This window comes from Batrachochytrium dendrobatidis (assembly GCF_000203795.2).
Source record: "Batrachochytrium dendrobatidis JAM81 unplaced genomic scaffold BATDEscaffold_14, whole genome shotgun sequence".
NCBI classification, from domain to species: Eukaryota; Fungi; Chytridiomycota; class Chytridiomycetes; order Rhizophydiales; genus Batrachochytrium; species Batrachochytrium dendrobatidis.
Genome location: NW_006281112.1, coordinates 628,687 through 696,451, shown reverse-complemented (window position 1 = coordinate 696,451; position 67,765 = coordinate 628,687). Strand labels below are relative to the sequence as shown.

Below are 67,765 nucleotides of genomic sequence, written 5' to 3'. Positions count from 1 at the left end.
ATTGATCAATTTGATGATCATGTCGATTGAATTATGCTTTTACGACCCTTTGATCAGGTATATTGAAAAGCACACCCTTCAAGAGTGTTGTGTAACCGCAAACGCTTTGTTTTACAACCATACTCATGTCAAATGGATCACTCCAGTATTCATCCTGCAATGACTGTGTTATTCATTGCAGCATACAATGATTACTACACATTGACTAAACTGTGTGTTTGATATACAACAACCATCATATGACACACAATCAGACTATAGTGTTGAATCTACACTTTGTGCACTCTTAGTAATCATACATTGTACGATCACCAAGTTTGAACCCATATTCATGTATTGTGTTTGACTGTCAATGTTTTCAATACAACTCTATACACATTTGTTGTATTCTGAATCACGGATACGATCACGATCTAGTTCAACAACAATGATAATGGCACATGTCAGTAATGCAACTGTTTATCACACACCAACACTGTTATTTAGTGATCCATTTATGTCAATATGGCTGCAAATTGTCGTTATATGACGTATTCTGGACATGATTTTAATATTGCACATCCAGTTCCATCACATTGTTGCTGACCCATCATTGTAATGCTGTATGTCCCCATAATCATGGACATGGACATGAGCATGTGGTTTCACGTATAATATTACAACCACGCATGTCGTTGGTTGAATCATCACTACTAGTGTATACTACACTACACTACATGTATGTTGACATGTGGTGCACCAATTTGATTGCATTGCTACAATGTGGCATGCTCCAACCTGTTTGAATGACTGTTGTGCAACATATTGATATTGTACACATGTGATACTGGCCACTAACAAAGTGATCAGCGGTATTCGATCGTATCATTCAATCACTGACTGCCAATACTTCAATTATGAATATTATCCACCATTTCATGACACCATCTGATACATTCAGTGCACAGTAGCTGATTGGTGCAATATGATCAATTCAAGCATACTATTACACTGGAAATGGTGGTGACAATGCAAGGTGTTTATTGGACAAACATGACTGAATGCTTACATGACAAATGCAAATTGACAGTATAAATCATATATACACACTGCAGTATAGCATACTCTAAACGAGGTTGTTGATAGCGTGATTCCAGTTTTACAATGAAATTGAATTACCAAACAGTCGAGTGTCCAAACATTGATTTACTATACACTTTTAGTTATGGTGGTTTGCGTAGAAATGTTCAAGTATGCCTTCTATATCCAATGAACCTCAGCATCTGTCGTTTGAATCTATTAAACCTTGATTCTGGTGGAAGAAGTTGAATATCATATTCTTGCAGTACACTAGATTCACTTGAATATCTAGCAATTTTAGTCATTGGTACAAAGTGCACTTTAGCTTCCCTTGAACCAGCATCGTGACTTGACTTTTGCTGATGTTTTTTAGAATGATCGTGTTTTGAGCCGTGGGGTTTAAAAGTGGATCCGGGTTTCAAGATGGATTTTAATTCTGGAGTAGGTTCAGATACAACTCTGATCGACTCTTCTTCGAGAGGTTCAAGAGCCAACTTGCGACACACCCATAATCTTCCTAGTTTCAGTTTCCTGAATTTCTTTTTATCAGATGAGCTCATTCTACGCCCACGTATCCTTCGTTTAGTTTCTAGTATTCTTTCCTTTGCCTTGGTGCTCATTTTGTGCGGATATCCGTCTCCAATATCAGTTGGAATTTCCATACCCATATTCCTCATTATTTTTTCGACTCTATCCAGCCTTTGCTGATGTGTGAGAATGGGCCGTTCATTCTCTGGGATATAGTTTTTAGGAAGATGGCAGACGTCGTCATATAGTGTGTTGTCAAATATATCATCGTCTGACTGTTTGGACTCAGAGTATGACAGTGATTCATCGGACTGTTCAACAGAACTGTCTGAATCATCGGGATCTACAGTCGACTGAGCTACATCATAATTGGTTTCAATAGATTGTTGCTCTGTTCCAGTTGAAGCGCAAATACCAGCGTGTTGCTGCATGTGTGTTGAACATTCTTTTACAGGTTCTGATTCGCTGGCAGACGGACAATCAATGACTACTGCACTGACTGTCACCGACAATAGCAACAACACAATAGTCGATATGAATTTCATCCTGTTGACGAGAATGAATGTGATAAAGCTTGTTGATTAGTAGGTCAATTCTTGGTAATGAATGAGCCAGTTGTGGATATGAACCATACTTTTATAGCGATTAAATATATAATCAAGACATACGGGTTATACAAGCTTACGCAGCAACAACTCGACCGCCATTTAGGTATATGTAGCACAGATACTCATGTGTAGGCTGTTTTATGCACAACTCTTCAGCCATTGAATGAAACATGACTCATAGTCAAGGGCTGCTAACCCTGACCCATATACTAAAGAATATGTCAAGATCGATTGGCATAGTCAGTCAGTTTCAAGTTACGGTCAGTATAGAGTAACGGTTTATCCACACAACAGCTGGTCAAATATTAGTGGTAAAATCCTTCAAACGGCTCTGCCTCAACACTTGATCTAGTGATATGATACTGTGTTGCAGTCCTGTTCAATGCAGTATGGATTGATGGTCATATCAGCAGTATCAATACTTTATGCCAACTGTAATACTTTCAATACGCAAACTCAAAGTATTGCCAATGATTAGAAAAGCTTCAACAGAACTCTTGAACTGTCAATTGTCATGCTATCAATAGTATGAACATCCGACTCAATACTGTACATGACTGGTTGTCAAGAGTCTTGCAGCGTTTACTTGACAAACTGGATTCCTGTTTCGATTATACAAACATGACATCAAACACATGTCCACTTTGGAACAAGACGTTGAGTTGAATGTCCAGCAATATACAAAAATATACAAAAACAGCACGAATTGAATATCAAAACTCGATTACTAACAATTTCAAATCTACAGAAACGAATACGACAACTTGCAGTCTAGTCATGTAAACGGAACACTAACAGTGTTGGTGTGTAATAAACAGTCAGTGTCATGGACTGGTTGACAATACAGTGGTGTTGTTGGTGATGATTGGCATGCAAACAACAGTTGCATTACTGACATGTGCCATGATTGTTGTTGAACTAGATTGCGATCGTATTTGTGATTCAGAATACAACAAATGTGTGTACAGAGTTGTATTGACAACATTGACAGTCCAACACAATACATGAATGTGGGTTCAAACTTGGTGACCATACAATGTATGACTACCAAATGTGTCGAGTATCCATGCGGGATACTAAATGGTAATATGTGATGATCCAAGGGACTCGTATCACCAATGTTTGTGTGCCATAATTCCACTATTTGACTTGGTAAACAATAGGAATTACACATATTGATCAATTTACTTTTCTGATTGCTCATCATACATTCTACTTGTTTGTGTCACCAAGATACAAACAATCAATTACTACAAGACTGACTATAACTCATATTTATTAATAAATGACTCTTTCAACCATTTCAACATATTATTGTTTTATTACATATTTTCATTATCATTGAAAACCCCAAATCTGCTGATCCTGAATTATTGTGCAACTCCCATTACACTTTTGATTTGTTATTTTCTGTCAACTACTAACAGTTACAGATCATACACACACTCCATTTAAATTAATATAAATCAGATTACACAAAACTCCAACAGAGTTGTTGGTTGTTGATGGGCAAGTTGGATATAAAGTTGTTTTCAATCAATCCGTTGACAGTCATGAGAGCATACTTTGATTTGTATGTATGCAATACTGCTGTCATCTTGTGTATGATGTTTTGTATTCCTACAAACGCATTCCATTTCCAGCTGTTTTTTGCAGACATTTGATGTTGTCTAGCATGTTAAAGAATTTAGGTGTATCGAAAAAGTAGAATATACAAGATATACAAAAATTACCGAGTCTTTCAACAAGTAATAATATAATATGCTGCTATATAAAATATTGGTAACGCTGGGTCTTTTGAAAAGTAAGAGTAGTGGTATTGAAACATAAGGGAGATAATGAGGAAATGATAAATTAGGGTGTGTCCAATGCAAGTACTAATGCTTGCTTGTTAAGGGTTGAAGCTTAGATATCTTGCTTGGATATTACAACAGATACACACTAACCATTCAAACTATACGTAAACGGTCAATGTCTGATTGCTTCAACATAACAATGAGGATGTAAAATGTAGTACAGAAATAGACGACTAAATTACATTTATTCCAACGGATTTAGCACTCTTGTTCAAGTAAACCGGTATCATCCGATATTCATTATACACTACTTGTACGTTGAATCATGCCAATCACTTGCTATTTTAACAAGCATGGAATATCACAACAATATTGATGACCAATTAATAGCCGAGTGTCAACTCATTCCAGTTTTGGTTTATACTCATTTCTTAACCCTAACCCTTGACCATAGCCATTTTAGGGTGGGACTGCATAGCCAACCATATGATATTCGAATGTATGGTCAGATAGCAGCTCAGCCAAGGTTACAGGTCAACATATAAAGGGAGACTCTTCAAAGTTTGGCATTGACAACAAATCACCATTCAACCCTGACAGTAATACTAACCCTTAAAACGACCATTCAAGGAATATGCTTTTAATATCATTTATTCAATAATGGATATAAATACAGTTCAAAAACCGACTTGTTGAATGACATTACAACTTGCTCAATCAAACCAGTAGAATGAAACTCGCAGTTGCTGTATTGTCATCGATCCTGTTTGTTTGTTCAGCTACTACAGCCAGCCCAGTCAATCCCAGTGCAGCTAAAAATACTGGAGCTAGCACTTCAGCCGACACTTCCAGTACAAACGGTATAGGCATAGATAATCTTAGTCCAATTCCAGATGAGATCAAGTATTTGCTCAAAAAACACATACTGATACAGGATGCTCGTAATCAGCAAGAAAAAATGTATGGCCCGTTAAAATCTCGATACGACAGTCGATATCAAGTGCTAATGGGCTACGAAAAAGATCTTGAAAATCTGAAAAGTGAAGCTCAAAAAGGCAATGGCAATCCAAAATATGGTAAAACTGAAAAGACTAAGCCTGATCTTGAAGCTCAAGATTCCAAATTTGGCAAACTTCGAAAAAGCCTTGATGATTGCCAGTCCGAGATTACTCGTCTTGTAGAAAAGGAATGGGAAAACGATAAACGGATTGTGAGTTTCGTTTTCGGAACCCCTCTGAATCTTGCATCAGTTGCTCACCAAACTTCGCTTATCAAAGAAAGGCCTTCTGTTAAAGATTATTTTGAAAAGCAATTATTAAAATACAAGAGTATTGGTAAAAAATCTAGTCGACGAAAGCATCGAAAATCTGGTGACCGACGAAAACATCGAAAATCTGATGGTCGACGAAAGCATCGAAAATCTGGTGGTCGACGAAAACGCAGAGATTTTGAATCATCGGACGAAGAATCATCAGAAGAGTCATCAGAAGAATCTGATGATTCATCCGATGAAGAATCTAGATATAAATCTAATCGGAAGAGTACTTTCAGTATGCGGAGAGCTTCCTCCAAGTTTATCACTAGATTTGGATCATCTTTTCAGCGATCCAGACGTGGCGGTCCATCCAATTGACTGGAATGTTAATCTGGACTTGTTTCAACCAATTCAATTGTATTTCTGGTTTAATTTACAATAAAATTGGATTTGCATGCATTATATTTGATCATTGTACACTGTCTTGGTTGGTATCATATCATAGTATGCATTAATGATGCTGACATGCATATGTGTACTGTGTCGATATGATATTGCTTGTCATGTCGTATTGACACATGCAACACCAATACCAACAATAGTAATGTGTTGATATCAGATCCGACCAATTTGACTGGTTTGACTGGTTGATTGTGGTGTCGATATGGTTGCATCAATAGCCTGACTGATCACACATATCAGTCGCAGTATCAACTTTGTCGTGTGTCAAATATCACATGTTGAATATACAATGCCAACAATATGGTCATTATGCACATGTTGATGTATCCAATGATCGTATACTGGTCGATTGGTGCGATATGATCACACATACTAATGGAATGTGATAATCATATACTTGCAGCAGTATACCATATTGCACTGATCCAATACATGCACGGCTTGAACATATCACACAATCAAACATGAATACACCACATTAAAAATACGTATAGTATCAGTTTGTCACTAATGAATTGTATTCAGTCGAGTTTATCGTGAGTCTGTTTGTGACTGTTGACAGTGTGGTGAGTTTTTTCAGACACGACTCTTTGATCAGTTGTAGTTGATGGTTTCCTTCTGCGAATAAATGTGCCATCTGAACCTGAAGTAGTTGGTTGTTCAGGCAATCTAACAGCATGCATCAAATTGGTGATCAATATATCAATCTACACATTCACACATCAATATCAAGCAGCTTACCGTGGTAATGGCCAGAGCACTCGATAACCGTTTGAAATAGTAGGATATCCATCAGTCGAGAGTTCGCATCCACATCCAGGACCAAACCCAGTGCGTTTATGTTTTCGATCAAATGTCAATTTAAGTCGAGTCATAAATGATACACCGAGAACTGCATGATCATTTGAACCAGCTTTTACAGCAAACGCAACTATAATCCAACATGTACATTAGTCAGGTTAATCAAACAACACACATTGCATACAATTGTCAAATACTTACATTTTTCAAAACCAACTCTCTGCATATAGTCTCTAGGACCCAATTTGATCTCTACAACGGAATCGCGATTGTCATCAGTTACGGGGTTTTCAGCAAACATTACAATTGAAAGCGTTGGCAGCTTGTCCCAACCAGTACGAAAGTATTTTTCAGACATTAGATAATGTTTCCAAAATATGTCTTCAATTTCTTTATCATTGAGCTTGCGCTCAAGCATATTATTGTTGATAGTGATCGCATTACTATCAAGAATAGCATCAACTAGCGTTTCCACGACTACTTTAGGAAAACGCATATATAAAAAGCATGTTTCCACAACAGAGTACAAAGTACGTCCATTTTTTCTTTTCTTTTTTTGGAATTCAGCAGGCAGATTCACTGGTTCGTCATTGACTAGTATATTCTTGATGTTGACACTAAAGTAACTGTTTGATGGCGATTGTACCCATGCAACACTTTTTCCATCCGTTCCACATTTTGGAGTTATATCCGTGTTTCCTATATTGATGAAACTTTCATGCAGAATATCATACGGACATAGTTGAAGACTAACCTCGTTATTGGGAATGACATCATCATTGTACAAACTATCCATCGCAGTGATTTGTGAATGTTGTTTTGACAACGAGGAATAGGCAAACCCAAATATTCCATCAAAATTTGGATCGATACCAACTAGATCTGGTGATTGTTTTTCAACTGCTATTACTGGTAAGTTGATGCCAGTTATCCTAGTACCCGGAATCGTCACATCGGCTGTGGAAGTAACTCCTTTATACTCTTTGCCTTTGTAATTTATAGCAACAGGTTCTCCACTTGTAATACTTTGTATAGCCAAACCTACATCGTTGCTTGAACTAGGAAGTGGTACCATTATATCAGAAACTGTTGAATCGACTCGTAAATTCAACTATTTTAAACAAGTGTGAGATTGATTCAACGTGGTACAAATTGATATCAAACTACAATGCATGACATGGCATGATACATACATTGACTCCATCAACATTGAACTTCATTGTGTAACATTTTATGATATCACCATCCAATTCAACGGGTGATCGTTTTGACAGTCTATTATTTGATGGACTGGCACTTTCAATTGGTGATTCTAATTCAAGTCGAACTGCAGCAACCGCTTGTAACGCAAGTATAACGCATTCTAGAGTAATCAACATTGTATCGAGTAGTGTGATGAAAGGCTTTGGATTTGATACATGACTGCTGTTTTATAATGACGGCAGTTTCAAGGGTGACAATCAACAATTTTCAAATGAACGACCACAAAAAGCCAAAGCACCATGTAGGGCGTACAAACCCAAAAACACCCTGTAGGGTGGATCAATATACAAGCATCACTGTTGGTGTTTAATCAACCTCGGTAGTATGCTGTGTTGATCTCTCCAATTGCGGTGATATATCTAATAATCAGGTAATGTCAGATTGTCACCCTGATTATGAATAGTTGTCATCACACATACAATCCATTATCACAGCATATACTGTTACTGTGTACCAAATATTTGACTGATTGTTCAATTGGTCATGTTTTGGATCACTCGGACACAACAGCATCAAACAACCTGTTGTTGCAGTATTTCAAAACCATGACTTTTCCGTTGGTATGACTGCACAATCATTTTAGGTCAATGTAGACTGTACACATCAAACATTGCTGATTGTGTCACAACATGATCAACATCAAACTCGGCAATCTGTCACTGCTACATCGAATGAGTGATGTTGTACTATAATTGAATTGGAGATTGGCAGGTCGTTCAACAAACTGGCCGTGTCAACAGGTCAGATTGTCATCGTGTACATGAACCATAATGGATGATCATGTCATTCAAATCAGCACACAATCTACTGATATATGCAAAACAACACCACCAATACAATACAAATCAAACCCGATCACAAACGTGGTGTTGAATCCAATGCATGCGAGTACTTTTTAAACACATGATACACACTGATGGCGATGGTTGCTGACAGTCACATTGCAGTGTACATGTCCAATAGTGTCCACTGTCATGTCGATTGTTGCTATCCGTGACATCCAACTGTACTTGTATTCACCAAATGTGCACAACATTAAAGACAATGCTGCAGTCTATTGTGCTACAAGTAACAAGTACATTCACCTTGAAACATTCAAACTGTAGATTGTGGACATCTGACGACATATCGATAGTTGTTATTATTGGAAAGTTTGTTACAGTAGATCAAAGATGTGAAGGAATGAACCAATGACTGATTGCGTTGTTTTATTAAGAGAGGAAAGAGAGTGTGTTTATATAGTGGATGAAACCAACAAAGCTATATGAATCCCAGTTCAAATGTCATTGAGAGTTTCTGATTATTATAAACTATTCAGAAATGCCTGCGATCACACACTACTAATGTCTCAAGTATCATGCAACTGGCAAGTGATTGCAAGTCCAACTGATAGTTACAATCAACACTGGTTGTTATCATGTCATTGATGTATATGGAACAAACTGTCAATGTATCAATCAACAATCCAGTAACTGTTGATGTAATACCCAACACAATATACAATCAATGATATGGTTGTTGGCCCATTCACAATACTCGACAAACATCAACACATCAGAAAGTTTAAATTTATTCAAAATCAAAATCATCGACACATCATCAATCCAAATTTAAACATGCCTTTTCATAAATCTTAGTTTTTGTCCTATATCGTTTACTTCTTTGCTTGCCTTTTCATAATCTTGTTTCAATTGCTTTTCAACCTCTGGATCGTACGTTGATCCAGATATATCTTGACCTGTTACTAATGCTATTCTTTGTCTGAATCCAATGACTTCATAACTAGTATAGGCTTGATATGTTTTCCTTTCCATCTGTTTAGCTTCTCTAAATTTCTCCTTTAGTTTAGTAATAATCTGAGATGCTTTTACCAAACTAGTCTTTCGATTTGAAACAGTCTTGACATCATCCATTGGTTGTTTCCGTACTCGTTTGAGAGTGCTTGGATCATCTCTATCCATTTGGCGTTTTCGACCCTGTTTAAAAGTATTTGGTCCAGGTTGGTCCATTAGTTGTTGCCGGCCTTGATTGGAACTACTTGGACTAGCTACATCAATTGTCTGTTGCTGGCCTTGGTTGGGAGTGTTTAAATTAATCTGATCAAATAGTTTTTTCCAGTCTTCATTAAAAGTACTTGAGCCGACTATATCCATTGGCTGTTGCCAGTCGTCGGAAGTGCCTGGACTGGGTTCATTAGTGGGGCCAGACACTTGGCTGGAGGTGCTTGATACTTTGGGTGAATCATCGTTATCAGTCGGGATCAGTATTGCATTAGCGGTTGCTGCTGCGCTCAGTACAAATAAAATATTGATCAGTCTCATCAGACTGGTCAATGGGTTTAAACAATTGATGGAAAAACTGAGCGCTGAAGCTGATGTCGATTATAAAACTGAATGTATTGTATTTGTATTCTTGTATAGCAAACCAACCCTAGCCCTTCTAGGTTAACCGACTATACAGGGTTATTTGATTGCTTGTAGTGAGCAACTATCAAACTAGACAATATAATTCTCCCTATTCATAATATCATATTGATGTTCATGTCGATTGGATGATGCTTTTACGACCCTTTGATCATCCAATACCTGAATGACTGACATTCCATCGTCATACTTGACCTGTAATTGACAATCTGATTTACCAGTTGTTTGTACAGCATTACACAATCATATTCGAATGCATAATCAAGCAGCGGCTAAATCAAACCTGCGGATTATCATATAAAGGGCCATTTAAAAATTTGACGCTGATAGCAAATCAACACCAACCCTGACAACACTGACAACACTGATTCCTAAAACGGTCACTCGATATGCTTTTAATCTGATACATTCAATAACGGATATAAATACAATCCAAAACCAGACTTGTTGAATGACATTACAACTTGCTCAACCAAATCAGTAAAATGAAACTTGCAGTTGCTGTATTGTCATCGATCTTGCTTGCTTGCTCGGTTACTACAGCCAACCCAGTCAATCCCAGTGCAGCTAAAAGTGCCGAATCTAGCACTTCAGCCGCCATTCCCACTGCAACTACAAGTACTGAATCTGAGTATCGGACAATTTCTTATGAAGAAGCTGCAAATTTAGTTGATCTTAGTCAACTTTCAGAGAGTGATGTAAGCTTAATCGAAGGATACCTACAAATGGATCGAGAACATGAAGAAATGGAGAAAGCGTGTGACTTGGCCGGATCTGAAAAACTTCATCAACAAGAGTTGATAAAACAGCTGAATAAGAAATATTCGACGCTGGTGCATAAATCTCAACACAACAATAATGATCCAGCGTATGAAGAAAAGGTTCAAAGTTTTAAACTGAAGCTTCAAGAAGAAAGAGAAAAGCTTGAAGAGCTTGAAAAAAAGTATCGGAAATTCAATCGCGACTTCCTTGTCTTTAGTTTGCAAACGTATGCAAACAAAGCAGAGCTTGCAGAGCGTTTTTTTGGAGATGATCTGGATATGGACTTACTTTATCTTTACGTGGAATTTCTGAAATTCAATCCCAGTTTTGTTGAAAATATCTACAAATCTCTCACTCTCCGACTAAACAAACAGCCAGGATCCGAGCAAGCCTCCACTAGTGGAACCCAGAGTTCATCACAACATCATGAAAGTCCATCATCAAGTAAAACATCTACAGTCCAACCCACTCAAACATCATCCAGTACACAAGGGTTTTTTTCTAGTTTATGGGAAACTTTTTTCGGATCTTCTCGTACACAGGACACTCCCAAATCTAAAAATGAGCCCAACCCATTTTCGAATCCGTCCAACCCTGATGATTCAGATGACTCATTTGATTGATCGGAATGTCAATCTGGACTGATTTCAACCGTGTTTATTGTATTTTTGTTTGAATAAAATACAACCACCACTTGATATTGGATGTGCACGCATTATATCTGATCATTGTACACTGTCTTGATTGGCATGATATCATAGTGTACATTGACATTTGTATTTCCAATACAATACAGTTGATTGTATATTGCATAGTTGTACACATTGATGATGCTGGCATGCATGTGTGTATTGTGTCAATATGATATTGCTTGTCATGTCGTATTGACACATGCAACACCAATACCAACAATAGTCATGTGTGTTGATATCAGATCCGACCAATTTGACTGATTTGACTCGCTGATTGTGGTATCAAAATGGTTGCATCAATAGCTTGACTGATCACACACTCAGTCGCAGTATCAACTCTGTCGTGTGTCAAATATCGCATGTTGATGTATGCAGTGATCGTATACTGGTTGATTGGTGCAATATGATCACACCAATGGAATGTGATAATCATGATATTTGCAGCAGTATACTATATTACAATTGTTGATATCGCGCATCCAGTGTCGACATGATCATCCAGATACACAGTGATGGATTCCAACAATGCATACCATGACTGAGCTATGCATGATCATCGTGTATCAAACAACTACAATACACACTGGACTGATCCAATACATGCACAACTTGAACATATCACACAATCAAACATGGACACACCACATTAAAATGTTTGTTTCTACTGTTGCTCTTGTTCTTGCTCTTGCCACCTCTGCAGTTTTTGCAGTTCCAACCATTCCGTCCACACAAGATGCCGTTGACGATCTTCCATTCTACTTTCCCAAATCCACTTACCAGCAGATTCCTTATGAACATTCATCCAGCCTCATGGCTTCGTCCAGTGCTGATCCAGTCAAAACTGGTGTTGCGTATCTCTGTGACAAACTCAATCTCACACCTAACGAGTTCAAGGTTTACAATAATTTCACAGACGGCGCAGGTGTAACACACATATATGGTGCACACATGGTTAATAATGCACGTGTAGCCAATCACCAAGCCGCAGTCCATATCCAGGACGGCCAGATTGTCTCGTACTCTGCTTCGTTTGGTACTGAAAGCCATTTTGCCAAAAGTGAGCTTTCAATTGCGGAACCCAAAACCAAACTGACGTTTGAGCAGGTTGCTGATATTGTGTCCAAGGCCAAGGGCTTGCTCGTTCATACCGAGTTTGATTACGAATTGGAGTATGTTCAACAAGGAGATGGCACGCTTGTGTATGCTTACAAATTTCAGCTTCGCGACAAGGATGTTAATTCTTGGATCCAAGTCTGGGCCGATGCTAACACTGGTATGGTATTTTGGGTTCAGGTATTGATTTTTGTGGAATCAGCACTAATCTGAATGTAAATGGATTGATACTAGGCAAACTGATCCAGGCTGTTGATTTCGCCCATCGTGCAACATACAAGGCTATCCAAGTTCCTGGTTTCAATCCCAATGACGGTGGGTTTTCAGACATCAAAGATCCAGAATACAAACCATCGTCGCCCAACGGATGGACAAACGGAACTGCCACTCAGGGTAACAACGTTAATGCTGTCGACTTTACAAAATCACCGCCAGCTCCAGGAACCGGCATTGATGGTGTGTTTGACACTAAATTCAATCCAGAAGCTGATCCCAACGATCCAGACAACATGCAGGCAGCTGCTGTAAATTTGTTTTATATTGGCAACCTGATGCACGATATCACATACCAGTATGGTTTCACCGAGGCTGCAGGTAATTTCCAAAATGACAACTTTGAAAAGGGCGGTAAAGGCGGTGATGCTATCAGTATTAGCATTCTGGACTCGTCGAGTGCCAACGATGCTGTATTCCTGACACCTTCTGATGGCCAGCCTGGTAAAATGAAAATGTTCCGATTTACCCGCGTCAAGCCTAACCGCAGTGGTGGTTTGGACAATCAAGTTCCTTTGCACGAATATGGTCATGGTGTTTCGACTCGTTTGACAGGTGGATCTTTGGCGCCTTTGTGCATGTCGGGCCATGAAACTAGAGGTATGAGCGAAGGTTGGTCCGACATATTTGCCATGATCGTGACTGCCAAAGAATCCGACTAAGCCGACACGCCAGTTATCCTTGGAGCGTATGTTATTAATAAACCCGAAGGTATTCGCTCGCATCCTTACACTACGGACATGAAAATCAACCCTTTGACATATGGCGACCTTAAAACCCGCACAGAGCTGCACGAGGCTGGTGAGGTGTGGGCAACCATGCTTTGGGAAGTTTACTGGAACTTGGTCACCAAGAGTGGATTTTCTACCAATCTCTACGATGCCAAGGGCAAGGCTGGCAACATTGTTGCTATGCAGAATGTGATGGGTGGATTGATGCATCAGCCATGCAGTCCTAGCTTGGTCAATGCTCGTGATGCCATTATTGCGTCCGATGCAGCCTATTATAATGGGGCCAACAAGTGCGAGATTTGGAAGGGATTCGCCAAACGTGGTCTGGGAGTAAATGCAGCAGATTACACAAACGATTTCTCTGTTCCAGCAGAATGTAGTAGCGGTTCACCTCCACCTTTGACCACTACTCGTGGTCCTAAACCTACTTCTGGATGCACTCGCATGGACATTTGCTGCATCTATGTTGGAAAAAGCTGTGACCAAGACTAAATGCTCAAGTTTAGTAATGGCTTTTACAATTTATTAAATGAAAGTATATTGTAAAAATGTAAACAGTTTGTATTGGTATTGGTAATGATTATTTGGTTAGTGTTAATAGACTAATAGTATACTGTCATCTGGCAGTCAGTCTACACTTGCAGGCACGACACTATCATTCGTGTAGTGCAAGTTGGTTTACAGTTTATTAAAAACAAGCTGATTTTTACAAATGATCGATATTGATTCATGTCAGTTAAACATCACTATTCAAACACATACAACAATCTTGTTCGAATCTAACATTGTATTATTTATTGAGATTGAAATTAATGTAGTTACTTGGACTTGACATCTGTTACTTTCCCATCATTTTTCCAAAAGAGCTAGAAAACTGCGCTCTCTTTTGTGCTATGACCTGAGCTCTGGCAGCTTGCTTTTCCTTCAAACGCTGCATTCTGGTATCGTACTTTTTATCTATGCGCTCATGTCTGGCAGCTCTAGCAGCTTTCTTTTGAGCCTTTGTCGCACTTGGCGTACCTTTTGGTTTTCCTTTAAATGCTCCTCTTATACGACTCATTAATCCCTTTTTTCGTCCTTGGTTCTGATTCTCCGACTGTTTCCTCAACTTACGTGCCGCTTTTTGTTCCTGCTTCTCTTTTGCTTTTTGAACCATCCCCAAGCTTTTCTTTAACCCCGGGCTCATCCAATCTGGATCGTTTGGACTGAGTCCCGATCTGAGTTTCGCTCTTTTCGCATCTAAAGATTTTTGTAGTTTGTCCCGTTCCACTGTCATTCTTTCTATTTTCTCCAAGTTTTGCTGTCGTATTAAACGTCTCTGACTCAAACTGTCTGATTGACCTGAACCTCCAGGCATAGAATCACTATCCAGAACTTGTGGCATAGGCGAGCGAGCAAACATGTGCACATCTTGTTCTGGTAATTCCAATTCCAATGCACGACGCTGCAAGTTGGGGTTATCTTCTGGGCTATCAGAAGGAACAGCTGCAAGAGCCATGCTAGAAAACCCAAGAACAATACTCCATTGAACAAGTTTCATTATGCTGTATTATCTGGAATGTGTTAATCGGCTCTAGTGTATTGATTTCAGTGTCGGTATAGTTTTCAAAATGGGACTGCTTGCATGTTTTATACTCGACAAGGAGTAACAGTGGAGTGTGTTGTCAAAGCATTGTCCACATGGATAAACTATTTTAGTAATTACACGAAAGCTTTGTGGGTCACAAACTATATGAAAGGTTACAACACGCCTCACAATTGAACCGGACTGTGTCGTCCCATCTGTTTTATTCAAGTTTAGTAATCGAGTTTACACAGACTTGTATTTGACCAAAGGGCGGCTACCATTCACTGAATCCTGTACACTGACGGGCAACTCCAAGACCTGACTAGTATACCATTCTTAGTCAACATATGCTTTTTGTGTCTCTTGAAACATTGACATTCGACAACCAGAGCATATGGGATAAACTGATTGATTTTGGTGTGATATTGTCAAGGGATTTTCCTCCCTAAACTCAAGATTGGCTGCTTGCTACTAAACCACATCAGATCACAGGGATTGCTGAAAATAACATGGTCAGGATTAGGGTTGAATGAGTATGTCCTGATGTGATCCTATTGGTCATATAGGACATCACTCGAGCTTCGACAAGTAAAGTTGCATCAGATTGAATTGCATATTCGCCATGCATGATTTTATAGTTATACAAAGTCATTGTCTTGCCAATCAGTTTGCTTTGCATGTGCCAAACTTGGTGTGGTAGATATGCTAATATATAGTACTAGTATCAAAATCAATTGATAAGCATAATGGAGCAGGTTGGTTCAGGAAACAGTGTCTGATGGCTGTAGACTGGCAATGCTATCCAGAATCCATTTTCAACAGACTCCAAAACAATGTTTCGACTTTACAGCATCAATGAAACAATGGAATGCCAAATGGAGTATCAAATCAAATACCAAACGGAGACCAAAATAGATGAACTAGCCCAACAATCGGAATGAGATATGATGTAATACATGCAATAAATATACACATGGCTTGTAGCACAGGATCAGTGATTGATAAACCAATAATTGCATTCATTTCACATGTATTGAGCAAGTGGGGTAAAACAGATATGAATGGAGTGTATGAATCGCTCAAAACACATTTGGTTTATAAGTGCACCTGCACCTGCAATCGCAATCGCAATCAAGCACTTGGAGTCAAAAGTATTCAAAACAATATGCTAGATACTGCAGTTCAATTACCAGCAGTGTTCACTTTACAAATCCAACTCTATAATATATCATCAGACAACAGCCAGTAATATTTGCTACACCATCAACTCGATACATGCCGAGTATCCTGATTTAATCTCATCACAGGATTAGCATACATGACTTGGATTCACTACACTTGAACAAACCATTTCAATATTATCCAACACACTAGACTATTGACTGTCATTCAAAAAACCATATAAATCCTTGTATTTTTGTTTATTAAGATTTGTAAAGGATGAGCTTGAATTACCATCAAGATAGCATCTATTTAAGCAATACACAATATGCATTTGAAAGAGTTGAACCGATCATGTCAAACTGTTTTAGCAATGGATCAGGGCTCAAATAAAGCATCAGAATCTCGGATTTTGGGGAAACGACCTTCAACAGCTGGCGTGATGGTTCCACGACGCTCAATGCACATTGCCAATGAATCTGCAATCAACTCGTCAGACTTGTAAGCAATAGGCGGTATCATGTTATCACCTCCGTCTGCAATATAATCCAGAGTGTAGAAATTGTACAAGGTATCCATCTCCAAAGGTTTACCGCCTACAAGAACTTTGGTGATTTTGCTACCAATAGGTTTCTTGGAGTCAAAATCAAACGTCAAGCCAGAATACTGAGGGACAGTAATGATACTTTTTTTCAAAATGGGATTGTACATGGCTGCAGAGTTTTCAAGAAGTTTCATGATTTGCTTGCCCGAGTATTTAAAACTTGCGACCACACTGCCAAACGGTGCAATGATCATGATATCGGCATGGGACACTGGTCCCTTGAGAATAGATGCTCGGATTGCACCAGAGTTCACCATGGCGATTTGAGCACCTTCCTCTTTATGATTTTCAATCATACAATCAGTCACTAGATTTCCAAATGCACACTCACCAGTAATGCAGTCTTCAACAAGGAAATCTCCCAAAGATTTGCCAAGAATTTTTTCAGAAAGACTCGAAAAAGATTCACGAAGCTTATCTACTTTGGCTTGGTATTCGGGATTGGGCGTAAACTGTTGATCGAGAAGTATGGGATCGCCTTTAGGTGGTTTCATGTTGTCAAACAAATCCCATTCAAGTTCGAGATATCCAAGATAGTCGCCAAAACGGTGAGCCTGGACCACATAGGTATCCTTTCCTTCAAGATTCTTTACCACAGTTGGATACAGACCCTCGACATTAGGAAGCGATGTGTCTTTCAAGAGAAGAGAGTGCGAGTGTCCACCAACAATGAGCTGGACTCCCTTGGTATTTTGGGCAAGATACTGGTCCTGGTGATATCCATTGTGAGAAACACAAATGATACGCTTAATGCCCTGGCTGTGCAGTTCGTCGACATATTTCTGGACTGGCGCAACAGGATCGTAAAACTTGACATCCCTTCCTCCAGTGGTAATCTCTGCAGTTGTCTTGGTAATGTATCCAATAATGGCAAGAGAGTACTTTTCCAAGTAGATATACGGTACGACACCAGCATCTTTAAGCCTTGGCGCTGTCGTCAACTCAATATTGGATGAAAGAGCTGGGAAATTGAGTGATTTGATAAAGTCGGCTAGATAACCGACACCACGATCAAACTCGTGGTTTCCTAAAGACATGGCATCATATTTCAGATCATTCATGAATTCAGCAGATGGCTTTCCACCAAATGTATTGAAAAACATGGTGCCTTGGAATTGATCGCCTGCATCCAGCATCAAAACGTCCTTGGCATTTTTTCGAATCTGGTCAACAGCTGTTTTGATACGAGCTATACCACCATAGCAAGTGTTTGCGTCAATTTCTGCTTGAGAGCAGTCCACACCGCCAACATTAAACTGGTCAAGATGAGCGTGTATATCTAAAACAGTGACATGATAAAATCAGTACAGATTTTCGTGAATTGTCATCAATAGCTTAATTTTCAAACCATATTGTCTACAAACTATGACTTGATGAAACGTAGTTTAGCAATCCATCTATTTCAACTCACCATTTGTATGAACAAGTGTAATTTTGTTGGGTGCGAATCCGTTTGGACGAATTGAAGTTCCAGCCTTTGTTGGAACAGCAACAGTATAGCTAACAGCAAGAGCAAATATGACTGAGAATAGTGGAGACTTCATGATTGTGATTTGGATGATGGTAGTTTGATATCGTGAAGTCTGCCATTTATATAGGAAATTCAGTGCATGCTTTCGCAAAAAGTGAATACATATGGTTTCACCCGCCCTGATTTCAAAACTGTAGCTAAAATGATGATCAGCAGATTTTTTGTATGGAATGCTGTGCGAAATACATACATGGCTGCTAAACTCCCTTTTTATCCCATTGCCACTAGCTGTAACTAAATTTAGAAAGTATTTGAATAGGATCTATAATTGGAAAGTTGTTTTTATTCCGACACTCCAAGTTTGGTTGACATAAACTAGTCATTTTTCTGTATTTTACGACTGCCTTTAAAATGTACAATAATTAAACATTCTAATGATTACTACAAATCAATACTTTTAGTTGAACATAAAGTCTATTATACAATGCAACTATCATTTTAAACCTCCCTTTTTGTATAGCCATACGTTATACCATCACCAAATTTGAACCAGGTCCATTCTAATTTGGTGATTGAGTTTGGCTGGTTTGGTGTCGTCAATAGTACTCTGCACACACTTATTATTGTATTCTGAATTTCAGATACGTTTGTATTCGAGTTCAGTAATGATTGTAAGTTTGGTTTGTAGGAAAGAAGAATTGGAGATTGAACGAGTGGGATTGACTGAAGTTGTGATGTGAGCATTTGTTGAGTTGCTCCACATAGAAATGAATACAATGGAAACCAGTAACCTTTAGTGAGTTCAAAGGCAGTGCTGTTTAGCACATTTAGTGGAATTTGAAACGAATGTACCATGAGACTGATTGTTTACTATGCACCGACTCCCTTATTCAGTGTTCCAGTTGACGTGAATATGGCTGTAAGCCTGAATTACAGCTGAAAACAAGAGATGGAATGCTTGGATAGCTGTATAAGGGTGATTTGTAAATGGAATTAAATCTCGACAAGTCTCGCATTTACTGCTACTATTAGCATAACCTCAAGCATGCTATTGGCTAGCATATATGCCTTGATGCCAAAAAAGTGAACCAATTGCTGTTATGAAAATGCAGCCAATACAAATGCTTATTTCTGAATAATTATTGGTCATTTATTCGTGTAGCTACCAAAGGGCCACTATTGCAAGCAAAAATGCACCTGCTGCTGTTGGACTCTCAATCAGGGCTGCAACACGCCTTCATCTCCAGCAACCTGTGTTAGATCTACACGAATTTCTAAAACCCAATGTTTCGGCCGACTTCAATTTCAAATGCATACCAATAATATGGCTAAACTACTCATCAACCAGTCCATTGTTGTCAAGTCTATAGCTGTCATGTTATGGCTTGACGTAAACATTCAGTTCTGGGTTCCTAAAACCTCGTAACAGCACAAAACCGATCACGAAACCTGCATAAGATATTTACTAGACATGATCACTTTTCAAACTCAAGCATGCCAATCACTAGTTGGCTTCAATATTGAATGCTTTCAGTTTTGCGTGCATAGTATTTTTAAAGATTAAAGATGTGTTTGCTCAAACTTGAGCTGTCGTTTCAAATGTGGAAAGATGTACCAAAACTCCAAAACAATTTACTCCTGGTGCTCAGATAGATCAAATGCGAATTTCTCAGTGGTATCATTTCTATTAACCCAATTGACCAATAAATAGTGCATTTCATTTCAAACCCACGATATCGCCATCAATCTCATTTAATATCATATGACAATCTTATTTCCATTTCAACATCCATGACCTTGTACCATACATTGTCACAGTTGCAGTTAATGGTTTTAATCAAATATTCAACCAGCATAAAATGTACAATATTTAGTAATTCAAAAGATATTTTTTATTTCAAACAAGTATGGATTCATTGAAGCTTCATACACGAGCACTGCAATCAATTGACTAGTTGGTGAACCAAACACGTTTATTCGAAGCGTTTACAGATTCTTGACAAATCGAGTAAACAGCCAAGGGCTAATTACAGCCATATTCACGTCGACTGGAACACTGAATAAGGGAGTCGGTGCATAGTAAACAATCAGTCTCATGGTATATTCGTTTCAATTTCCACTAAATGTGCTAAACAGCACTGCCTTTGAACTCACTAAAGGTTACTGATTTCCATTATACTCATTTCTATGTGGAGCAACTCAACAAATGCTCACATCACAACTTCAGTCAATCCCACTCGTTCAATCTCCAATTCTTCTTTCCTACAAACCAAACTTACAATCATTAATGAACTCGAATCCAAACGTATCTGAAATTCAGAATACAATAATAAGTGTGTGCAGAGTACTATTGACGACACCAAACCAGCCAAACTCAATCACCAAATTAGAATGGATCTGGTTCAAATTTGGTGATGGTATAACGTATGGCTATACAAAAAGGGAGGTTTAAAATGATAGTTGCATTGTATAATAGACTATGTTCAACTAAAAGTATTGATTTGTAGTAATCATTAGAATGTTTAATTATTGTACATTTTAAAGGCAGTCGTAAAATACAGAAAAATGACTAGTTTATGTCAACCAAACTTGGAGTGTCGGAATAAAAACAACTTTCCAATTATAGATCCTATTCAAATACTTTCTAAATTTAGTTACAGCTAGTGGCAATGGGATAAAAAGGGAGTTTAGCAGCCATGTATGTATTTCGCACAGCATTCCATACAAAAAATCTGCTGATCATCATTTTAGCTACAGTTTTGAAATCAGGGCGGGTGAAACCATATGTATTCACTTTTTGCGAAAGCATGCACTGAATTTCCTATATAAATGGCAGACTTCACGATATCAAACTACCATCATCCAAATCTCAATCATGAATTCTTCACTATTCTCAGTCATATTTGCTCTTGCTGTTAGCTATACTGTTGCTGTTCCAACAAAGGCTGGAACTTCAATTCGTCCAAACGGATTCGCACCCAACAAAATTACACTTGTTCATACAAATGGTGAGTTGAAATAGATGGATTGCTAAACTACGTTTCATCAAGCCATAGTTTGTAGACAATATGGTTTGAATATTAAGCTATTGATGACAATTCACGAAAATCTGTACTGATTTTATCATGTCACTGTTTTAGATATACACGCTCATCTTGACCAGTTTAATGTTGGCGGTGTGGACTGCTCTCAGGCAGAAATTGACGCAAACACTTGCTATGGTGGTATAGCTCGTATCAAAACAGCTGTTGACCAGATTCGAAAAAATGCCAAGGACGTTTTGATGCTGGATGCAGGCGATCAATTCCAAGGCACCATGTTTTTCAATATATTTGGTGGAAAGCCATCTGCTGAATTCATGAATGATCTGAAATATGATGCCATGTCTTTAGGAAACCACGAGTTTGATCGTGGTGTCGGTTATCTAGCCGACTTTATCAAATCACTCAATTTCCCAGCTCTTTCATCCAATATTGAGTTGACGACAGCGCCAAGGCTTAAAGATGCAGGTGTCGTGCCATATATCTACTTGGAAAAGTACTCTCTTGCCATTATTGGATACATTACCAAGACAACTGCAGAGATTACCACTGGAGGAAGGGATGTCAAGTTTTACGATCCTGTTGCGCCAGTCCAGAAATATGTCGACGAACTGCACAGCCAGGGCATTAAGCGTATCATTTGTGTTTCTCACAATGGATATCACCAGGACCAGTATCTTGCCCAAAATACCAAGGGAGTCCAGCTCATTGTTGGTGGACACTCGCACTCTCTTCTCTTGAAAGACACATCGCTTCCTAATGTCGAGGGTCTGTATCCAACTGTGGTAAAGAATCTTGAAGGAAAGGATACCTATGTGGTCCAGGCTCACCGTTTTGGCGATTATCTTGGATATCTCGAACTTGAATGGGATTTGTTTGACAACATGAAACCACCTAAAGGCGATCCCATACTTCTTGATCAACAGTTTACGCCCAATCCCGAATACCAAGCCAAAGTAGATAAGCTTCGTGAATCTTTTTCGAGTCTTTCTGAAAAAATTCTTGGCAAATCTTTGGGAGATTTCCTTGTTGAAGACTGCATTACTGGTGAGTGTGCATTTGGAAATCTAGTGACTGATTGTATGATTGAAAATCATAAAGAGGAAGGTGCTCAAATCGCCATGGTGAACTCTGGTGCAATCCGAGCATCTATTCTCAAGGGACCAGTGTCCCATGCCGATATCATGATCATTGCACCGTTTGGCAGTGTGGTCGCAAGTTTTAAATACTCGGGCAAGCAAATCATGAAACTTCTTGAAAACTCTGCAGCCATGTACAATCCCATTTTGAAAAAAAGTATCATTACTGTCCCTCAGTATTCTGGCTTGACGTTTGATTTTGACTCCAAGAAACCTATTGGTAGCAAAATCACCAAAGTTCTTGTAGGCGGTAAACCTTTGGAGATGGATACCTTGTACAATTTCTACACTCTGGATTATATTGCAGAAGGAGGTGATAACATGATACCGCCTATTGCTTACAAGTCTGACGAGTTGATTGCAGATTCATTGGCAATGTGCATTGAGCGTCGTGGAACCATCACGCCAGCTGTTGAAGGTCGTTTCCCCAAAATCCGAGATTCTGATGCTTTATTTGAGCCCTGATCCATTGCTAAAACAGTTTGACATGATCGGTTCAACTCTTTCAAATGCATATTGTGTATTGCTTAAATAGATGCTATCTTGATGATAATTCAAGTTCATCCTTTACAAATCTTAATAAACAAAAATACAAGGATTTATATGGTTTTTTGAATGACAGTCAATAGTCTAGTGTGTTGGATAATATTGAAATGGTTTGTTCAAGTGTAGTAGATCCAACACAGGTTGCTGGAGATGAAGGCGTGTTGCAGCCCTGATTGAGAGCCCAACAGCAGCAGGTGCATTTTTGCTTGCAATAGTGGCCCTTTGGTAGCTACACGAATAAATGACCAATAATTATTCAGGAATAAGCATTTGTATTGACTGCATTTTCATAACAGCAATTAGTTCACTTTTTTGGCATCAAGGCATATACGCTAGCCAATAGCATGCTTGAGGTTATGCTAATAGTAGCAGTAAATGCGAGACTTGTCGAGATTTAATTCCATTTACAAATCACCCTTATACAGGTATCCAAGCATTCCATCTCTTGTTTTCAGCTGTAATTCAGGCTTACAGCCATATTCACGTCGACTGGAACACTGAATAAGGGAGTCGGTGCATAGTAAACAATCAGTCTCATGGTATATTCGTTTCAATTTCCACTAAATGTGCTAAACAGCACTGCCTTTGAACTCACTAGAGTTTACTGATTTCCATTGTATTCATTTCTATGTGGAGCAACTCAACAAATGCTCACATCACAGCTTCAGGCAATCCCACTTGTTCAATCTCCAATTCTTCTTTCCTACAAACCAAACTTACAATCATCACTGAACTCGAATCCAAACGTATCTGAAATTCAGAATACAATAATAAGTGTGTGCAGAGTACTATTGACGACACCAAACCAGCCAAACTCAATCACCAAATTAGAATGGACCTGGTTCAAATTTGGTGATGGTATAACGTATGGCTATACAAAAAGGGAGGTTTAAAATGATAGTTGCATTGTATAATAGACTTTATGTTCAACTAAAAGTATTGATTTGTAGTAATCACTAAAATGTTTAATTATTGTACATTTTAAAGGCAGTCGTAAAATACAGAAAGATGACTAGTTTATGTCAACCAAACTTGGAGTGTCGGAATAAAAGGAAACCACTGTGTTAATAGGACATTTGAGTATATTTTATGTAGGATTGTAGGACAAAAACAATGGCAAGTTATTAATAAAAGGGAGATCTAAGCATTGATGCACCTTGCACAAGTATCGACTTTTACTGTAGTCATGCATCCAGATCGAAACGAGTCGCAAGAGCCATTGCTATGTACATTTACTGTATCGACTGATACAGTCAACACCAACGTTCATAGCGGTGTTACTAAAATAGCATCTTCTACCACTGCATCGCCGCTCTCTAGCTCAGATGTTGCATATTCTGAGTTATCCGATGCCAGTAAACCAAATGACAAACCATTGCAGCCTTTTTATGATCGTCCTCATCGACAGAGTTCTGTCAATCTGCCATTACGGACCGGAACAGTTGTGTTTGATGATCCGACCACTGCTTCTGCTGCTGCCTTTCATGCAGACAGAGAGTTTTACAACACTTCGTTCAAGTCTGCAAGCATTGTTGGGAGTTATCAAAAGACTATGGCAGCTAGTAAAGCTGCTGGGTCTTGTGTGCATGACCGTAGTATTTACATGACATCTCCTTCTGCTGTAATGCTGCCATCTACACTGTCCATTAGTCCTAGACATCCAGCTTATCACAGAGCTGGAATGTTCCAAAGCAACGCAGTCACTTCCAGCCCTCCGTCAGAAACTGCAGACGCTGTTGGGAGTGACAACATAACCATTCCTAAACCTACTGCACATCGTCATAGTATATTCTTGGAAACCTCTGCCTCTCAGCCTCGTTCTATTGCTTACTCTGGTTTACAAGGTCAAAGTGCATCTTTTCCTAATTTGACAGCCATTAGCAATCCATCGCATACGTCCTCGCACAATCGTCTAGATGCTCGGTTAGATTGTCATTCTCAGTTTGAAAGAGAAAACATGGTCAGTGAAAGACAGCCTGAAAATGGTCTCAATTATGATACAATTGCTGCTGCATTTGATCGTCAGTCTTCATCCGCATCGTCCAAATATGCCGTGAGTTGATGTGTCGATTTAACTGTTTTGGATAATCAGAAATTGACACTGCTTTGTAATCAATCTAGACATCTAGGTTCATGTTTTTTTCAGAAACCACCGGAGTCGTTCGTGCTCCCACATTTGATGAAATCAATTTAAACAAGTTTGACCGTCCAGTCAAGGACATTCTCGAAGACGGTCCTTTTTGGCTAGATGTTTGTCAACCTACTCCAACAGAAATGTTTAATATCAGTAGGGCATTTGGCATTCATCCCCTCACTGACGAAGATATTCAAACTCCAGATACCCGCGAGAAATGTGAAGTGTTCAACAACTATTACTTTGTTGTCATTCGATCGTTTGAACAAGATCATGCTAGCTCAAGGTTCATGGCTCCTATTCCAGTCTACATTGTCATTTTCCGTGAATGCGTCATTTCTGTAAGTTGTCATTTTGTTGAAACAAAAATTCATATTTGCCAACCACTTTGTGTTATAATCGAGTCTAGTTTCATTTCAGACCAAATCCGCATGCAAGCAATGTACTGAATCGTATCGACCAATTGCATGCATATGGATTGCAAGTTACCACAGGCAAGTATTTACGTTTTAGCAATTGCTGTTATACACTATTCTAATCTGCACCAATTTGAATGTCTGCTTTGCATAACATAGACTGGATCAACTATGCGCTTATTGACGATATTACCGACAGTTTCATTCCGTTAATTAAATTCATCGAGTTGGAAGTCGACAACATTGACGAGCTCGTTCTCATTCTCAAGGAATCTGAACAATCCGACATGTTACGGCGGATTGGACATGCTCGAAAACAAGTCACTCAACTTCTTCGACTTCTTTCTACCAAAGCCGATGTTGTTAAAATGGTCATTAACCGCTGTATGGAGCGGCTTGCTCCTGATTCTGAAACTCGTCTGTATTTAGAGGATATTCACGACCATGTCATTACTATGATGCAAAATCTGCTGCATTCGGAAAAGACATTGGGTAGATCGCATTCAAATTATTTGGCACAGATTTCTATTGAAATCACTCAAGCCTCCAATCGTACTTCTGATGTAGTGATGCGTATGACTGCCTTGGCTAGTATTCTGGTACCGCTCAATGTTGTTACTGGTAAGACCTGTTTATCCAATGCATAGATGTATGACTCTTTACTTATATTGATTCGCTAGGTCTTTGGGGAATGAACGTCCAAGTTCCTGGGCAGGAAGTAGATGGACCAGTCGATTTGCGATGGTTTTTTATGATTTTAGCAGGCATGACAATTCTCGCTGCCTTTATATTTTACATTATGCGCAAAGTAAAATTAGTATAAGCCGAGCAAATCTTGTGGTGGTCGCTGTTTCTGGGCAGTATTGTATTTATTACTGATGGGCTTATCAACTTTTGGATTATTGGTATTTGTAAGCCGTCGACATTGCGTACTGCCGCTACTCTAGCGTTATTCCCAAACTTTGACTGTTCCATCTAGTGATGTAGATACCATGGTATGAAGTTTGGGATGGTATGCAACGCAGGTAACTGCCATTGTGTGTCCCTCGAGTGTTTTTTCAAGATTCCCCTAAAGTCATTTTAAAATTCAATAAATTGGTCAGCTTAATTCAACAGCTTATGATTGTACAAGATGCAAAAATCAAATTACTTCTACAAGATCCCACATGCATATACGACCGTCTTCGCTGCCACTTATGACGTGTGCATCAGTATATGAAAAGGTTGATACCACTCGGTAATCCGAGTTTTTGTGACCGGTATATCTGCCAAATCAATGAACTGGATTAGCATGGCATTAAAATTGTATACTTTCTAGAAAACTTACTCGCTTAGCAACTCGCCGGTTTCTTTGTCAAATAATCTGATCTTACTATCTAAAGTATTGACCAAAATGCAATTTCCGTCATTTGAAAACCGTGCTGAAATAATGGGATCTACAAAATTACTTGTCAGTGAGTTAAACTACATATGCAGATCATCCAGAAGAATCAAAATTGTTTTGCAAAATTCAAATCAATCTCGTACGTCCAACTGCGTCTATAGTGACTCTTCCAGTTCGAACATCGTAAATCTTCAGTCTGCCATCAACACATCCAACCAAAATTTCCGTATCCAAAATCTGAACTGCTTCCACACTATCTTTTGATCCGTCAAGTATCTGAATAGGTTTCCAAGTATTCCGAGCACGACAGTCCCATAATCGAACAGTAGTATCATACGATCCCGAAGCAAGGATCGATGCATCTAAATTAAATGCAACCGTATTGACTCGTTGAGTGTGTTCGTTCCATTTTTGAACCGGACGGCCTGTTCCCACATCCCATAGGATCACACCACGATCCATGCTGCAAGAAGCAAACCGACTATTATCAGAAGCCGACTGTGGTCTAGCAGTGAATAAGATTGGATTTAATAAAGTTGAATCTAGCATCAGATCGATGCGTGGAATTTTACCCATTGCAAACTTGTATGTATAAACTATGCTAGATTATGAGATACAAGGCAGTGGATGATTCTTACAGTGCAATTCCAAGAACATCTTTACTATGAGTCGAGTAAGTTTTGATACACATTCCGGTTACAGGATTCCATAGTTTGACTGAGCGGTCAGCACTTCCAGTAAGACAATACGCCCCATCACTGCTGTATACAACTGTATGAACTGCAGCAGTGTGTCCTATCAATGTTCTGGCCTCTTTATCCGGCAATGGCAGTTGCAGCATTTCATTGCCAGCGAGCAGTTCAAATCGCATCCAAAAACTAACGCAAATTCACGTGACGTAGCGTGACTTGTTGAATTGCAGATTTGAAATTCTTGACCAAATTTTTAAAAATATGAAAGTGTAAGTCAGAGTAAATCCCATCATGTAATGCCTAAATGCCGTATCAATAGTTTGGTTTTTGAGTAACTTGCAAAAATATCGACTATATATGTTCAATTGAATTTTACCATCATTTAAAATGACTGCATTCGCTTACCAATTGACAATGTATTAGTCTCGTGGTGGGCTCACTTGGCGAAAAGCTTGAACAAGCATTGGACAAGATTGCTACGATTAACAAAAAACATGGTCCATTTGAGTTGCTTCTTTGTGCTGGAGATCTGTTTGGTTCCGATCCAGCCCAGCAACTCGTGGTTTTGGAATCTATTCTTGTTGGTAAAATCAAGATTCCTATTCCGACATACTTTATGGCTGGTAAACATGTGTTGGCAGCCAAGTTGATGGACTTGATTGAAAAGACTGAAGGCCAGTTGACAGAAAATCTGATTTATCTTGGCTCGAGAGGAACGACGACCACCGCTGATCAACTGTCCATTTCAGTCTGTAGTGGTGTAAACGCAGGTCAGTATAGCAAAAAACAGTCTGGACAAATTTTAGATATTCTATTGTCATCAGGATGGCCATCGCAAATTCAAATGCAATCGCCGCTTGCGACGGTCAAACTCTCTGGAAAGTTGCTTTCAGTTGGATCGGCTTTGGCATCAGATCTAGCAATAGAACTCGCACCTAGATATATGTTTTCAACTGACGAAGGTGTGTTTTTTGAACGTGAACCCTTTCAATTCGGTGGTGCTGCACACTATACAAGATTTATTGGTCTAGGTGCATTTGGAGCAGCAAACAAAGAGCGGTGGTTTTATGCCATGAATATTGTACCGGCTGCTACGCTAGACACAAACACACTCAAGACTAAACCGGAAGTGGTAACCTCGTGTCCACTTACTCTTTCTCGTAGTGAAACCAATCAGTCTACCAGTTTGAAGCGTCCTAGCGAAACAGTAAGTACATTTAAAAAATATGCAACCACGCTTTATTTAATGAATATCCTGCTGACTTGAAATTGCAAAGGAAACTGCCACTTCTTTCTTTTGGGATCAAGGTAATCCAACAGACGGACGAAAGAAACGACAAAGTATGTAGAACATCCAGTCTATTTTACACACACTACAACAGATTTATATATGGATAAATAGTATAACTGACGTTTTTGTTGGGCTGGCTTGATAGGAGCTCCACCCGATACCTATGTGTGTCATCGATGTAAACAGCCTGGTCATTGGAAAGACGATTGCACAATGGAGCAAGCACAGCATCAGCGATCATCTGGCACACTTCCTGATGGATATGTGTGCAAGATCTGCAATGTTCCTGGACATCACATTCGCGAGTGTCCAGAAGCTAATCATAACCGACTTGACCAGTCTGGCCATCGCAATCCAAACGGGCTTTTGACTCATCGCGATGGTAGGTTGTATTGTCAAAATAGTTGATACAAATACACAAGGTATATCTAACCCCAACCATTGCTATAATCAATTAGATTCATTGTGCTGGTTTTGCACTTCCAACGAAAAACTTGAAGTGCATCTCATTCTTACAATCCTAGACAAAACTTACATTTCAATAGCAAAAGGTGGATTGGTGCCTGGTCATGTTCTCATTGTACCCATTACACATTTTACTAGCACACAAAGCATACAGCATCTCAGCGATACTGATACTAGCACGGATGAATCAATTGACGCCAAGGAAACCATCAATGAAATGAATCAAGTTCAGCGTCGTATTCGAGAAATTGAAACTACTGCTCAAAATGATGTGGTTGTATTCGAAGTCTATACTGGCAAAAACATTGAAAATCCAGCACATCAACGGTTGCATCATCTCCATTTACAAGTCGTGCCAGTACCAAAAGGAAAAACTCATGAGATTGAGGCAGCATTTAAAAAAGAAGCAGAGAAACAGCAGCTAGAATGTTTGAATGAGGTTCCTAAAGACGATTCTGTGCCATATTTGAAAGTCGAACTGGAAAATGGAAAAACGTTGGTTTTCTCACCAAGTACAGAGCGAATTGCTGAAATAGCTGCAGCAAGAAAAACACCTGGCTCACGAGCTCCAAGACTATTTGATATGCAATTAGGCCGGTATGTTATTTGGTTGAACATTGCCATTTTTATTTAAACACGATTTTTAATGATATGTGATTAGTCGCGTAATGGCTGATGTATTAAACATGCCAGATCGTGCCGATTGGAAACAATGCGTAGTGAATATCAAGGAAGAGGAGGAATTGGTTGAAACTCTCAAACCTATTTACGAAAACTTTCAAGACGAATTAAACAAGTGATCAACTATACTTGCAGCCAACTTTTCTTTTGCTCAGATTTAGCTGCTATACGAATTTCAGATTCAATCAAATGCACAACATGATTGAATCTGTATATTTTTAGTAGGAATGTATTGGAGAGTAGCGTCGTTGTTTATAACAGTATCTACATGATAGCATATTCTAAACACTGCAAGGTCGAGTCTTGACATCATTTCAGTATTGTCTATTAGTAGTATGTAATTGGGTTCCACATTTGCGAAATTTGACTCGCCAATATCTTCTGCAATGCAAAATGGACCTTTGGAATACTGATACATTGCATCTGATAGAGCGTCGCGATGTTTGGTCTCCAAATGGGCAACAAGATTGAAGTTGGTTCTTGAATTTGTCTTGACGAGCTGCTGACAAATTTTACAGGGAATTCTCGCCTTGTCAAGGTCATTTATATCATCAAGCTTGTCAAAAAACTGCCACACCAAACTGGCCTTTGAGACTTTAGACAAACGTGTGGTTGCTAAAGGAATAGAGCATGAGATTGAGGGTAAGGAGGACGACGCATGGTCATGACTGTCATTGAGTCTCCTTTTCCCTTTTCCTGTATCCTCGTGTCCATCGATTGACGTTGACGACAGCTCATACACTTCCATAGAGGAAGTTACATTATGTGATAGCGTGGTAGTTTAAGGCAATCTCAGGAACAGGATTGCGAAAAAATAATTATTTCGCAATCCCAAAAATCCATTCCATTTCGCACTTGCGGAACACTAATTCCGAGTGTATGACGAAGCATTAGAGTGCCAAATGATACAATCTGCTATTGATAAAAGTCGCACAGGAAAAGAGGCCACTCCATTAATAACCTTTGAGGAGACTGACCGTGAAGCACAAGAGGCTGAACAACTCCGCATCGCGCTGGAACAAAGTCGTGTTGATGGTTTACGTTCCGTAAACCCTTTTTGGGAAAAAGAGGATGAACATGTTGGAGTTTCTGAAATAGGTGGCCATTCAAAAACAAGCTCGTCACTAACTTTAGGTGCGGATGCTGCTCCTTATATTATTGGCGGTGGATCGCACGGAAGCACTACTGCTAGTGGTAGTGGCTCTACTTCTTTATTAACATTCACTGATGCTCCAAATTCAAATAGTGGCAAGAATGTGACATTTTCCAAGAGTGTGCATGGTTGATTCTTGTTTAAATAGTCAATAGTACTAGACTGGGTGGAACATGACTGGAAATGCGCACAATCTGTTCAAGTTGGAAATAATACTGGATCAAATGGGCAGATCTGGATTGAAAATAGCTGTCGAGTTGTTTACAAAAGTTTAGGAACCCTGTTTAAAAAACAAATGTTGGTTGTCAAGCCTTTGGAAGATTTGCTAACCCACCTCACTATGAATGCTCTATTGATGAACAGTTTGAATAAATGTTATTTTTTCAAGTATTTCCATCATACTGATACGATTTGAAATGTTATAGCTAAAAATATTTAGAAAGTATGAAACTTGGTTTATTTTTGAGCGCTTGATGCAGCTTTCTTGGATGCAATTTCACGAAGTAGTTGGGCATTGGCAGCACCCGTGGCATCTGCAAGCTGTGAAAACAGCGATTCAGATCGACCCAATAAGATATGTGGTGAGTCAAACTCGACCATTTCACCATCCTGCAGCACCAACACGCGATCAAAATCTACAATGGTATTGAGTCGATGAGCAATACTCAGTACAGTAGCATGGGCGAAATGCGTCTTGATACTCTGCTGAATCAGCTTATCAGCCTCAGCATCAACAGAAGCAGTAGCCTCGTCCATGACCAGCACAATCGGTTGCATGAGAATAGCCCGGCCCAGTGAAATGAGTTGGCGTTGACCAACTGACAGATTTTCACCATTTTCTGAAACTGGGGCCTCGAGTTTCTCGGGAAGACCAGTAACATACTCTTTGATGCCTATACGCTCTAGCACATCCCATATGCTTGCGTCCTCAAACTTGGACTCTACATCCAGATTTGCTCGAATCGTGCCAGTGAAAAGCACCGGCTCTTGAGGAATAATTTGCAATCGACTACGAAGGGTTTTAAGCCCAAGTTTGCTGATATCAATGCCATCTAGCTCGATATTACCAAGCGAAGGTTCGATAATACGAAAGAGTGTAGTCATGAGTGTAGATTTACCAGATCCGGTACGACCTACAACTCCGATTTTTTCACCAGGTCGGATATTCAAAGAAAGATTTTTAATGACAGCAAAGTCTGGACGAGACTCGTATCTAATCTCAAGGTTCTTGATAGTAATGGCACCCTTTGTGGGCCATGAATCTGATGCTGGATCTGTATCATACGAACGTGGAGCTTCCTGTGGTAAATCATTTCCATATACATCCAGTCGCTCAACGGCATTCATCTCAGCATCAAGTTGCGAAAACGCCATCAACAACAAGTTGATCAGCCCAGTCAAGCCAATAGCATACGTCAAAGCAATACCGATTTGAGAAGAATGAATGTCGGAATAGGAGCCAATGAGGACCAAAGTAAGAACCACAATCGAGGCAAGTAGTTCAATTCGCATATTGACCCATACGGAGCCAAGAAGCTTTAACATGCTAGGAGTATTGCTTAGATCCATTAGAGTGCGTTGACGTTGAACAAATCGCTTTTCAACACGGAATGCCTTGACAGTGGCAATACCAGCAAGGGATTCTGAAATATGAGCATACAGTGGAGATCGTTGAACAGACTCGAGACGTTTCAGCTCGCGATTAGCATTCTGATAGTATTTTATTATATAGAAATACAAGACTATTAAAGGAACCACGATCACTACAGTATTTCAAACAATATTAGATACACAATAATATACGGGTTAGAAGCGGCATACATAAAGCAATAATGACTTACATAACATATATGGCAAAACATATGCCATAAGAACAACAATCGAAATCAAGCCAGTTGTAGCAATGATAGTCAAGAAAAGAAGAATCCAAATAGCTTGATCAATACTTTCAACATCCTTGGACATTCGATTTAAAATACGACCAACTGGCTGCGAGTCAAAAAAGCTCATAGGAGCAGCAATGATACGTTTAAGAGCAGCAGAGTGATAGTAGTGGGCAGAACGATATCCTCCAACAAGAACAGCTGCATTTAGAGCTAAAGAAAAGAACACTTGAATACCACCAAGTCCAGTATAGATGCGAAGATACTGATCGGCTGTTAAATTTGGATACATATTGGAAGTCCACCAAGACAGCCATAGATCTGTAAGCAGATGCGATGCCTGAGCCAAAATAGCAGTAATGGCCACTACCACTAGGTAAGAGTATCCACCACATGCCACGACGTAACTCCAGTATGTTTTTCCTTCAACTGCACCTAGATTGCGGTCTTCCTCGACAATAATGTTGCCGTTTTTATCTGCACCGGTATCTTCCACAACTGCTGCAGTTTTCTTGAGTTTTGATTCGATGGGTTTGTCTTCATCGTCATCGAGCTTGTAATGTTTCATCATATTTGCCAGCACACCATCCTTGGCCACAAGATCCTTGAATTTACCTTGCTCTGCAATTGTACCATTATCCATAACAATCACATGGTCTACCTCGGGAAGAAAATGCAGTTGGTGAGTAACAAGAATAACAGTTTTGTCCTTGAGCATTTGTTTGATGGAAAGCTTGAACACATCGGCACCAACATGCGCATCCAAGGCAGAGATTGGATCGTCCAGCAAGTAAGTATCGCAATCTTGGTACATGGCGCGAGCCAACGAAACGCGTGCTTTCTGACCACCAGACAAGTTGACTCCTTTTTCGCCAATCTGGGTCATTTTACCAGCTGGAAATTGCTGCAAATCATTTGTCAAACACGATGCTTCAATCACTGCGTCCATTCGAGTCTTATCAAGCGAATTGTTGAAGAGGATATTGCCCTGAATGGTCTCGGTAAGAATCCATGCCTGTTGAGAACAGTACGCAAGAGTGCCAAAAATATTCATTGAACCGTCGATGCAACGCATTTCACCAATAATTCCAGAAAGAAAAGAACTTTTGCCACTACCAACTGGACCAACAATGGCAACAAGCGAGCCTTTTTTGATTGAAGTAGTAATGTGGCGAAGGTGGAAAAGAGCATTTTCTTCCTTGGTAGCTGAATGATCATAGTCGGGATGTGTAGATGGAGCATCTTTAACAATATCCTCGTCAGCTTTTTTGTCAGTGTCGGATTTTTTACCCAGAAATTTACGACGTTTTTCGGTATTTTTCTGTTTTTTCTCTGCCAATTTGGCAACTTTGGCATCTGCTTCGTCTTTGAGATGCTTGGCATCTGTTTTTTGAAATTCCCATCTAAAACTAGCGTTTGATAATTGAATTGCAGCATCCTTGGGTGCGTCTGGAGTGTTTTCAAAAGTAGATTCTACGCGAGGCTCGGCCTCTTCAGCAAGTATAAAATCACGGATACGATCCCACGATACCTTGGCAAGAACCACCGATACCAACGAGCCAGGAAAGACCAACAGTGGCTGAAACAAAATATTAAAGAGCGACAGAGCAGGGAAAATAATAGGTGCAGTGATGGATCCATTGGAAAGAGAAAATGCAATGAAAGCGACAATTGGCATTAAAACAGGAATAACTTGGATGATACCAACGAAAAAAACTTGTACAATGTAATAGTTTTTAAGTGCTTTGATCTGCCCATTTCGAATAGTTGTGATGCGATCAAAGAAAAACTCCTCGAGAGCACGGAACTTGATGATCTTGATACCATAAAGCATTTCGCGGAGCGCTTTGAGTCGCTTATCGCCAAAACTAAGAAACAGTCTTTGGTACTTGACAAAAAAGCCAATCATGCCAGCTTGGATTAAAAGTGCAAAAAACAGAGTACCTGCACCTGCCCAAACTGAGTAGCCAAGTAGCTGCCCAAGAAGGTAAATGGCGACAGCAATTTGGATAGGAGTGGCGTATGCCCCGGCAAAACCTTGAATAGCCATAGCAATCTTTTCAGCATCAATATTGATAAGATTAAGAATTTTTCCCTGAGTAAATTTGATGCTAGATTGTCCGGAAAGCTTGAGAGTCTTTTCATAGATGGCACAGATGATAATGGTTCGGATGTTGATTTCAGTACGACGTATGATTTGGTCGCTTGTGGCACGAAAGATACTGGAACCAATCTGTAAAGCAAATAGCGTGAATGCCAATCCAGCACCGCTTTGAATAATCAACATGGAGCGCGGGTATTGTGGGATTAAGAAATAAATGACCTGCTGGACGAATGTCGGAACACTCAGTGAGCACGCAATGGACACGCTTTGGCAAAAAATGGCAGTGAGAATAGAGGCCATGTATTTTCTAAACACACCCCAAAAAAGACTTGGATGTTTTTTTGTGGCCTTTTCAGAGTCTGCCATCCAAGCTCTATACTCGACCCAAAATTCATCTAAATGATGAGACACAATCTCCGCTTGGTCGTGACTGTTGAGCGTGAGTAAATCCTGCAAATAAATTTAAATCAAACATTGCAATAGAAATGATGAGTTGATTAGATACTTCAGCTTTAAATAGATCATAGGGGTATCGAGTTAATCAGGCCATTTCTGATTGGTTTTTGTAACAAGCCAAAAAATAAATCAGTCGAGTCACAAACTCAGGGTCGAGGAATGTCAATTTTCGATTTTATCAATAATCAGCTCAACATTCAGGTGGAAAGTCAACGTGATGCTTGACAGTAAGTGAATTGCATTAAAGCGGTGCCAATATAATTATTTAAAAACAGACATACCTTGGACAGCAATGGCTGTTTTGCACCCAAAAACATAAGAGGTGTCAACCACTCTAATGTAATAAATGTATAAGGATTGAAAGACATGCTTTTTTTGGCGGCAGTAGCAGGGACTACTAAAGGCTCTGAAGTGGTAGTCATGCCTAAAGTGTTCTGTTTTTCGCTGGAATCATTTTTGGAAGCTGTAACTGAATTTTGAGGTTGCTCTGAAACAACAATTGATGCAGGTAAATCGTCAATATCTAACATGATAGCTCTAGTTTAGCACTTTGAGACTGCAATTAGATGGACTGCTTAAGCTCTGAAAGTACTGAAATCGATTTTATATACGCTTTTTCGTTACCTTTTATACCTTTTTATAAATGAAGCTGTATTGACACGTCATCAAACAAGTATACCCGGAAATGTGGCTGTTTCTATCGGCCGGACCAAGTGTCAGACAACTACGTACCCAGCACAAATTGCATTTGGACTCTCATTACAGCCATATTCATGTAGAGTGAATCACTCCAGTATTCATCATGCAGTGACTGTATTCTGCATTGAAATATACAATGATTACTACACATTGACTGTATTGCGTGTTTGATATACAACAACCATCATATAACACACAATCAAACTATAATGTTGAATCTACACTTTGCACTCTTAGTAATCATACATTGTTCGATCACCAAGTTTGAACCCACATTCATGTATTGTGTTGGACTGTCAATGTTGTCAATACAACTCTGTACACACATTTGTTGTATTCTGAATCACGGATACAATCGCAATCTAGTTCAACAACAATCATGACACATGTCAGTAATGCAACTGTTTATCACACACCAACACTGTTATTTAGTGGTCCATTCAAATCAATATGGCTGCAAGTTGTTGTTATATCACGTATTCTGGACATGGTTTTGATATTGCACATCCAGTTCCATCACATTGTTGCTGACACATCATTGTAACACTGCATGTATCAAACACCGACATGTCCCCATAACCATGAACATGCAGTTTCACGTATAGTATTAAAACCACGCATGTCGTTGGTTGAATCATCACTACTAGTGTACAATACACTACAGTACATGTATGTTGACATGTGTTGTACCAAGAGCTCCACATTTGTGCTATTTGACTCGCCAATATCTTTTGCAATGCAAAATGGACCTCTGGATTTATTTCGCACATTTCACTGCAAATTTGCGAAATTCACATAAAATTCGCTTAATAATATGATAAACAATACATGTATCATACTATATTTCGACAGTCCGAGGTAAAAACAATATCAACAACAACCACATCTACGGAATGCGTGCAAAAACTATGCATGTATATCGTTTCTTTAAAAACGAGACAAGTATCCTATTCCAGATCTCCATCCTTTGGAAACCGTCTCCTGCAATTATAATAAATTTATATGTAACCCAACATTTCTCCTTTCAATCCATCTGCATATGTAAGTTTTCTACCATTGAATAACTCAAATCACCAAATTCCACCTCGCTGCCAATTTCCCAAGCAGATAATAGCCCTGATTGTCTGATCGCTCAGTCTGGTCCGCGAATCAGTAATTAAATGCCTTGCCTTTGAAAAGGCGTGCTCCGAGGACGCAGATGTGGCTGGAATTGCTAGATAATCCCTTGCCATTTTTGCAAGCAAGGGGAAATCCGATTCACGACGTTTCCACCACTCCAATGGGTCTTGCCTAGGATCCACCACTGGGATATTCAAATATTCTTCGAGTTGCAAAGTAGGAGTCAACTTTTTATTTTTAAAACCCCTATTTGCTGGAGTAGGTGCATCCGAATTCTAATGAAATGAGCGTAACAAAGTTTAAATACAAGTAATTACGCATGTGATTATCTGACAAGTCCAATGCCGTTTTGAATATCTCTAATTGCATCAAGCCACTTTGATTGTGGTACTCGGCATAGACGCTTTGGATTTGCCTTTTGATTTTTTCTTTCTGAGAAGCATTTTCTTGGGCATCCTGATTTTCGTCGTCGTAAAACTCAAGTTTGTGTCGAGGATCAAGTACCACAGCGATCACACAGTGGTTACTGGAAACATTAAAATACTTGTCAAGCCTCATTTGAAATGCATTTGGGATGCATTTGCTGCGCCTTTCAAATTTCCAATGTATCAATTGCAAGCGATTCATTGGCAATTCTTCGACGACTTGCTGGAGTTCCAGAAATCGAAGCGTCTAATCATTGTCCATAATCATCGACGGCATTTTCACAATGGTCCAATAACACGTTGTACCATGGTATAACGTATGACAACGTTTGATGCTTGTTGATGTTGCATTCCATTGTGGCTTGTTTAAATGGTTGAAAGAAATGCACTAATTTAGTCAAGTTGTCCCAATCTCCCGCTGACGGCACGTCAGGGATCTTCTTTTCCATGTACAATTGATCCAAGATTTGAACGAGTGGTTCTAATTAACAAATTTAAAGACAACATGTTATTGCAAATTTAACTGCAAGGTGGCATACATAAAGTGCTCTTGAAGTTCAGCTCTAGATCCTTGACGTACCTCGCATTTTCAAATATGTGACCAGCATATCGAATGCAGAGTTCCATCTCGTGGCGACATCAAGGATTGGCTTTAAGATTCTCCCATTATCTTTTTCAGTTGTTCCATCGATGCGGGGCAACATTGTAGCAATTTAATCCCTTACCTCAGTGTCTCGATTGATGTCTTGATCTCTTGATGTGCATCTTGGGCGGTAAGATCAAGGACATGTGCAAAGCAACGATGATGACATTCGGGAGATTCCAAATAACCAGAATTGATGAGCTCTTAAACGAAAACCTCATTGTTGGACGCATTGTCAGTGCAGATTCCTAAAATGAGCGATTTCCTATCACCGCATATGGGTTCCACAATCTGCTTGAATAATGCCGCAATGTTCTGGCTGCTGTGGCTGTCATTAAATACAAGAAAGTCGACAAGAATGCATTTCAGTTTCCAATTTTTGTCAATAAAATGGGCAGTGACGGCCGTGTAAGCAACATTGTCTGGCGATGTCCATATGTCGGTCGTAAACGAGATCTTGGATGTGTTTTCTTTGATAAGAGCATAAACGTCAGCTTTTGCAATTTCGAAATCACGATTCACAGTTTGTGATACAGTATCGGCGGACTTGAAAATGATATGCTTGTTGATGTACAACATCATTTGTTGAAAATACGGATTCTCAACAATCAAAAGCGATTGATGGTCACCAACGATCCACCGCTGTAGCTTGTTTTGAAATTCTGTTTGGGTAAACCCTGTCAGTACAAAATAGATTAACATCAAAAAATACAATATTAATATTCCAGACCGCAGAAATAATGACGCATCATACGAGTATGCAATGATTACCTTTTTCAAAGCAGTCTTGAATCTTACTTTGTAGTTTTGTACCCTTCAAACTTATACTTGTGGAGTCTTTGGAATACTGATACATTGCATCTGATAGAGCGTCGCAGTGTTTGGTCACCAAATGGGCAACAAGATTGAAGTTGGTTCTTGAATTTGTCTTGACGAGCTGCTGACAAACTTTACAGGGAATTCTCGCCTTGTCAAGGTCATTTATATCATCAAGCTTGTCAAAAACTGCCACACCAAACTGGCCTTTGAGACTTTAGACAAACGTGTGGTTGTTAAAGGAATAGAGCATGAGATTGAGGGTAAGGAGGACGACGCATGGTCATGACTGTCATTGAGCCTCCTTTTCCTTTTGCTTGTATCCTCGTGTCGATCGATTGACGTTGACGACAGCTCATACACTTCCATAGAGGAAGTTACATTATGTGATAGCGTGGTAGTTTAAGGTGATCTCAGGAACAGGATTGCGAAAAAATAATTATTTCGCAATCCAAAATCCATTCCATTTCGCATTTGCAAAACACTAGATGGATTAAAGTAGTTTTCCTAAACTCATTTGTTTTATAAATACCAAGTTTATTAACAGGATTGTTTTTATAGGATGTGATTCGATACAAACTCGATAATTTTGATTAAATTTGCCATTTCAACTCAAACCAAATTTAAATTTTGGTCAAATTTCAAATATTTGGGTAAAACGCAACAACAGTTTTGATTCGACAATTCGAGTTTGTCAGTTGAAACAATTTCAAGCGAAACCATCAGAAACGACTGTCGAGGTTTTTAGAACCATTACTGAAAATACTACAGCAACTACCACAAAAAATACTACAGAAACCACTGCTGCTATCAAATCATGGAAATTGCTCGGCCTGTTCAGACAAACAGAACATCTGATAATGGCACCATGTCGCTTTATCAGCAAACTCTCAGTCTTATTGAAAAGCTGTACTCATTACCCGACTTTGAAAGGTTTTTGTTTCCCAATGGAATTGAGGCTTTTGCATCAGAATCCGGTGCTATTGTTGTCGATCCCATTCAGGTCTTGTTTGGCTGCTTTAGACTAGGCGCTCCTCTATGCGTTCTATTCAATCATTTAGGTCCTCATAAGCTGTTGCCCGTTACTGAAGTCGACGTTACTTCAACTACCTATACCAATGTATCGAAAAAATGTGTATATCATTTCTTGGTTGGAGTCAAGGACGAATTGGGTGTGCCTGAAGACCAGCTGTTCTCTTTATCAGACCTGTACAAGGACGACACTAACGCATTGGTCAAGGTGTGCCATTTTGTTGTGCCATGAATGTGATGTGTTTCTGTTGTTGGCATGCAATTCACAACGACAATGGCATCAAGCAGTTGCTTTGGTGATGTTGATTCAGCTTTGCATTTCAGTCATGTTGTGAATCATTGAGTTGTACTGTTGTTCATTCCATATGTTGCAACTACCATTATAACACTTCGACCAATCACTAAAAAACAAAAGAGATTATGAATCGACATGCTAGTCTTGATGCTCATATTCGCCACTTTGTCATCTAAAAGTAAAGGCTTTGCCTTTTTTCATGTGCTTGCTGGTGATACACTGCAGCTCTCTACAAGCTGATGCACTAGATGTATGAATTGCATGGCAATCAACTTGTTTATGTTCTTGATGGGTTTTCATGTTGTATGACCAAATCCTGAAATTCTGATTCCCTTGTGCGTTTTTCATCATGATAGCCGCTTAAGCCTCTTGGTTTTATTTTTATTAATCAAATTTAATACTACATTTTTGATTTGATCGTTTGGCTTATAGGCAATCAAAACCATCACAATTGTTGTGGATGACATAGAACGGCGTGGCTTGTTGCCGCCACTGCGACCATTGCCGTTTAATACCAATCAAGAAACTGAAAAACCAACAGACAATCGTGCTCGTGTGGTTATGGAACTGTTGGAAACAGAGCGTCTCTACATTACATCACTTCAAGAACTGCTGGCAAGTATTCAGATGTCATTTAAAAATCAGCTTGATGGTACTTTATACTGATCTAATCTTTGGTTGCATGTCTTGTTCAGACATACGAAAACGAGCTTCTCTCAAACAACTCTATTGTAAACAAGGACATGATTTACAAAATATTTGCCAATCTACCTGATTTGGTCGATTTTCAGCGGCGATTCTTAATCTCTATGGAAACTACACTATCTCTTCCTCAAATGGATCAAAGGATTGGAGCATTATTTATTAACAATGCAAGTATTGTTTTTTTCAGTAAATGTAGCTTATATCTCATGTTGAAAATAGTTGCTCATCAAAACGTTATTGGATCTGTAATCGTGATATAGGAAGAAGGGTTCAGTGTCTATGAACCCATGTGTGGAAACTATGATAATGCATGCAAATTGGCATTGCAAGAAACTGCTATTCTTTCTACTAATCCTCGCATTGACCCTGCTCGTGGTTTACAAGGATACCTCATTAAACCTGTTCAGCGTATTTGCAAATATCCACTACTACTTAATGTGAGTTTTTGAATCTAATTTGTTGGAAAGCATCATGTTTTGGCTTTACACTAATATACCCTATTAGGAACTGATCAAACTAAGCTCACCCGAGGCATATCCATATTACAATGAGCTTGTGGCAGGAAAAGAAGCAATCATGAGAGTGACCGAACGGGTCAACGAGACCAAACGTGTTGAAGAAAACAGACACATCAAACAAGATATTTCTGACCGAGTTGAGGATTGGAAAGGGCTTCGTCTTGAAGATTTTGGAAATCTATTGTTGACTGATAAGTTTTACCTTGTATCGCATGATTCTGAAAAGGAATATGTGCTGTTTCTTTTTGAACGCATGTTTCTTTGCTTAAAAGAATCTAAAAAGAAGAAGAAGCGAAATGGACCCGAGGAGACTGTATACACCATCAAGGGCAACATTCATCTTTCGTCGATTGGCAAAGTGGATGACAATTCTGTTCCAGCATCACAACACTTTGAATTGGTGGTTCATTGGCGTGATATTGGAGAGATGGAAGCCTTTCCTTTAAAATGCCGTAACTTGGAACAAGCAACGCTATGGAAAGGGCGGTTAGACCAACTGCTGTATCTTGAAAGACAGCGTCGCATGTCCGTTTCTGACCAACGGGCACACGAGACAGCAGCAAGAATGGCCAGTATGTCACTGGCACCATCGCCAGATTTGCATGATGCAGACGTGTCGGTGGATGAACCCAAACGCACCCATTCACTGTACCATACCAATGCTTCTGCCAACGATCTCAAGCTTGTTTCGAGAAAAAGTAGTCCTGTTTCTGTCCGGCCTGGAGATCGTCGACCTACCGAGCTCTCTCCGCGTACATCCAGCATTAATGGACCCAATGCAGCCATGGCTAGTCGTCCTTCTGTCGTACTATCCAGAGGACAAAGCTCACTCAGTGTAACTTCAGGCATGTCTTCCAAACCAATGAATGGTGTTTCTACCAACGATTCTAGCGTGGCTGGATACCCATTTCATCCAGAAAACATGCAACGTAGCAGAAGCTCGACTGACCCAGCTACAGGAACAGGTCCACAATGGACTGGGTCGATTCCTACGTTACCCTCTCAAACGCAACCCCAGCTATCTGAACATGGAGTACCCATGTCTACACATGCTACAGCACAAGAGCGACGGGTTACTCTGGCATCGCTCTCTCATGGTGGTGTACCCACGACAGGATCTAGTGGGAATGCATTTGGCGGATCATACTTTATGCCGTCGCTCAAGAAAAAGGATTTAAAAAAGATGGACGACAGGAACCATACAAAAGAGGAAGCCGTCGTACCATCTGTAGAAGACGTGTTGATGCGATCTGGATTGGCAGGTGAGCCCATCAGCACTTTTGCAGCGAATGGTGGTTCTGGTAGCAATGCTAGCACTACTCAAGCACTTCCTACAGAATACATTCCATCGCCGCCAATCTCTACACCTGGATCACCTGGAGCATATCAACGATCTCAAATGCTGGGAGCGTTTCCCGGACAGAATGCTGGTGGTGGTATTCCAGGCGTATCTCGTTTACAAACAGATTTGAGAAGTATGCCTCCATCGCAGCTACAAGGTCCACACTCGCCTCGTGGAGTCAGCCATATGAGCTACGCTCAACAGCTTCCACCTCAACCGCCAAGAAATGTTGTATCTCCACAACCTCAAATCAGTATGGCTGAATATCAGCAGTATCAACAGCAACACCACCCACCTCAACAAGGGCCTGGTTACTACCCAACATTTCAAGCACAAGGGTATCAGCAAATGCAAGAAGCAACCCATCGGTCGCAACGAGCAAGTATGTCACCAGAGCAGAAGACCATGCCTTTAGATTCCAATTTTGAACAACATGCCAATGGACATGGAGGAATAAGTATTAGTACTGCAATCAGTGCAGGCATGATGAATCGTGGACAAGCATCAGCATCTCAGACATCAGCCTCGTCTGGACCCGCACCCACCATTGGACTTCCACCTGTTCCATTAAGCTCGAGTGGAAACAGAGCGGTATCACCGTTACCATCCAGTGTACGATCTCAAGAAGAAGCTATACATGGAAACTATTCATATCACCAGCAGTATCATCGTAATGACATGACATCGCCTACGTTGCACTCTCCACCAGCGATACCCAACGGAACATCGTCTATACGTGAGCGTATGACATCGCCTATTCCAGGACCACGAGCACATCCAACCACATCAACGGGGAGTTCCTCCCAAGCATCGACCTCATCGATTGCACCCCTCATTAAGATCAAGACCTACTATGGTGATGATGTTATTTTGATAGCGGTACCATCACGAGGAACAACGTATCGAGACCTAGTATCCAAGATCACACGCAAGATCCGACTGAACAATGCAGCATTACCAGAAGGTAGAGAGATTCGACTGCGATATCGAGATGAAGAGGGAGATTATGTCAGTATGAATGGAGATGATGATGTGATGATGGCATTTGAGCTTGCACGAAATGGGAGTGATCGTGGATTAGTACATATCACGGCGCAATAGGATGAATATATTGAATAGGAGTAAAAACTTGAATAAAGAGTTTATTGGATGAGATTATCCGAGAAGCGATTAAATAATAATGCAAATGTGATGCTTTGAAGTGTAAGAGGGTCAATGCAAGATATTTGAAACACACACAAGACGGGTTTATAGATTTGGAGTGATTTTTTGGGGTTTTACTTCAGACTAGAACTTTAAACGATTTGTATTCCTTCTTGAGCAGCTTGAAAAGAACCTTCAAACCAGTCATCAGAACTAGAATTGAATCCAGTTATTATTTTATTGATCGACCAAAGACTACAGCAATGAACTTTTTAACTTTTGTGATGGGATGGTTCATCACAGTAGGGAGGCTAGTCATAGCACAAACGACCCCACAATGTGTTGCACTTGATAGCTCGACACCTTGTGGTTTGGATTACACAGGCTATCCAGTGTTGCAATCGCAGTTTGCATCTGTTGCAGCCTTTACTGCAGCAGTGCAGTCCAACATTGCGGATCTCAATCAAGTTGCGGATTCATTTGTAAACAACTATGGCTGCACGACAGGACCCATTCGACCAGCACTTGAAGTAATGCGATATCAAGTATCTATTCAATGTTCAATGGCCATCAATGATGCGATTGTAGCAGGATGTTCAGTGTCTTCAAACCGTCCACCCAAAGGACCACTTTTATGTACACAATTCTGCTCCATGGCAGGAACTACTGTTCAGCAAGTCTTTCAGAATACAACTGCCTGTAGTGCACCAGGAAGTAATGCTATTGCACAAGCAAGAACTAACTTGCTAACTCAATACTCAAACTATTGTACGTTTTCAAGTAATGCCATAGCAGCTGGTGCTCCATGCACAGGAGGTGCTCAAGCTGAACGAGACTTGTGTGGTAAGTCGATCCTAACCAACTGCTTGCATTGATTTCTCAATAACGCCTCGTTGTGGTGGCTGCCGTTAGAATGTGGCTTTAGAAACTCACTTTTTGTATTATTAGGTTGGAGAAATAACTCGACTGCTATTGCTCAATGCACTACAAACTTCAAAGACACTTGCTGTACGAATCTAACTAAACTGAGTACTGTCTCGGCTGGAGTTTCTTCTAAATCAAACCTTGCTCTTTATATTGGTCTTGGAATTGGTGGTGTTGTACTTCTAGTAGTGGGTGCCATACTCGCTGTCTATCTTTACAGGCGTCGATCACAATCTTATGTGGATCATGAAGACAAGGCCGCTTATCAAGCAAATCAATATCGAGGCTCTCATAAACTTGAAGAAATTGAAGCCAATTCCACTCCAAAGGGTCCAATCACCGCACTCTATTCGCCTCCTAGTCTCGCTAAATCTGCTACAAGCAATCACAACTCTATCGTCGCTTCAAATCTCTCCGCTGCTCCTGCTGCTCCTCCTTCCTCTGCCAACTCTTCTCCTCCCATTACAATGAACAATCTACCTCCCACTGCAAGAAAAACTAGAGTCCTTCATCCCTATGAACCCACTTTACCCGACGAACTTCGTTTAGAAGTCGGTTTGGAAATCATCATGGTTCGTGCATTCGACGATGGTTGGGCACTTGGTTTCGATCCAAATACTTCAAAACAAGGCGCTTTTCCCCTGGTTTGTGTTGCAGAAACTGATGATCAATCAACTATCATCACTACCGCTCCAAATACTGTCATTGCTGCTCCAAATGATTCTGCCTCGACAAGTATCTTGCAACGTAGTTCCAATACAAACTCCTCTCATCGTACTTCTTCTCAAATGATCTCTTCATCTGATCGTTTGGCTGTCAGCTCTCTTGTTGCTACAACCCTTCGCGAAAAACAACAGCGTGATCAACGCATTAGAGATGATATAGCCGGTCCTTTTGTTCGTACTGACCTCTCTGCAATCGAACGTCGTCAACGTGAACGTGAAGAAGAAACAGAAAGAGTGCGTTTGGAAGAACTAGATTACCAGCGTCGTCGTGAAGAACGTGAACGTGAACGGCTTCAACGGGAGCAAGAACGTCTGCGTTTAGAACAGGAGCGTATCGATCGTGAACGGAATCGTGTTCAGCGAGAACTGTTTGAACGTGAACGCACTGAACGTGAACTCCGTGACATGCAAGCCAATACTGCCTCTCCGCAATTCACTGCTGAATCTCCAACTGGTTCTAAAAAAACCAAACGGAGTCAGCAACCCATCAGCAAATTCTTGACTGATTTAGATGAAATGGGCAAACCCCATTCAAGTGACTCTCGTTAATTCAACCCCATTGCAATTTTATTCCAACATAGAATTGACTTGTTTACTTTTTGCCTATGTTTCTAGAATCACTTTGGTTTTATACTATTGAAAAAACTTCATTCTATGTTCATCTCCAACTTTATACTCGACACAATTCTACTCCCATATCATGTGTGCTTTTTTTATCATTTTGTACGAGATTCAACTCGGTTGCTGGCTTTGTTGGTTGTGCCATGTAGTAGTGTCAAGGTGTGTTGACATCTTGTAATACTGTGTACATGGTGTGTTTGGAATTTACAAGTCTTTGGTTTGAATCCAAGCCCAGCCACACTCTCCACCTTGTAGCCAGAGAACCCTTTTTTGATTTAATACTCTATGAATTATTCAAGATATAATAAATGTGTTTAGAATTGGTCCACCACAAGCTTTGTAATCACAATCAGGGTGATGGCACGACTGTAGTGTATCAAACCACGAGTCAAAGGGCTGAGAATAAAACCATGTAGCACACATTGCTGATCTCACAAGACTAGATACACACATTGTTGATCCTATACATCTACCACAAAATCAAATGCACACATTGTATTGATCAAATATTTCATCTTGATACTTTTTAATCCATCATGTTTAGACTGATGAAAACCAGGACATGCTGAGTAGACTAGATTTATTTGAAATTATCACTGGGTTGCGGAACTCATTGAACAAACTATTCATCTGGCATATGACTACAACGCAAGATAATGTGGCAGTGCCAGGCTCATATTTCCGATTCAAGCACACAAGCTTGATAATCTAACCCAACACACACTGCTTTCACTTTGTGTAACATGATGATTTGAAAAAGCTCAAGACGGAATACAGTTTCAGAATGATTGAACAACATTGAATTTCAACACTATTCACTCATCACAAACATGATCAGAATCACAAATCGAAAAAGGTGTGTACCAATGCAGGTGGCATAATTTTACACTGGCTCATGGACGATAGCTTATAAACTCGACCTTTTGTATCTTGTTTCTATAGTGAAATGTCAAATCCTACTGCTGGCAGCTCTGCGTTGGCTATCCCACGTAGTTATATCAATCCATTGCCTGCATCGGCTCACTTTGATTTTATACAGCGGAATGCTCAAGGCGACCTTGTTGAAAAGGGAACTTCAACTCCTTTTCGTTGGCTGTCTTTTAATATTCCTGCTCTTTTGTTGTGCGAGGATCGTCCACAGTTCCAACGTGGGTATCCTATGTGCAAAAACCCTGACCCTAATCCTGTTGATTGGAAAGATGGCTATAAACTTGGTACTGAAAACGGTCGACGATGTATCATCTCTCCGTATGGCGAGAATGCTTGGGAATGGGTGGTTCCTGATCCTTGGGAACAAGAAGACGCTGTTCGAAGTATTGCTGGTCTAGGTGGTCGTGTTATTCGCACATATACCCTGGGATTCGGAGACCACTATCACATGGAAGGTCCTGGAAAGTTTAATGAAAAGGCTTTTGTCGCTATGGATCATGCTCTTGCTCTATGTCGAAAATACGGTGTGAGATTGGTCATCCCGCTTGTCAATCAAAATAGTCCCAATCTATACTATGGCGACTATGGAATCATGACAGGGTTTAGAAAAAAGAGTCCCAGTGCGTTCTTCACCGACCCAGAACTCATGTATGTTTTGTTGAATAGTATGATTGTGAATAACTGCTGTGTTTGATACTAAATCATTGGATAATTGTCTATTCATAGAAATGATTTTAAAGGTCTGATCAAATTTATGCTTAACCGAAAGAACACAGTCAATGGTATCAGATACGGTGACGACTGCACTATCCTCGCATGGCAAACAGGAAACGAACTAGGCGGATGGGAAGGTGCTCCACCACCATCGAGATGGACAATTGACATAGCGACTTACATCAAAGGACTTGCACCCAATACTTTAGTCATGGACGGAACAATGGGTGGATTGGACTTCAAAAAGCGTATTCCTATAGAATCTCTTCAATCCAAATATGTCGACGTCTTCTCCAACAATTACTATTATGGTCGACAAGATATCCAACGACTCAAGGATGATCCAGCACATACTCGTTTGTATAAAAAGGCATTTGCTGTGACAGAATTTGGACTTGCCGATGAAGGCACGCTTACAGATGTTGCAACAGCCATTTCCAGCAACAAACTGGTATCGGGTGGATTGCTGTGGAGTCTGCGATACCATAGTGTTTTTAGTGGATTTTATACCCATTTTGAAAAGCTAAACTATTGGTCGTATCACATTCCAGGATTTCCCGCTGCCAAGGGTTTCATGCCTGAAGAAACGAATATTGTGAAGATGGTTCGCAACCTTGCCTTGCCATTAGCAGGACGATCAACTAAAGAACCGTATCCTTGCCCTCCCACACCAGGAGCGATTCGAGGCGTGACGCCTTTGACATTGAAATGGAAGGGATCAACTTGGGCTGCTCGATACAGTGTTGCACGATGCAAGTGTTCCACACCAACTCCACCACCAGAAACAGTCTGGGAAACACTATCCTGGTCAGTAAAAGACAATGTCGAATGGGGAAAAACTATTTATTCCGACAAGACTGCTGTCAAAGGAGTCTTGTATTGCTACAAGATCCAAGCCATTAGCGTCGATGGATTTGTTTGTGGCAAAGATGCATTGATCATTGGACCCATCAAGAATAGTTGAACAACCCTTTACCACCATTAGAATAAAAGTCATTAAATCATTACATCCGTATTCACGTAAAATGTATTATGTTGCTAAGATGGAAAATGGTCAACTATTCATTAACCATCCATTTGACATTATCAATGTCTAACAATCCAGATATTTGACTGTTTTCAAACTCTTTTTATCCTAAATCTCAGATACGCTCACACTTTAATTCAATACAACTACACATGGCAATCACCAAGAAACTAGAGTTCAAAGTAACAATATTGGCCAGTGATTTTGAATTGTTTATTTGAACACCCTTATTTAGTTGTATTTTGTGTGAATACACGACTGTAACTATTCACTGGTTTAAAACAATTTGAAATGGTTGTCAAGCATATTGGTGAGTGATTTTGTGTCTTGAAACTCACTTGAATAGATGATACCATCACATGAATGGACTTGAAAAGAAGTAGAGAGTACACTTGGTACAGTTTCTAGAATCTACTGTACTTTCAGTCAATTGATCAACCTTGTCTGTCCATGAAATAGTTCTTTTCAAGTTCCGTGATCATACATCTCAAGCAATCCTCACCAAGCTCGACTCTAGTCTGAAAGGGTTGACCTGTATCCCTGGTGTGTTGGATGTCTCGTTTGGCAAGACCTTTACCACTGAGCGTGCTCAAGGATTCAATCATGTCCTGATTGCTACGCTCAAAGACCGAGCTGCTCTGGCTACCTATTCTACCAACCCACAGCATGGTATGGAACTGCTACTAGTATATGAATGAGTTTGGATTCAGAATGCATATCGCTAACCCTTGGTGTACTATGAAAACTATAGTTGATGTTGTCAAGGCTGACATCCTACCCAATGTTGAGCAGAGTGAGTTGACAACATGATCTTGTGTATTTCTTTCAGATCTTCAAGTCTTGTGTGTATTCCAATAGGTAGATGACTAACAGACATGTATTGAATAGATGGTGTCTTGGCAATGGATATTGATGTTCCTGAAATCAACTGATTATCCATTAAACTTGTGTTGATCTGACCAACATTTTAACTTTCAAATCGATTATCAAGCAGCCGCTATTGTGCTAAATCCATGTTTTGTATATCAGTATTGGGATTGGATTACGAAATATTGGGTAGAAGCTGGCTTTATTTGGATATACAATACAATTCCAACACAACAAGCAACCACACAAAAACATTACAATGTCATTTCAATACCTGTTGTTATAACATTGTACTGTTTAGTAAAGTGGAGATGTGTGCCACAGCATAGATGTAGATTACCAGCTATATCGTTTGAGGGGTTGTCATTCTAATAGCAGCTATGAGTGAGTGTGGATATTCGACCCAACAGCAAATGACACGTCCGCCTTGACAATGCTTTAAATAGAACGCGAAGGGGTGTTATACGAATCGCTATAGATCCAGAGCTAGTAGCTTCAGCCAATACAACAAAAAACTATATATTGCAACGTAGAGACTAGAATGGAAACTGCTCCTTTGCCATCAGGATTGGTTTCATTATCAAACTCCAATCCATCCTTGCATCTATCCCGCAATAGCATCTCAAATATGCCTAATACCGTACACGACGATGGTAGTCAACAGTATCGAGACGAGACCTTGGCAAAATTATCAACAGACAAATGCAGACATCCTATTCCTCAATCTCCACAACCACCACTTCCCAAGGGATCATGGAAACGCATATTCAAATCCTCCTCCCATGTATCTGTCATACCTAGCGATGAAAAACCCGATTCGCTGGATTCACCATCAGAACCACAGAGTCGTACATCAACCACATCATTCCAATATACTGGCACAACAGGATCAAGCGAAGGGTTTCGTAGTCCGCACGTTGCATCTAAACTGGGTGGGTTGACGACCAAACTCGCGAGAATGCTGACAGGAAAGAATAAAGATAAGCGATTTCGATCCATATCCCATAGCGTAGGGATGGTCAATACGCATTCAGATTCGGACGGACTCAACGATGCCGATCAGTCTGGTGCCAACAGTTCTGCTCCTGGAACATCCTCCATGTCTCGAGTCAAAGAGTTTGGAAAACGGTTTGTAACCGGTGATCATTTTGGGATATCGACATTAAATAGTAGCGAAAGTGATGGTACCACCCAATCAAGAACTTCCAAAGGATCAGAGAATGAGTTAAAAACAGCGGTTTTAAATTTTGGTGGTGTAGATATGTCAACGTGTGTAGATTCGGTCCAACCAACTCTACACCCTTCTACCCATTTGGATGTCAGTCATGTACCCATACCACACACCTCGAAAGAAATGGAAAATGATTCATCAGTTCAGCCAATACCGCAATCCAAACCCAGACCCACATCGGTTATTTACGCATGGCCCAACTCGTCGCCTGGTGAAGAGAAAGTTTTGACTGTATTGACGGGTGGATCCAATGAAACAAGTTCATCAAAAAGTGTCCTTCAAAAATCATCCTCGGCTAGTTTGCTCGAAGATATTCGCAATCATGCTCAAACAAGGCCAAAAGCACGTCGTGGAACAAAAAACCGATTTGCCGAGCCTGCGTTTGATGCACAATCCCTTAAAGTAGGCTACTACACAATCTTTTAAACTGTTGATCATACCGTGAATGTATACTAATATGTAGAATATGATCCATCATGTATGGTTAGATGGCACAAGAAGAAAACGATGATATTGCGCCATTAACAACAAAACGAGGAGCAAGTGTAAAACGCAAACCAAGCAATATCAATCGTGCAGGAAGCAAACTCATGTCCAACACTAGATCAAAAAGCATCATCTCGCTTAATTTTGAAGAGCAGTTTGGTCGTCCATCTGCTGATGTGATTGCCAACAATCTTGATAGATATTTTCCTGGTATCTCTGATATTCGTGTCGATATTCTTAGCACTGAAGATGATCCAGAGGTGCCCTGTACACTGCAAAACTCGCTTGAAAAGGATATAGAACATACTAAAGTAGACAAAAGTGCATGCATGGTTAATGAATCAAGCAAGACTGGAGGCGAGTCGATTGCTAGATTGGAATCTCTGCGTCGGAATGGATCTCCCACAAAAAAACTTGTACCCACCACTGTAGATATGGATGAGTCAAATGTGGACCCCAATCATCATATACCAACATTGAACCTCGCGACTAACCCTATAGACAAGACAGCAGATACACCCTATTCATCGTGTTCTAGAGAATCTGTGTTTGGACAGTCAAAGTCATGCAATGAAATTGATACGAGTATAGAGAATCAGCAGCAGAAACTCATGCATGAATCGGGTCGCTCTAGACCAACTTCAATGCTTTTATCATCAATGGGAGAGTCATCTGGAAAGTCGGATACTCATTTTCAATGGCATTCTGGACCAACGCTAACTCTCAAGGATATTGTTCAAACAGCCATTACGGCAAATCAAACACGACGAGGATCGATAGCACCCTCGTCTATACTGCAACCTGTGTTTATGTCAGAACGCGAAGATAGCAATGTTTCTCTTCCGTCTTTTCATAGTACATGTAGCGCACCTACTCATCGATATATATCATCCAACTCTGCAGTTAGCTTATCTGATCGTCCACTCGAGTCAACAAAGGAGGAAACGGATCTATTGGAAAAAGAACAAGCACAATTGACAACTCGACCTCAGCCTAAAGGGTTTCGTAATCGTAAAAACCAACTATCTAAACTGGACACAAAATCTACTGGTGTGATTTCTATACGATCAGGTGGGACAATTCTGTCCGCATCCATTTCTGCCGTGCCCAATAGTGCTTATCCTCGCACACTTGGTCAAGTTACAATTAAACCAGACTTGCATTACGATCTGCATCATCCCCAAACTCAATCCAAAGACATGCTGAATAGGGAGGATGGTGTAGATAGAAAGGTTTCGTTGAAACGTGTCTTGTCTCGCAAGCAAAGTCAACATCGTGTAGGGAATCGTGCCAATCGATCCAGTGCCATCATGTCATCATGCCTTGAAACACCGAGTGGTGCTGGGATGTGTGTGAGTGCAATCAATCCCCAAACCAATGAGAAACTTATATGGGTGCGAGGTGAGCTGATTGGTCAAGGTGCGTTTGCTAGTGTTTATCTTGGAGTGGTGATTGAAACCGGACAATGCATCGCAGTAAAGCAGGTACAAAATTCACTTGCAGGTGAAGGGGAACTGAAACGTAAAAACACGGCCCAAAGAGCACGACCAGCATTTGGACGCAAGAAATCTATATTTTCTCCAATGGTTGCGTTACGGCACGAACTGGAGTTATTGAAAGGATTAAATCACTCTCATGTCATTCAGTATCTTGGGTTTGAGCAGACTCCAGAGTATTGTAATATATTTTTAGAATACGTTGCTGGGCGATCTATTTCTTCGGTGCTTGTTAAAACGGGTCCATTTTCCGATGAACTGATTTGTGTATTATCGTCACAAACACTCCAGGGCTTAGACTATCTGCATTCTCAGTAAGTGCCATGTTACTATGATCAAGTTAGACGGTCAATTATTTATGTATTGAAACTGTCCATGTCAACTAGAGGAATTATTCATCGTGATATCAAAGCTGCCAACAGTAAGTGCAGAATATTTTAATTTGTAGTATTTTGAATTTCATTTAAACGGATGCTAAACTATTTATTTTTAATATGGATGATTCAGTACTTGTTGATGTGGTTGCATGTATTGCCAAGATAACTGATTTTGGTGTCTCGATGAAGCATGGTAAGTCTGCATGCAAGTATTTTTGAGATTTCAACAAGCTTTAACACAATTGTTTATGTATGATGTCTAGTGAAAGGAGCATACAATCGTGTGTCTGACTTGACAGTGCATGGTACTGTCAGTTGGATGTCGCCAGAAACGGTTCGTGCCAAGGGATACACAGCCAAAGTGGACATTTGGTAATAGTTGACATTAGAGTTGGATCGACTCATTTCCATAATGTGCTAAACACGAATCATGTTTAATGCATATTAGGAGCTTTGGATGTATGATTATTGAAATGACGACTGGATTGAAACCATGGAGCGAGCTCAACATGGATCTACAAATATTTTCCCAACTGGCACGTAATCAATCACCACCACTTTCGCCCAATCTCAGTGCAAACATGCGTGCATTTACTGAAAAGTGTTTTATCATGTAAGTTTACTTTTACTCAAGAGTGGGATCAAATGATTAACACTTGATATGTGTGCACATGTATGCTTAACCAGAGATGCGGATCAACGTCCTACAGCCAGAGAATTGTTGGCGGATCCATTAATTTCTGGAATTGATCCATATGGGTTTGCTTTACAAGAATACTACACTACTGCATCAGAGATGTGGAAACTGCAACGACAGCCTAGTTTATTGAGTGATAGCGAGGACGATTACAGTGAAACCGAGTCAGAGAAGGAAGTATCAGAAAGTAACAGCGATGAGTTGCAAAGTAATTAAGCAATGAGAAAAAGTCAGTTAAACTGTAAAGTATAATAAATCTGACTAAAAGATGTTAATTTTGAATACAACAATTCAATCACTCAGTGAGTGATTAAAAGAGTATCATGAATGAATATAAAGAGATGATTTAGAATAGAATAATAGAATAGCTAGAATAATAGAAATGAAACTTGAGAGATTTGAATAGAAATGAAACCCAAAAATGAATGAAAAACTAATTTTATAAATCTTTCAAAAGCAAAGCTCAAGCAAGCTCAAGCAAGCCCACGCAAGCCATTTAAACACGACACAAATATCGACTTAGTTGAGCAGCAGCCACAAGCCAACATCCACGCCATTCGTCAAACATTTGCAATGAGAGTGCCATCAAATAAATAAAACTTCTTATTCTGATATTAACCTATCGTATCTGGCATTCACTTCTCCACACATGTCACAGGCCGCCCTTACTGCATTGCCTGTGTCTTCAGATTCTATTGCTGGTGCCATCGACACTACTTCTACCGTCCAAGTTTTGGGTTTAAAACCTTCTCAATCCACTCCATCTTCTACTACTGTTTCGACTACGCCGATGCCGGATTCCATGTCTGTTTCGACCGTGCAGCAGAAACATTTACAGCAACAACTATTCCAACAGCGTCAACAAACAATGCAGCCAAAGGCTACTCCGCCCTCTGATGGTGGTAAAGTAGCATCTGGCCCTGCTCCTGGCCCTGATGTCCATCAAGGTATGAATTCGACATTTAGATTGGGATTTACTTGGATCAACTATTGTACACGCAGCTTCCATGATTCAAATCCATGCTTCCAATTGTCTTGTATGTTGGTGCTGTCTAGTCTTGTTCCACTATGTGGTCTTGGCCATTCCACTGTCGTACTCATGTATCTTGCAGTCTATTTTACTTTGGAATATCCAATATGGGTCGTGCTTTCCTTACTACACATTGATGATTACGCACAGCATCCTATACACATCCATCCCTTCTTCTTTGGTAGTTATTCTACGATCATCAAGTTTAAATCCAGATTCATTGCATTCGACTCTTCAAACTTTTGTGTCCTGAATCCTCCATGTTACGGTTCAACAAACATTCCAATTGGCAGATTGTCCTGTCTTGAAACAATGTTGATTATATTCCATTTGAAAAAGAATCAATTCCTGTCTTGTTCTGATATGGATCATCACAAGTCGGTCTATCCATCAAGTATTCTTTACTAATCCATCTTTACTTTGGGTTGGTCGACTATTTCCAATTTTAAATCTTGTTTCTTGTCTGAAACATCGTCCAAAGCTGCTCCTATTGCAAAACCCCAACCTGTTGCCTTCACTCCGTTTGCTCACAATATTCCTTCTGTTTCAGGACCTATTTTGCCATTCGATGCTCGCTCTGTCCAAGTCTCTCATCCAAATACTTTGGCATCATCACACGAGGCTCATCCTGCGACTGCACAGGCTCTACAAAATCCAATGCAGCGTCCTCATTCTACTCATGTAAATCCTCCTCTTGCTACCAATCTGCCTCCACCCGTACTGTTTGGAAGAAAGCTTAAAATCGAGGATTTGGAAATTCGCAACACTCTTGGAACTGGATCGTTTGGCCGCGTGCATTTGGTTAAATACAAGGCATCTGGAAAACACTACGCTATGAAGGTACTCCGCAAAACAGAAATCATCAAGCTTCGTCAGGTGGAGCATACCCTCAACGAAAAGCACATTTTGGAACAACTTAATTTCCCGTTCCTTGTTCAAATATTTGGCACATTCCAGGACTCGAACAACTTGTATTTGGTGCTTGAATACGTTCAGGGCGGTGAGCTGTTTTCTTACTTGAGAAAGAGTGGGGTAAGTCCATCTTATTTCAAGATGTGCTAGTTACAACAACCTAATGTATTCTAATCCCTTGTTCATGACTCGCACCCATCACTAGCGCTTCTCCAATCACGTTGCTCGCTTCTATGCTGCCCAGGTTGTTATGGCATTTGATTATCTCCACACCAAAGATATTATTTATCGTGACCTTAAGCCCGAAAACTTGTTGATAGATGTTTTTGGAAATATCAAAATCACCGACTTTGGGTTCGCCAAATTCGTCCCAGATGTAACTTGGACGCTCTGTGGTACTCCCGACTATCTTGCACCAGAAATTATCCAATCAAAAGGCTACGGGCGTGCTGTTGACTGGTGGGCACTTGGTGTCCTGATATATGAGGTAATGACAGATGCTTTATCTTCCAACTCCTCAACTCCAAAATCTTACCCTTCTTTCTTCTCTAGATGCTGGCTGGTCATCCACCATTCTATGATGAAGATCATTTTAAGCTATACGAAAAAATTCTCCAGTGCAAACTTCGTTTTCCTCCTCATTTCGACCCCATGGCCAAAGATCTTGTAAAACGGCTACTTTCTCCAGATCTATCTAAACGGTTTGGTAATCTCAAAGATGGAGTGCAAGACATCAAACGGCACAAATGGTTTGCAGGAGTCGACTGGGAAAAACTCAAAAATCTAGAGATTCCTGCCCCATATATTCCTAAAGTCGCTCACGAGGGTGATACCAGCAACTTTGATGCTTACCCAGAAGATCACGAGCCTTATGGTGTAGTAGGCAACGATCCATACCGTGAAAAGTTCAAGGACTTTTAATTTCCAAGCAAAGTACTAGAAAACAATGGAATTCAACATACACCTTGTACTTTCCACTACTGCTCTCTTGTCTTGGACTCGACTCTTGCAGTTTGATTTCTCGTACCGATTTTTTCTATCCGTTTCTTTTTTAAAAAAACTTAGTATTCAGATTTTATTTTCACAATTGGTAGAAACTGGTTTAATACATTGGGTGGATGACATGACAAGATAATAAACTGTCATGAAGCTATTTCCTACATTCGAATAGATTATGACAGTTGAGATGGATAGTTTAGTACAGACCTTTACAGTAATAACTGGTGAATGGGATATACTTGCATACTGAATGATTATCAAGTGTTGAATTTACTTGTATTCTCGACGATGCATCAACCAATATTAATGATTCAACTCATCTTTTTGATCATGTCATGTGTATCGAACATATTGTAATCCATATAAATGGGCAAGTAAAAGACTAAACCATTCAAGCTGTAATCAATCCTAAAATCGCGAGATTGAAAACATTCAATATCTCAACTATTGATCATGATTACACATGATACTTTGGATTCAACTTTTACAATGAAATGAACCCATCGGTCGAGTGTGCTGAGATACAGTTTTTATTTTCCTTCAATCACATAATAGAAATGCTGTTTGATGTCATCAGGCATATCGTCTTCTTTGTCCACAATACACACTTTGGTGGCATCAAATAACTCGCCGTCAATGATATTCGCCATGGGGTGGTACACTTCTTTTTCTAGCCATTCGTGGTAATGCATCATGAAATTATCATCTAAATGATCGTGCGATTTGAGCATGGATGTACTTAGATGGAGTAGACTTGCATGGTAGGGATTGGATGTATCAAACGATCCCTTGACAGAAAGACGTAGGATAAGATCAAGATCGTCTACAGATGGGTGATGGGTGTGTGAAAACGTTGTTGAGTTGGATATACGTTGATCATGCATTTTATCAGTGGGTACAGGATGAGAATGCATGGGCACGTGTGTGGACAATGGACTGGTTGGTTTTGTTTGTGCATAGGTTCGTGTCATGAAGGATGTAATGAGCGATCTAAGACGTTGCTCTTTTATCTATCACATCAAAGTGCAGTTAGCATTCATTCAACATAACCTGACCACAACATAGCATTTTACCAATGCCTCATCAGTCTTGATTTCAAAATCACCAATCAAATAGTCTTCAATGAGCGATGGCTTTAAATGTTGGTAAATCAGCGTCACAATTGCAAGATTGTCTAATAATACAACACGTTACATGATAACTCAAACTTTAAATAGTCTTCAATCTACAAGACTTACGAGGTCGCCATTTTTTCCCCAAAAATGGAATCTGACTTTTGATGAGTTTGAGTGCATAGAGGTACAGTCCAGCATGATTTACTCTGACGATCCGTTTGAGCACAATGGCGGCCTTCCATTGTACAAGTGAGAGAATTCGATGGAGTTTACCCTTGGTCATTTTATGCAAAATTCGAAGCAGACAGATTGTGGTTGAGAATGCACGGTGACGAGAGGGTTGCATCAAGGGTTTCGATGAGTGAGGATCTATATACACATACCACAAAAACAATCGGTTAGCTCAAGTCGTATTAAAATCAGTCAAACAGAATTTCAATCTACTCAGCTGTTGAGAAAATCAGGTGTCGAATGAGATGTGTCAAATGTAGCAGATTCAGTAGGAGAAAGTGGTCCACGACAGAAATCAATAAAACTAAATCATGCATTTCAAACAAAAATTAATCATGTATCATATGGCATGATACGATGCAAACTACATTACTTGAGTTGGGCAGGATCACGTCGATACAATAGCCATGTCGATCCAATGGGTCGTTCTTGACTTCCAGCTCCCAAATTACTGTATGATTCATTTGTAGGGATATTTGAAAACCATGTATTCAGCATTTTTACAATCAAAATAGCGCAGTTGCTATCCATAAGTAATTGGCACATGTACTCAAACGCCAGCACGTCTAAATTTGTTTAGTTTACAGTCAGTTTAAACCAAAATATTGCTTAATATCAAAAATGTGGTCCTTACGATATCGCTTAAATCCACGTAGCAGCAAAAGCATGGAACTGCATATAGCCAAAGTAACCGTTTCACGATGTCGAACAGAATCTAACCATTCGAGCACTACAGTTCGATCATTGAGTGGTATGGCATCAATTTGTGCAGTCGAGGGTACTTCATCCAAACCAAATCCTTTGGGAGAAGATTCGTTGGATGCTAAATTCAAGTAGTACATCAGTCGTACAAGCATGCTCATATAGCGCGGCAGGTTTTCTTGCAAATTCGAAAAAAGCTTTTCGAGTCGGCTTAAACCAGAAGTAGGTGTAGGTTTTTTTGACCTAGATTCAGAGTATGTGCGAGGACAATGTCCATCAACCCGAGCAGTTGGGTAAACAGTATTTTCAACAGAATTCAATGCAGGCAAACCACTTTGATTGAGCACCTCGATTTCTCGCGCAATTTGCATGGCTCCGACACTGACATAATTGTATTTTTTAAAGGCACCTACAGCTTCCAGCATTGGATTGGGCATGGTAGTTTCTGACTTGAATATGAGTGGCTGCAATTGATATTCGTGCGATGGACATAGCTCTGTATAGTCATAGAATGGCGAGACTGTTTGAAACACATTTTCTGATGGCGAATCAATCATTGAATATGTGACATTTGATAAATGATGTACAGCATCTGGAAGATAGTAGGCCGGGTACCTATGAGAAGCAATAGTATGATAATTTTGATAGTCCTGTGGTGTGGATTTTATATAGTATACTAGGCCAAATACAATGATTAAAATCAACTCGACTCATTCAAATCTAATCATCCAAACCTTACATGAAGAATCAGCAGGAACAATTCCGTTTAATTTACGCGCTTCAATCGTCATGGTAGCAAGATCTGCATCACTTCCAACAATCGTCATCAATATCTTCCACAACAATAAAAGAAGCTAAAATACCAAAAATCAGTATGGAATAAAGATTCAACAGTATGATAAAGCCAAACCATCAGACACCTTTTTTACTGGATAGTGTTGTCTGTTTCCTTCAGCCAATTGAGCAAGAATCTTGAACAGAAATTGTGGTATATACGGATCCAGATTTGCTAATCACAAAACATAAGTACGGATACCATACATTTCATTACACATCCAAAAAACATACAAATCTCATTGATGAATGCTGGATCGCGCATATTGATCAATACTATCGAGTACATGATACTTAGATAAGTAGTTGCTTCTAGAATATTCAAATCAAGAGTCAACTGAGTTTCAGTAGTGATGACCTGCTGCTTGGAAATTGTTTCGAATGCATACGATGTAGCACGGAATGCAGCATACACAGTGGGGAATACGTCGAGTTCATACAAAAGTTTGTTGTTTTTGATAATGGCTTGAAGTTGATCCGATGTTGATTGCAGTTTTATCGGAAGATATAAACCTGATCAAGTACAAAAATGAATATCTACTTTAAATGCAACAGTATGACAAGTCATCCTCACCTTGTGTAAAGTACAGCAATTTGTTTGAAGCCGCAATACGCAAATCTGAATGTTGCATACTAATCTGTTCCATCAGTTCTTGAATCACATCGCTATGTATATGATCTAATGCAATAAACATACATCAGTACATTACAAATTGAATGAATGATGATGATGGAATCATACCAGCCAGTACAGTAGTTTCCCACATATATTTTCCGTTTGCGCATAAAGCAAAATCGTCATAGTTGTAAAATTCATTGAGCTCATTTTCCAGAGTATCGGATTCGACATGGCAATAATCGTAATCTGGAATGCAATGCGCTGGCGGCTAGTATAGATGAAACAAATAAGTATAAATGCAATACAATGTAACAACCCATTCAAGATTACTTTTGGAGGAGCAACCAAGGTGGATGAGCGATCACGCCATGTACCATCAGTACCACTCAAAGTTGAAGAATCTGCCGAGTTTGAAGAAGGCCAAGTTTCAGAAACTGCAGTTGTATCACTTTTTGAATCCGTATATTGAATGTCTTGCTCAGGGTCAGATAATTGTGGTTTATGATCCAACACGCAGTGTTGAGTGTCGGAATTGTGGATATCGAAATCCAAATCATCCAAATTATCCAAATCATTGTCATGTCCAGGAGAAATGATGAATGAAGTTGGACGACCATGAGTGAGTTTGACATTAGAAAGAACCAACGGAGCAGTATTGGATTGGTCAGGAAATCTGTTCGAGTAAGCATCAAGATTGGTGGATGAAGTATTAGTTGATGCAGGAACAAAGACACTGGACATTGCAGTAGAATATGCAGCAGAAGCAACATCATAAGGATTGTAGTTTTCTAGAGTAGTGTAGATAGGAACAGCAGTTGAGGATCCAGTATTGACATCATCCGTTGCAAGTGTTGGTTTTTGGGATGAATTGTCCTGTAACTGAGAGTGATTCTTTGCAGTAGGTTTACGTAGTTTTGGTGGAGGTAAAGCCAGTGGTCGTAGCTTTACTGTATGTCTGAATGCTCCAGATGGCACAATCATGATTGTTAGTCAAGATTCAACTTGATTATTTTAGTTGATATTCACGCAAAATGGACAACTTTTTAATCCTCTAATTTTGGCTTGAAATCAAGTTGATTTTACTAAACGAACATTACAAACTGTTCATCAGTACAAACAATCTCTTGGTTTGCAGTCACAAAATTCATTTCAATTCGAGCATTTTGTTTGACTGTTTTGATGTTGTTTTCTATACTCGGATACGCTCGCAATGAGTTTTAAAAAAGCAAGATTAAGAATGTCAATCACTCGATGGGTTTAAAAACAATATTGTTCAGTATATTAACAATGGTATTCATGTAAATCAAGGATTTAAAAAGAATACCAAAGTACATGGTGCAGTTTATTTCAAGAATAGATTGTATTCCTAAAAATCATTGGTTTTAAAACTGGTTTTGCTTCAACTCCGACGGCCACTTGTTTTAAATTTCACTTTATTCTTCACAGTTTACTTTATAGCAAACTTTACTTGTAGCTTATGCTTTCTTACACTTTTGTCTTGATTACTTGCTTGGTTTCCACCATTACAGCTTTACCATACACTCCTGCTCGTAGCCTTCAAAAACGCAGCGCTTTGCCCAACTTTAAACTGTATTCCCCAACTGTGGAAGACATCAGGCTTCATCGTCGTGCACCTAGATTCAGACCACTCGGCCAGTGGGCTAATAGTGACGGTAGCGGTATCATTTAACCTTATCTAGGTTGATTGTCAAGTGTCACGACTGTTATGTCAGTTTCTTCCCCTAGCACACATGACTACCTCTTAATGGCTCTATGACCTACTCAAGTCCACATTCTAATAAACTACACGGCATGCTATAGAGCCATCATTTGTTTTGAAACTTGTGTTGATTACAACTTTGAGTTCGTGTGGTTGATTCGAAACACGAAAGTGCTCGTGTTGGTCTCGTATGACTGACAATGTGTTGTGCTTTGAAAGCAATGATTGGTTAAACCATTCGAGTAAAGTATTAGTTTATACAAATAGTAAAGACCATTCGGGTGAATCATCAACATAAACCATCAACGTAAATCATCATGGATCCAGCTGGCTGCTACGATTGATCAACTCTCCATTCTCGTGATTCCAACTTTCTTGGAAATTTTCAACTCGACTTTTTACAACAAATACTTGATGGCAGATACTTCAATCACTACTGCTGATAATGCAGTATCCTACAATCCTACTGTTTTGATTACAATTGGAATGGCTGGAACTGGAAAAACAACTTTACTTCAAGTACATTTCAACTTTGCTTTTCATTCCACTTCAAGTCTTGACACTAACTTGTAATATTACAATTCTGTTAGAGAATCAATGCTTATTTGGCTGAAAAGAAAACTCCTCGATATGCAATCAATCTGGATCCTGCAGTTGCTCATGTTCCTTTTGGTGCTCATATCGATATTAGAGATACTGTCAATTACAAACAAGTCATGAAACAGTATAATTTGGGTCCTAATGGTGGGATTCTTACTGCACTGAATCTATTTACTACAAAGTTTGATCAGGTATTGGACTTGGTTGCAAAACGAGCTTCATCAGTAAAGTAAGTTGTCTTGGTTGTGTAGACATTGTCATACTTTAATGGTATTGAGTCTCGTTTAAATATCAGGTATATTCTGATTGACACACCAGGACAAATTGAAATCTTTACTTGGTCAGCTTCAGGTGCAATCATTACTGATACGCTCTCTTCAACCTACCCAACAGTCATTCTTTACATCATTGACACTCCTCGCTCAACAGCACCAGCAACATTCATGTCCAATATGCTTTACGCTTGTTCTATCCTATACAAGACTCGGTTGCCTTTTGTACTCGTGTTCAACAAGATAGATGTGGTGTCGTATGAATTTGCCAAAGAATGGATGACTGATTTTGAGAGTTTTCAAGCAGCTTTAGAGGATGATGCTTCGTACATGGGATCATTGATTGGTTCCATGTGTATGGTGCTCGAAGAATTCTACTCCAACTTGCGGGTGTGTTTTGCTCATGCTTGTATCTATTCCATTCTTCAAATCTAACAATCATGAAACCCATAGGTTGTTGGAGTCTCTTCAGTTACGGGTGAAGGCATGGAAGAGCTTTTTGAAGCAGTAAGCGAATCAGCCAAAGAATATGAAACTGAATTCAAACCAGAGCTTGAGCGTATGTTGAAACAAAAAAAGGATCAGGAAGCAGCACGCAAACAAGAGAGTTTACAGCATTTGATGAAGGATATGTCACTTGAAAAGGGAAAAGAGGTAAAATTTGATACAGAAATGGAAGACGAGTGTGAAGATGAGCCTATAGATACGATGAGAACAGAAGATGTCGAACGAAGTGAAGATCGATCTTTTCAACGATTCCTTGCCAAATCCGAATGAATTCATTTTAATAAAACCAAACGTTTACTCTGGATTCACGTGAAATGGAGCATCAAACAAGAGTCATAACAGTCATGAAATGCATTGGAATGTTTTTTTGGATTAAAACGTATCTTGTAATTCAATATACAAGAGTTTATAGCAACACAATATCTGGATTCCAACTTGATGATCGTGTAATGCGTGATTACACCAAAACAATTCCAATACAAACCTGTAATTTGTGTGATCATCTTATGACAACTAATGTGTTTTAAAGACTGTCAATGTATAATAAGCACGATTATTCAACAACTATTTAATTCAAATCAAAATAAACGGTCATTACAGAAAAAGTATTCCATTTTACGTGAATATTATTGTAATTCGACTCTGCAACATCAAATGTCATTGACTGCCGTGCGCGCTGTTGCTCCTGACGTTCCTGGACTTTATCCAAGTGGTCATGCTCGAACAATTGGTCCTGCTGAAAGCTTTGCCATGTCTGCTATTGCTCCTGCATGTATGTCTTGTTACTGTTGTTCAATCCGTCCATTACAAGTGGCTTTGTTGTCCATTCACATGAAACTATCGTGGATATCCCATCGCAACTCCAACTGTATTGAATGCATTTCCATTCAGTCCATCAAAATGGGTTGGATCCTTGTATAAACTACTTAATGAGTTGACTGCATCCATCTTTGTTTCTTGTCGTCTATGAATCAATCCACTTCATACTCAATGATTCATGACCAGGTCGATTATCAGTCTATAATCCTGTTGGACTAGATTCAATCCACCAATGCAATCCATTCTATCATCAATTGCCATGTGTTATAACGTTGCCATTCTCCATTCCCAACAACAAAAATGGACTCGAAATCCTCTTTAAAACGATTCCTATTAGTATACCCTTGTAACTCTTGGCTTTACATTTGTCAAATGTTATGATTGCATGTCTGCTTGTCAATGTGACCATTTCATTCAATCGGTTGCAATCTTCATTAACGCCAACCTCATGGATTAAATCAATTCTACAGGCGCTGTTCTCTTCACAAACCCTTTCGATACCATAAAGTAAGTCTGGATGCACATCACTGTACTTTGTGTTGTAGATGTGATTGGACTAAACACTGCCATGATGTAACGATAGAGTGAGGTTACAACTCCAAGGACAAAAACCCATAAAACCACTGATAGGAAGTGCCAATACATTACCACAGCCAGACAAGGTAGCATAGTTCAACCAACTGTTTTAGTTTAACGTGGAGTTTTGCTTCCACTGACGATCTGATGGTATTCATGTCAATGTAGGTTTACAAAAACAGCATAGATGCGTTTGTCAAGATCTTGAAAAATGAGGGCATCAAGGGACTTCAAAAGGGATTAACCCCTGCTATTCTTCGTGAGGGGTCAAAAAATCTGTTCAGATTAGTAAGTTGGCTATGTAAAGCACTCGGCTACCTGGAATCAGTTGGGGTTGCAGCATATACGTTTCAAGTTTTGTATCTGGAACTTGTGAATATTTACTGCAAACCTAATTCTGCTTTAGGGAATGTACGATCCAATCATGCATGCCATGCACGATCCCTCTTCTGGTCGCGCACCAGCATGGAAACGTATGGTTGCTGGATCAATATGCGGCGTAATGGGTGCAGCTTCATGCAATCCTTTTGAATTGGTAAAAACAAGGTATACTCATTCCATGGGCATCAACCCTATTCCCTAATTGTTCTAATTTCACAACATTCCTTCTACATTGAATTTAGACTACAATCTGCTTCTTCTCAGTCTCTGGCTATAGGCCACCAACATGGATACACAGGTGTATGGCACGCTCTCAAATCCATATACAATAAAGAAGGTGTCAGTGGATTGTATCGTGGGTCGCTTCTCAGTATGATGCGATCCATAGTTGGCAGTGGAACTAACCTAGCGTGGTACTCGATGATGAACGAATATCTGATTGTCGAAATGAAATGGAACGATAATGCATTATTGGATATGGTCTGCGGGCTTTCTTCTGGCATTGTGTCATGGTAAAGTAACACAGATGATGTTTTAATAATGGATGGATCAAGGTTGATAACAAGATTCTATTTCAACTGATTGATAACTAGTGCGTTTATGAACCCTATCGATGTGGTGCGCACACGGTTTTACAATCAATCGTATGTTAATGGCAAAGGAGAGCTTTACTCTAACGGAATTGATGCCATCAGAAAGATTGCTCGGCACGAGGGACTTGGTGCATTCTACAAGGGATTCTTGACTCACTTTTTAAGAATCGGACCGCATTTCTGCCGTTGAGTATAACACTATATTGCTGCTTTAATTCTAAACTTGGTATTTATTTTGAACTGCACCATATGATTCTAGTTACATTTATGTTCTTGGGTATATTGCGGCGAGGTTTAGCCCAAATCTACGAGTACCAAGACGCTCAAGATGCATTTCATAGCTTTGATAAGGACGGTGATGGTGTATTGGACGAAGTCGAAGTGGAATCGGCACTCACTCATATTATAATTCAGCCGGGAGAGCCTGCGTCTGTAAGTCAATTACCAACTCGGTTGTTATTTCGATTCACATACTGATTCGTTTTGGCATGCATGTTTATAGGTTCCGGTTTATAGACAGCGCATTTTGGACAAGGCCGATCATCATCATAACCATATACTCACATTCGATGAATTTAGAGATTTGGAGCGAGAAGTCAAGGCAATAGTGGTTGAAAAACGCAAATAAACTTTCGAATGTTTTTTGTATTTGTGATGAACAAGACAATGAATGTCTTGGTAGTTGTATCAGGAATGCCCAACAATTTATCTGGTGTCCATTGTCCATTCAGTCTGAGTCAGTTTGTTTAGGGAGGCAGTCCAGCCATAAAAGCGAGTGTATTGCTTGATACTGCTTATTCGACTCTTTTCCAATCAACTCATTCCACCACATTATCATCCCAATGATATTCCGTCGAGGCCTACCTACTCTCAACTTTTTTATCGGTACAACTGCTCTGTCGTTTCAATTTTTTGTGCTGTACCCATGGCATATGGAGCTTGACAAGGAATTCCATAAGCTAGAGAAAACCCATAAGCAAGTTCTTGAAGAATTCCACCAAGCCAAAATGACCAAACTCAATGGGATTGAGCACTCATTACAGGAACTAAAGGAAGTCGCTATACCACT

At 39.7% G+C, this 67,765-nt stretch overlaps 27 protein-coding genes across 27 annotated transcripts in view; 17 read left to right on the top strand and 10 right to left on the bottom strand.

Annotated features, from left to right (window-relative positions):
- Positions 1-1,226: 1,226 nt before the first annotated feature.
- On the bottom strand, positions 1,227-2,018 carry BATDEDRAFT_27769 (uncharacterized protein; the record flags this gene model as incomplete). Its single annotated transcript, XM_006681898.1, has 1 exon — positions 1,227-2,018. The coding sequence occupies one exon, from the start codon at positions 2,016-2,018 to the stop codon at positions 1,227-1,229; it is 792 nt and encodes a 263-aa protein (XP_006681961.1).
- A 2,703-nt stretch (positions 2,019-4,721) lies between these two features.
- Positions 4,722-5,624, top strand: BATDEDRAFT_91729 (uncharacterized protein; the record flags this gene model as incomplete). Its single annotated transcript, XM_006682044.1, has 1 exon — positions 4,722-5,624. One exon carries the CDS (start codon positions 4,722-4,724, stop codon positions 5,622-5,624), a length of 903 nt encoding a protein of 300 aa, XP_006682107.1.
- Positions 5,625-6,229: 605 nt separating this feature from the next.
- BATDEDRAFT_27767 (uncharacterized protein) lies at positions 6,230-8,748 on the bottom strand (the record flags this gene model as incomplete). The annotated part of the gene is made up of 6 exons (XM_006681897.1): positions 6,230-6,377; positions 6,450-6,639; positions 6,711-7,620; positions 7,703-7,872; positions 8,088-8,131; positions 8,687-8,748. 6 exons carry the CDS (start codon positions 8,746-8,748, stop codon positions 6,230-6,232), a joined length of 1,524 nt encoding a protein of 507 aa, XP_006681960.1.
- Positions 8,749-9,382: 634 nt separating this feature from the next.
- BATDEDRAFT_91870 (uncharacterized protein) lies at positions 9,383-10,093 on the bottom strand (the record flags this gene model as incomplete). The annotated part of the gene is made up of 1 exon (XM_006681998.1): positions 9,383-10,093. One exon carries the CDS (start codon positions 10,091-10,093, stop codon positions 9,383-9,385), a length of 711 nt encoding a protein of 236 aa, XP_006682061.1.
- Positions 10,094-10,680: 587 nt separating this feature from the next.
- Positions 10,681-11,580, top strand: BATDEDRAFT_91730 (uncharacterized protein; the record flags this gene model as incomplete). The annotated part of the gene is made up of 1 exon (XM_006682043.1): positions 10,681-11,580. The coding sequence occupies one exon, from the start codon at positions 10,681-10,683 to the stop codon at positions 11,578-11,580; it is 900 nt and encodes a 299-aa protein (XP_006682106.1).
- A 603-nt stretch (positions 11,581-12,183) lies between these two features.
- BATDEDRAFT_27765 (uncharacterized protein) lies at positions 12,184-14,258 on the top strand (the record flags this gene model as incomplete). Its single annotated transcript, XM_006681896.1, has 3 exons — positions 12,184-12,922; positions 12,997-13,635; positions 13,711-14,258. The coding sequence occupies 3 exons, from the start codon at positions 12,184-12,186 to the stop codon at positions 14,256-14,258; spliced, it is 1,926 nt and encodes a 641-aa protein (XP_006681959.1).
- A 346-nt stretch (positions 14,259-14,604) lies between these two features.
- Positions 14,605-15,306, bottom strand: BATDEDRAFT_91869 (uncharacterized protein; the record flags this gene model as incomplete). Its single annotated transcript, XM_006681997.1, has 1 exon — positions 14,605-15,306. One exon carries the CDS (start codon positions 15,304-15,306, stop codon positions 14,605-14,607), a length of 702 nt encoding a protein of 233 aa, XP_006682060.1.
- A 1,566-nt stretch (positions 15,307-16,872) lies between these two features.
- On the bottom strand, positions 16,873-18,642 carry BATDEDRAFT_27763 (uncharacterized protein; the record flags this gene model as incomplete). The annotated part of the gene is made up of 2 exons (XM_006681895.1): positions 16,873-18,377; positions 18,510-18,642. 2 exons carry the CDS (start codon positions 18,640-18,642, stop codon positions 16,873-16,875), a joined length of 1,638 nt encoding a protein of 545 aa, XP_006681958.1.
- Positions 18,643-21,444: 2,802 nt separating this feature from the next.
- On the top strand, positions 21,445-23,214 carry BATDEDRAFT_27762 (uncharacterized protein; the record flags this gene model as incomplete). Its single annotated transcript, XM_006681894.1, has 2 exons — positions 21,445-21,577; positions 21,710-23,214. 2 exons carry the CDS (start codon positions 21,445-21,447, stop codon positions 23,212-23,214), a joined length of 1,638 nt encoding a protein of 545 aa, XP_006681957.1.
- A 2,214-nt stretch (positions 23,215-25,428) lies between these two features.
- BATDEDRAFT_14098 (uncharacterized protein) lies at positions 25,429-26,668 on the top strand (the record flags this gene model as incomplete). The annotated part of the gene is made up of 4 exons (XM_006681809.1): positions 25,429-25,770; positions 25,839-25,935; positions 26,005-26,466; positions 26,526-26,668. 4 exons carry the CDS (start codon positions 25,429-25,431, stop codon positions 26,666-26,668), a joined length of 1,044 nt encoding a protein of 347 aa, XP_006681872.1.
- A 126-nt stretch (positions 26,669-26,794) lies between these two features.
- BATDEDRAFT_91867 (uncharacterized protein) lies at positions 26,795-28,070 on the bottom strand (the record flags this gene model as incomplete). The annotated part of the gene is made up of 5 exons (XM_006681996.1): positions 26,795-26,914; positions 26,996-27,110; positions 27,173-27,281; positions 27,373-27,734; positions 27,868-28,070. 5 exons carry the CDS (start codon positions 28,068-28,070, stop codon positions 26,795-26,797), a joined length of 909 nt encoding a protein of 302 aa, XP_006682059.1.
- A 112-nt stretch (positions 28,071-28,182) lies between these two features.
- Positions 28,183-30,495, top strand: BATDEDRAFT_91726 (uncharacterized protein; the record flags this gene model as incomplete). The annotated part of the gene is made up of 6 exons (XM_006682042.1): positions 28,183-28,190; positions 28,345-29,128; positions 29,199-29,262; positions 29,358-29,594; positions 29,671-30,274; positions 30,339-30,495. 6 exons carry the CDS (start codon positions 28,183-28,185, stop codon positions 30,475-30,477), a joined length of 1,836 nt encoding a protein of 611 aa, XP_006682105.1. The 3' UTR covers positions 30,478-30,495.
- A 765-nt stretch (positions 30,496-31,260) lies between these two features.
- BATDEDRAFT_91734 (uncharacterized protein) lies at positions 31,261-31,644 on the top strand (the record flags this gene model as incomplete). The annotated part of the gene is made up of 1 exon (XM_006682041.1): positions 31,261-31,644. The coding sequence occupies one exon, from the start codon at positions 31,261-31,263 to the stop codon at positions 31,642-31,644; it is 384 nt and encodes a 127-aa protein (XP_006682104.1).
- A 304-nt stretch (positions 31,645-31,948) lies between these two features.
- BATDEDRAFT_20822 (uncharacterized protein) lies at positions 31,949-35,681 on the bottom strand (the record flags this gene model as incomplete). The annotated part of the gene is made up of 3 exons (XM_006681836.1): positions 31,949-33,274; positions 33,353-34,600; positions 34,805-35,681. The coding sequence occupies 3 exons, from the start codon at positions 35,679-35,681 to the stop codon at positions 31,968-31,970; spliced, it is 3,432 nt and encodes a 1,143-aa protein (XP_006681899.1). The 3' UTR covers positions 31,949-31,967.
- A 2,042-nt stretch (positions 35,682-37,723) lies between these two features.
- Positions 37,724-37,924, bottom strand: BATDEDRAFT_14071 (uncharacterized protein; the record flags this gene model as incomplete). Its single annotated transcript, XM_006681806.1, has 1 exon — positions 37,724-37,924. A coding segment is annotated over one exon (201 nt), but the record flags the coding sequence as incomplete, so codon positions are not given.
- A 2,444-nt stretch (positions 37,925-40,368) lies between these two features.
- BATDEDRAFT_36067 (uncharacterized protein) lies at positions 40,369-44,712 on the top strand. Its single transcript, XM_006681943.1, has 4 exons — positions 40,369-40,896; positions 41,416-41,598; positions 41,679-41,933; positions 42,193-44,712. Exons 1-4 carry the CDS (start codon positions 40,474-40,476, stop codon positions 44,647-44,649), a joined length of 3,318 nt encoding a protein of 1,105 aa, XP_006682006.1. The 5' UTR covers positions 40,369-40,473; the 3' UTR covers positions 44,650-44,712.
- Positions 44,713-44,846: 134 nt separating this feature from the next.
- BATDEDRAFT_36066 (uncharacterized protein) lies at positions 44,847-47,291 on the top strand. The gene is made up of 2 exons (XM_006681942.1): positions 44,847-45,534; positions 45,640-47,291. Exons 1-2 carry the CDS (start codon positions 44,955-44,957, stop codon positions 46,887-46,889), a joined length of 1,830 nt encoding a protein of 609 aa, XP_006682005.1. The 5' UTR covers positions 44,847-44,954; the 3' UTR covers positions 46,890-47,291.
- A 500-nt stretch (positions 47,292-47,791) lies between these two features.
- Positions 47,792-49,611, top strand: BATDEDRAFT_36065 (uncharacterized protein; the record flags this gene model as incomplete). The annotated part of the gene is made up of 3 exons (XM_006681941.1): positions 47,792-47,817; positions 47,904-48,539; positions 48,618-49,611. 3 exons carry the CDS (start codon positions 47,792-47,794, stop codon positions 49,567-49,569), a joined length of 1,614 nt encoding a protein of 537 aa, XP_006682004.1. The 3' UTR covers positions 49,570-49,611.
- A 312-nt stretch (positions 49,612-49,923) lies between these two features.
- BATDEDRAFT_91736 (uncharacterized protein) lies at positions 49,924-50,564 on the top strand (the record flags this gene model as incomplete). The annotated part of the gene is made up of 4 exons (XM_006682040.1): positions 49,924-49,942; positions 50,092-50,301; positions 50,384-50,425; positions 50,521-50,564. The coding sequence occupies 4 exons, from the start codon at positions 49,924-49,926 to the stop codon at positions 50,562-50,564; spliced, it is 315 nt and encodes a 104-aa protein (XP_006682103.1).
- Positions 50,565-53,775: 3,211 nt separating this feature from the next.
- On the top strand, positions 53,776-54,825 carry BATDEDRAFT_4950 (uncharacterized protein; the record flags this gene model as incomplete). The annotated part of the gene is made up of 6 exons (XM_006681790.1): positions 53,776-54,026; positions 54,099-54,133; positions 54,220-54,282; positions 54,353-54,461; positions 54,538-54,702; positions 54,777-54,825. Coding segments are annotated over 6 exons (672 nt in total), but the record flags the coding sequence as incomplete, so codon positions are not given.
- Positions 54,826-55,349: 524 nt separating this feature from the next.
- On the top strand, positions 55,350-57,804 carry BATDEDRAFT_36064 (uncharacterized protein). The gene is made up of 4 exons (XM_006681940.1): positions 55,350-55,733; positions 56,298-56,848; positions 56,934-57,215; positions 57,281-57,804. Exons 1-4 carry the CDS (start codon positions 55,436-55,438, stop codon positions 57,647-57,649), a joined length of 1,500 nt encoding a protein of 499 aa, XP_006682003.1. The 5' UTR covers positions 55,350-55,435; the 3' UTR covers positions 57,650-57,804.
- Positions 57,805-58,249: 445 nt separating this feature from the next.
- On the bottom strand, positions 58,250-59,212 carry BATDEDRAFT_91720 (uncharacterized protein). Its single transcript, XM_006681995.1, has 3 exons — positions 58,966-59,212; positions 58,801-58,901; positions 58,250-58,737 (listed from the first exon to the last, which is right to left on the bottom strand). Exons 1-3 carry the CDS (start codon positions 59,186-59,188, stop codon positions 58,258-58,260), a joined length of 804 nt encoding a protein of 267 aa, XP_006682058.1. The 5' UTR covers positions 59,189-59,212; the 3' UTR covers positions 58,250-58,257.
- Positions 59,213-59,286: 74 nt separating this feature from the next.
- Positions 59,287-62,209, bottom strand: BATDEDRAFT_27749 (uncharacterized protein; the record flags this gene model as incomplete). Its single annotated transcript, XM_006681893.1, has 9 exons — positions 59,287-59,377; positions 59,447-59,639; positions 59,708-60,451; positions 60,515-60,629; positions 60,696-60,784; positions 60,844-61,122; positions 61,184-61,288; positions 61,352-61,496; positions 61,559-62,209. 9 exons carry the CDS (start codon positions 62,207-62,209, stop codon positions 59,287-59,289), a joined length of 2,412 nt encoding a protein of 803 aa, XP_006681956.1.
- A 496-nt stretch (positions 62,210-62,705) lies between these two features.
- On the top strand, positions 62,706-62,918 carry BATDEDRAFT_91738 (uncharacterized protein; the record flags this gene model as incomplete). Its single annotated transcript, XM_006682039.1, has 1 exon — positions 62,706-62,918. The coding sequence occupies one exon, from the start codon at positions 62,706-62,708 to the stop codon at positions 62,916-62,918; it is 213 nt and encodes a 70-aa protein (XP_006682102.1).
- A 444-nt stretch (positions 62,919-63,362) lies between these two features.
- On the top strand, positions 63,363-64,615 carry BATDEDRAFT_20815 (GTPase NPA3; the record flags this gene model as incomplete). The annotated part of the gene is made up of 4 exons (XM_006681835.1): positions 63,363-63,467; positions 63,539-63,777; positions 63,844-64,210; positions 64,274-64,615. 4 exons carry the CDS (start codon positions 63,363-63,365, stop codon positions 64,595-64,597), a joined length of 1,035 nt encoding a protein of 344 aa, XP_006681898.1. The 3' UTR covers positions 64,598-64,615.
- A 1,275-nt stretch (positions 64,616-65,890) lies between these two features.
- BATDEDRAFT_14004 (uncharacterized protein) lies at positions 65,891-66,886 on the top strand (the record flags this gene model as incomplete). Its single annotated transcript, XM_006681799.1, has 4 exons — positions 65,891-66,010; positions 66,129-66,268; positions 66,346-66,615; positions 66,697-66,886. Coding segments are annotated over 4 exons (720 nt in total), but the record flags the coding sequence as incomplete, so codon positions are not given.
- A 652-nt stretch (positions 66,887-67,538) lies between these two features.
- Positions 67,539-67,765, top strand: part of BATDEDRAFT_91740 (uncharacterized protein) — a gene marked incomplete at both ends in the record, with an annotated part of 243 nt that continues 16 nt past the window's right edge. Inside the window, one exon of the mRNA XM_006682038.1 lies at positions 67,539-67,765. This exon is cut by the window's right edge and continues 16 nt beyond it. Coding sequence (XP_006682101.1) covers positions 67,539-67,765 — 227 coding nt within the window.

Bases quoted from the DNA above. Each gene is read 5' to 3' on its own strand.
- BATDEDRAFT_36067 (XM_006681943.1), top strand. From the start codon at position 40,474: ATGGAAATTGCTCGGCCTGTTCAGACAAACAGAACATCTGATAATGGC. The intron at 40,897-41,415 runs GTGTGCCATTTT...TTTGGCTTATAG, and splicing joins ACACTAACGCATTGGTCAAG to GCAATCAAAACCATCACAAT. The intron at 41,934-42,192 runs GTAATCGTGATA...ATACCCTATTAG, and splicing joins ATCAAAACGTTATTGGATCT to GAACTGATCAAACTAAGCTC.
- BATDEDRAFT_36066 (XM_006681942.1), top strand. From the start codon at position 44,955: ATGAACTTTTTAACTTTTGTGATGGGATGGTTCATCACAGTAGGGAGG. The intron at 45,535-45,639 runs GTAAGTCGATCC...TTGTATTATTAG, and splicing joins AGCTGAACGAGACTTGTGTG to GTTGGAGAAATAACTCGACT.
- BATDEDRAFT_36064 (XM_006681940.1), top strand. From the start codon at position 55,436: ATGTCACAGGCCGCCCTTACTGCATTGCCTGTGTCTTCAGATTCTATT. The intron at 56,849-56,933 runs GTAAGTCCATCT...ACCCATCACTAG, and splicing joins CTTACTTGAGAAAGAGTGGG to CGCTTCTCCAATCACGTTGC. The intron at 57,216-57,280 runs GTAATGACAGAT...TTTCTTCTCTAG, and splicing joins TTGGTGTCCTGATATATGAG to ATGCTGGCTGGTCATCCACC.
- BATDEDRAFT_91720 (XM_006681995.1), bottom strand. From the start codon at position 59,188: ATGCAACCCTCTCGTCACCGTGCATTCTCAACCACAATCTGTCTGCTT. The intron at 58,902-58,965 runs GTAAGTCTTGTA...TTGTATTATTAG, and splicing joins GGGGAAAAAATGGCGACCTC to ACAATCTTGCAATTGTGACG. The intron at 58,738-58,800 runs GTAAAATGCTAT...TTGATGTGATAG, and splicing joins TCAAGACTGATGAGGCATTG to ATAAAAGAGCAACGTCTTAG.